The 50956-nt window shown below is 60.3% G+C and overlaps 3 protein-coding genes across 3 annotated transcripts; all 3 read left to right on the top strand.

The window, feature by feature from the left end:
• Window positions 1-11209: 11209 nt before the first annotated feature.
• Window positions 11210-19661, top strand: ABCF2 (ATP binding cassette subfamily F member 2). Its single transcript, XM_056134780.1, has 15 exons — window positions 11210-11310; window positions 11693-11892; window positions 13469-13681; window positions 13911-14093; window positions 14171-14342; window positions 14994-15089; window positions 15512-15614; window positions 16669-16764; window positions 16865-16984; window positions 17062-17151; window positions 17397-17507; window positions 18260-18322; window positions 18429-18557; window positions 18684-18887; window positions 19115-19661. Exons 2-15 carry the CDS (start codon window positions 11736-11738, stop codon window positions 19250-19252), a joined length of 1875 nt encoding a protein of 624 aa, XP_055990755.1. The 5' UTR covers window positions 11210-11310; window positions 11693-11735; the 3' UTR covers window positions 19253-19661.
• Window positions 19662-25347: 5686 nt separating this feature from the next.
• IQCA1L (IQ motif containing with AAA domain 1 like) lies at window positions 25348-38384 on the top strand. Its single transcript, XM_056134813.1, has 19 exons — window positions 25348-25358; window positions 26093-26420; window positions 27726-27845; window positions 28070-28249; window positions 30461-30532; window positions 31399-31613; window positions 32411-32495; window positions 32840-32950; window positions 33071-33146; window positions 33753-33859; window positions 34587-34670; window positions 34737-34789; window positions 35596-35678; window positions 35801-35908; window positions 36373-36572; window positions 36880-36966; window positions 37515-37692; window positions 37847-38082; window positions 38274-38384. The coding sequence occupies exons 1-19, from the start codon at window positions 25348-25350 to the stop codon at window positions 38382-38384; spliced, it is 2445 nt and encodes an 814-aa protein (XP_055990788.1).
• A 1695-nt stretch (window positions 38385-40079) lies between these two features.
• Window positions 40080-50607, top strand: ASB10 (ankyrin repeat and SOCS box containing 10). Its single transcript, XM_056134781.1, has 5 exons — window positions 40080-40386; window positions 40488-40755; window positions 44669-45185; window positions 49643-49756; window positions 50390-50607. The coding sequence occupies exons 1-5, from the start codon at window positions 40080-40082 to the stop codon at window positions 50573-50575; spliced, it is 1392 nt and encodes a 463-aa protein (XP_055990756.1). The 3' UTR covers window positions 50576-50607.
• The last annotated feature ends 349 nt before the right edge of the window (window positions 50608-50956 follow it).

Here is a 50956-nt window from a genome sequence, read left to right as displayed (position 1 = left end):
CTTCCTTCGCACTTGTCCAGCCCAGGTTTGATTCCTGTTCAGCACATGCCGGCACCCAAGCTCGGCTAGGAGCCATCCCTGAGCACCTGGAGTCTGAACTGAGCACTGTTGGATTAACACAAAACCCAAGCAAACGAGAGCAGAGACAAAAAGGCTGGTGAGAGAAGAAAACGATGGTTATGAAGGAACCCTATCAGCCCTAGCAGCAGTTTGGAAGTGTATCGGACAGGGATAGTTTTGCTGTCAGAATGCTGGGGGGAGAGGGGAGAAGTAGGATACAGGTATCATGCATATTGCAAGGTAGCATCACACACACACACACACACACACACACACACACACACACCCCGAATTCTCCCATAGAACTTTTTTTTGGGGGGGATCACACCCGGCGATGCACAGGAGTTACTCCTGGCTCTGCACTCAGGAGTTACTCCTGGCGGTGCTCAGGGGACTATATGGGATGCTGGGAATTGAACCTGGGTCGGCTGCATGCAAGGCAAATGCCCTACCTGCTGTGCTATTGCTCCAGCCCTCCCTGACTTCAAACTGTATTACAAAACAGTAGTAATTAAAACAGCATGATAAAGTAAGTAAAGTAAAGGCCCTCCCGTTGATCATCGATTTGCTCGAGCTGGCCCAGTAACGTCTCCATTGGAGACTTTGTTGTTACTGTGTTTGGCATATCGAATACATCACGGGTGTCTTGCCAGGCTCTGCCGTGCGGGCGAGATCCTCTCGGTAGCTTGCCGGGCTCTCCGAGAGGGGCGGAGGACTCGAACTCGGGTCGGCCATGTTGGCTGCGTGCAAGGCAAACGCCCTACCGCTGTGCTATCGCGCTGGAACAGCATGATATTGGGATAAAAACAGACCTCCAGACTAGTGAAATAGCATTGAATATCCTGCCACACACCTGCAAGTATATGATGATTTAATCTTTGATAAGGAAGCAAGAAATGTGAAGTGTCAAGAAGAGCCTCTTTAACAAGTGGTGCTGGTTAAAACTGGAAAGCTACAGTATGCAAAAAAAATGGATGCAGAACTCTAACGCCATGCACAAAAGTCAGATCAAAATAGATTAAAGACCTCAATATCAGATCTGAACCAGTAATGTACATGGAAGGAAACATAGGCAAAACCCTCCACGATATTGAAGTTAAAGGTATCTTCAGAGATGAAATGCCACTGACCAAGCACGTGGAAGCAAAGATGAACAAATGGGTCTATCTTAACTAAGAAGCTTCTGCATCTCAAATGAAACAGTGACCAAGATACAAAGATAGCCTATGGAATGGGAAAAGATATTCACCTAATACCCTTCTGGTAAGGTAAAGGTAAGGTAAAGGCCCTCCCGTTGATCGTCGATTTGCCCGAGCGGGCCCAGTAACGTCTCCACTGGAGACTTTGTTGTTACTGTGTCTGGCATATCCAATACATCACGGGTGGCTTGCGGTGTGGGCGAGATACTCTCAGTAGCTTGCCGGGCTCTCCGAGAGGGGCGGAGGAATCGAACTCGGGTCGGCCATGTTGGCCGCGTGTAAGGTGAGGCGCCCTACCCGCTGTGCTAAGGGGTCAATATCAAAGATGTACAAAGCACTGGTTGAACTTTATAAGAAAAAAAAATCCAGCCCCAACAAAAAATGGGGAGAAGAAATGAACAGAAACTTTCTCAGGAGATTCAAATGGCCAAAAGGCACACGAAAAAATGCTCTTTATCACACATAATCAGGGAGATGCAGATTAAAACAACAGTGAGATATCATCTCACACCATCGAGACTGGCACACATCCAAAAGATGAGAGCAACCAGTGCTGGCATGCGTGTGTGGAGAAAGGAACTCTCCTTCATTGTTGGTGGATTGCTGACTGGTCCAGCTGTGTGTTTTTTGTTTTTTTTTCTTTTTAGGTCACACCCAGCAATACACAGGGGTTACTCCTGGCTCTGCACTCAGGAATTACTCCTGGTGGTGCTCAGGGGACCATATGGGATGCTGGGGCTCAAACCTGAGTCAGCCGCTATGCTATCGCTCCAGCCCCCTGGAGTTTCAGTTTAAAAATCTCAGATTTGGGGCTGGAGCGATAGCACAACGGGTAGGGCATTTGCCTTGCACGCAGCCAACATGGCCAACACAGGTTCGATTCTCAGCATCCCATATGGTCCCCCGAGCACCGCCAGGACTGATTCCTGAGTGCATGAGCCAGGAGTAACCCCTAAGCATCGCTGGGTGTGACCTAAAAAGCAAAAAAAAAAAAAAATCTCAGATTTATTCAAACTTTTCTTCCATAGAGGTCACTGTCACTGTCCTCCCATTGTTCCATAGGTCAAAATCAGTGAACACAGTAACTCATTAACAAATACATTTGCCACTGAGGTATTTAAAGAGTGGAATCTACCTGAATATTCCGGAATGGGGCTTGGAAAAACTGTGGTATACCCATAGTATAGAATCTATATAATACTTTAGAAGAATTTGCAATAACATAAATCTCAATCACAATATGGTGGATAAATATACATGCTTTCAGTAAACTAAATTCAGTAATAGAATAGTATAATATATTTTTATTCTTTTTTAAATTAAGGAATGGAAGTAGGAATGATGGGTCTCATTCTCCTAAAGAGCCTTGAATATAATCTCAGGGCTAGGATGAAGGAGACGTTACTGGGGCCTGCTCGAGGCAATCGACGAATAACAGGATGGTCGTGATTCGTGATTCATTTTAAAATTGATATCTATATAATATCTTTCATCACATATGGTTATACATCACTTCTTGTATAAAATATAGAAATAGTGTTTCCATTCTGGTTTTATCAAGTTTTTATCATAGCATTTAAAGTGCACTTACACCAAACCCACAGACACGCAGCAGAGACGCCTCAGACCTCAGACCAGGCCATCTTAACTGGGGCAACTCAGAGTGGGCAGGTGAATCTGCTGTATAATTGTAAATATATTTATAATTATAAATTTTAGAATTCCTGGAGCGACCTCTTATGCTCTACACCATTGATGTACCAAGAGTAGCACACAACATTTGATGGGTTTAAAGTAGAAGGCGGACTGGAGTAACAGCACAGTGGGTAGGGCATTTGTCTTGCATGCGGCCGACCCAGGTTCGATTCCCAGCATCACATATGGTCCCCCAGCACCGCCAGGAGTGATTCCTAAGTGCAAAGCCAGGAGTAACCCCTGAGCATCGCCAGGTGGGACCCAAAAAGAAAAAGAAAACCTAGAAAAAAATAAAGTAGAAGGCAACCAATCTCATGGGGAATATATATGTATCTACTGATCTATGTATTTAAACACATAAAGCTCAACCTTTTTTTTACTAATTTTTTTTATTAGTGAATCACAATGAGGTACAGTTACAGACTTACAACTTTTGTGCTTGCATTTCAGTCATACAATGATCGCGTACCCATCCCTCCACCAGTGCCTATTTTCTACCACCAATGGACCCAGTATCCCTCCCACCACCCCCGCCCCATCCCCCACCACCCTGCCCCGTCTCTGTGGCAGGGCATTCCCTTTTGCTCTGTCTCTCCTTTTGGGTGTTGTGGTTTGCGATAGAGGTATTGAGCGGCCATCATGTTCGGTCTATAGTCTACTTTCGGCATGCATCTTTCAACCTGAACGAGTCCTCTCAACATCCTTTACTTGGTGCTCCCTTCTCTGAGCTGCCTTTTCCCCCAGCATGTGAAGCCGGTTTCCAAGCCATGGAGCAGATCTCCTGGTCCTTATCTCTACTACTCTTGGGTGTTAGTCTCCCATTCTGTTACTTTATATTCCACAGATGAGTGCATTCTTTCTATGCCTGTCCCTCTCTTTCTGACTCATTTCACTTAACATGACACTTTCCATGTTGATCCACTTATATGCAAATTTCATGACTTCATCTTTTCTAACAGCTGCATTGTATTCTATAGTGCAGATGTACCAAAGTTTCTTTAACCAGTCATCAGTTCTTGGGCACTCAGGGGTTCCCCCCCCCCCGATTTTGGCTCTTGTAAACAGTGCAGCAATGAACATTTAAGTGCAGATGTCATTTTGACTATACTTTTTTGCTCCTCTGGGATATATTACCAGGAGTGGTATTGCTGGGTCAAATGGGAGCTCAATTTCTAATTTTTTGAGAGTCATCCATACTGTTTTCCAAAAGGGCTAAACCAGTCGGCATTCCCACCAGCAGTGAAGGAGGGTCCCTTTCTCCCCCACGTCTGCACCAACACCGGTTGCTTATGTTCTTTTGGATGTGGGACAAATGTTAGTCATCTTGTATACAAGGGCTTAATGGCTCCAGGATGAAATCCAATAATCTTCACACACTTTCCTCTAAAGAAACTTTATGGGACCATTTTTAGCAGATTATTTATAACAAGCAATACAAAATTAATTGTTTCAGTTCTGCTTTGGGGGGCACAGTGCAGGATTTGGGGGGAATCATTCAAAATATGGTGGCAGGAAGATGCAATGGTGGTGGGACTGTGTTCAAATATTAAATGTAATGATTTATTGTGAACAACTTTACAAAAATAAAATGAAATTTAAAAATTAAATCAAACCTACAAAGGAAAATGGTTATTGTATAATCAGAATCACAGTTAACTGGAAAAGAAGAATTAATATCTTTGTCTGTCTTATCAACTATTAAGATGAGTACTAATTTCCTAACCCATGTCCTTTTGGTTTGATGAAAACAAAATTTACCAGTAAACTGCCCTCATATATAAAGGTAAAGGCCCTCCCTTTGATCATCGATTTGCTCGAGCGGGCCCAGTAAGGTCTCCATTGGAGACTTTGTTGTTACTGTGTTTGGCATATCGAATACTCTCGGTAGCTTGCTGGGCTCTCCGAGAGGGGCAGAGGAATCGAACTCGGGTCGGCCATGTTGGCCGCTTGTAAGGAGAACGCCCTACCGCTGTGCTATCGCTCCAGCTGGAGCGATAGCCCTCATATATATATATATGTATATATATATATATATAGAGAGAGAGAGAGAGAGAGAGAGAGAGAGTTTGACTCGCATGCAACCAATCTGGTTTCCATTCACCACACCACATAGCTCTCCAAACTCCACCAGAAATGATCCCTGAGCACAGAGACATGAGCACCACCGGGTGTGGCCCCAATTCCCTCATCCTCCTTAACCTGAGGAGAAAAAGCAAAGGTAAAGGTAAAGGTAAAGGCCCTCCCGTTGATCGTCGATTTGCTCGAGCGGGCCCAGTAACGTCTCCATTGGAGACTTTGTTGTTACTGTGTCTGGCATATCGAATACTCTCGGTAGCTTGCCGGGCTCTCCGAGAGGGGCGGAGGAATCGAACTCGGGTCGGCCATGTTGGCCGCTTGTAAGGCGAATGCCCTACCCGCTGTGCTATCGCTCCAGCCCAAAAGCAAATTTGGAGGAATTGTAACAAACAAACAGGAGAACTTTACTAAGTTACTTTTAATTTTAGAGAACTATTATCAGAGATACAATGTTGCTACAGATGTAACAATGTCAATTTCAAGGTGCTGTTTACTGAAGAAAAAAAACATTGTATCAGAAAGAATTCCCTTTCCTTTCTCTCCAGTGCTATGGTAAAAACACTGTAACAGGGGCGGGCTGGGGTTCAATGGTTGAGAGCATCACTTTGCCTTGCAGGTCATGAGTTCAACTCCCCGTGCCACCCACATAGCCATGGATGGTTGTGTGAGCTCCACTGTCTGGGACCCCCCACTCCACAGCAGAACATGCTGTTCCCAGGGCACTCTGGCCAGTTATACACCAGCACCACTAAAATTGTGGGGCTCCGAGGAGCACAACAAAACAGAAGTCCGTACGCATTGGCAGAAGTGTGTTCATGGAGTGAGTCCGCAGAGCAGCACATCACATGAGAGAGAGCCTCAGTGAGCCCTGGGGCTGGCATGACAACAACAACAACAAAAAAAAAACAAAAAAAGGTTGTGTTGACTCTTGGCAAGCACCAGAGTGAAGTGTTTAAGCATCACACGGGGTATATTATCCCCAGCAAGCACCACAACCAAGAACAGGATCCCAGGTTACCACGAGAGCAGCAAAGGGAAGGGGGAAATCATCCTTCTGGAAAAAAACATGTGTGTAGTTAGATCCTTTCATCTCAACTTTATATTTCAAAATAGTAAAGAGGTGTGACAAAAACGCTTTGTTATTTAAAAACAACATTGGTACTGTTGCAAGGACCTGACTGAACAGGTTGTTGTAGACTGCATGCAAGAATCGCACCCAACCAGGGCTGGAGCAATAGCACAGAGGGTAGGGCGTTTGCCTTGCATGCGGCAACCTCTGGGTTCAATTCCCAGCATCCCATATGGTCCCCCGAGCACTGCCAGGGGTAATTCCTGAGTGCAGAGCCAGGAGTAACCCCTGAGCATCACTGGGTGTGACTCAAAAAAATAAAAAAAGAATTGCACCCAACCATCTTCTGTGTTATTGCCGTCTCACAGCTGGAGTAGATGCATGTCTGTGGGCTTCTCTTCAGCAGAATTTGTTCAACCGAAGCAGTTACAGCAACTTCCTTGTCCCTGACAGCAGCCACGCCTATCACTCTGCTGTACAGTGGCAGGATCGTCCATGCTCTATAGCCCCTTAGATGCTCCTGCTGGCTGACTGGGACACAGATATCTGGCCTTGTGGGCCATTAGAAAGTTTAGCGTGTAGGACACTTGCCTTGCACATAACTGACCAGGGTTCAATTCCCTGGCATATTCCCCTCCCCCACACCCCCCCCCAACTGCCACCTGGACCAGGAGTGATCCCCCAGCACTGCACACAGACCAATCGGGTGACAGATATAAATGAAGTTTGTGGGATGATCAACTGGGTTGCATATGTAAATGAGGCACTCAGCAGAGGGCTCCATTGTGTGGTACCCCACCTCTTCCCTAGAGGTGCTGCTAACACCTTTACGGTGGGACTGGGGCCTGGCATCCCTTCTGTTCTTGGGGTGTGGGGAGTGTTTGAGTCACACTGGGCACTGCTCAGTCAGGGCTTATTCTGAGTTCTGCGCTCAGGGATCACTCCTGACAGTGCCAGATAACCAACCTGGCAGAACTGCCTTATTCCCTTCACTATCTCTTTGGTCCCAGTTTACAATTTTCAGAGGCTACACCCAGTGGTACCGGAGCCAACAGAGCATCTGTGGCATATCCTCAGCCCTAAGAGATTCCATTCTTGTGCTGAAACAATAGCACAGTGGGTTAGGGTGTTTGCCTTGCACGCGGCCGACCTGGGTTCGATTCCCAGCATCCCATATGGTCCCCCCAGCACCACCAGGAATAATTCCTGAGTGCAGAGCCAGGAGCAACCCCTGAGCATCACTGGGTGTGATGCCAAAAAAAAAAAAAAAAAGAATCCATTCTTATTTTTTGAATTAGATTGCAATATTTATGTCTTTTCTTTTATTAAGGGGAAGAGAGTTTGGGGCCAACCTGGTCAATCCTCTCCTGTCGATCTACAGGTCCCTTGCTGCCTCTCTGCCAGTTTCTTCTCCCCACACCTCTGATCTGTTCCTGAAAGAGACCCAAATCCTGAGTGGGAATGGTAGAACATTAAGTGGCCAACATGTTTTCCAGGCAGCTCTTGCTGTACCGAGGGAGACCACCATCAGTGGCTAACACATGGGGAGCCCTGGCTGTGACTTGCTGCTATGGGCTTAGTCAGAGAAGTGCCAGGGTCATCTTCCTCTGGCTCTCACTTTACAGAGCTGGGGTTTGGGAACTGTTTAGCCTTGAATCCTGGCAGTCTCCTACCGGGATTGTTTTTACTAACCTTTGGGATTTTGCTTCTCATCTGTAAAATGTTGGGCCGGAGCGATAGCACAGTGGTAGGGCATTTGCCTTGCATGCTGCCAGCCCAGGTTCAATTCCTCCGCCCCTCTCGGAGAGCCTGGCACGCTACTGAGAATATGATGCCCGCACGGCAGATCCTGGCAAGCTCCCCGTGGCATATTCGATATGCCAAAAACAGCAACAACAAGTCTCACAATGGAGACATTACTGGTGTCCGCTCGAGCAAATTGATGAATAACGGGAGGACAGGGAGACAGTGCTGAAAAATGTTAAGAATACACACACTTCGGGGCTGGAGCAATAGCACAGAGGGTAGGGCGTTTGCCTTGCACGCGGCTGACCTGAATTCGATTCCCAGCGTACCATATGGTCCCCTGAGCGCCGCCGCCAGGAGTAATTCCTGAGTGCAGAGCCAGGAGCCAGGAATAACCCCTGCGCATTGCCGGGTGTGACACAAAAAGAAAAAAAAAAAAGAATACACACACTTCAGAGTTTTGGGGGTGGGGTGAGGAGATAAATACAATGACATAAATAAAAGAGCCTAAGGAAACTGGGTCTCTGTAATCTGCCGGGAGCTTACATTTATTTCACTGAGGCTGGGAAAGTTGTTTCCAGGAAGCCAGGTGCTTAGATGGGCAATGTTATATAATCCACAACCACAAAGAACTACTTTGTTCTTTCTTGCTGTTGTTTTTTGGCCACACCTGGAACTGCTCAAGGATTACTCCTGGCTCCGTGCTCAGGGATCACCCCTGTAAGTGCCAGAGATCAAACCTGGGTTGGCTGCTTGCAATGCAAATGCTTTACCCCCTATATGCTAGCTATCTTTTTGGCCAAGAACTACTTTTGCTACAACAACAAACAAGGGCTTTGCCTGACAAACGTCCCAGGTACACCCGTCTATGGGCTGAAAACTCTGGGGCCTGCTTAGTGTAGGGTGGCAGCCCCCATCCCACAACTGCCAGAAGCCCCGGAAGCCACACTCACATCCTCCAGCCTCCTCACAGAAACAGTCCCGCTTCACAACTAACCTCGGGAGAGATGTCAAGCCAGTGGAACTCATATGTACACAAATCTTCGGGCTGAAAACTTTGGGGCTTTCTTAGTGGGCTTCTAAACTAGTTTCCCACCTAATTTGCTGTGCTCCCTCTGCACTGTCAGTATTGTGGAATCCGGAGGGGCTGCACAGCCGGGTATGTGGCTGCGCACTCCGGGAGCTCCAAGTAGGACCACAGGATCTACAGGGAGGGGACAGGATGAGAATCATTAGCAAATTAGGTGGGAAAGTAGTATAGAAGCCCGCTAAGCTCAATAAGTGAAAAAAAATAACACAGACGGCTCAATTAGCAACAGACAGCTCAGTAAACCCTCAATGACTTTCATAACAGCATTGTGAGATATAACAATTTTCATGTTTTCTTTCACTAAACATTTTTTTTATAATTCCACTTACCATTTTGTTGTTAAATATATATAAATTTTTTTTTTTTGCCTGCTAAGGGGGCAGGCTTGAGGGGGAGGGCAGGAAACTGGGGACAATAGTGGGAGGAAGGTCAGAGGTCACACTAGCGGTGGGATTAGTACTGGAATATTGAAGGCCCACAACTGTCTTATGAACGACTCTGTAAACCACCGTGTTTAAATAAAGTTAGGGAGGAAAGGGTTTTGCATTTAGCTAACCATTCTTTGCCTACTTTCTTTACCTAAATTCTTTTGGTACTCAGTATTTGTTAAATGCCTTGCTTTTGCTCAATAATTGTTAAATGCATTAAACGAAGTAAACTTTCTAATACATCCTTAGGCAAAACTTCTACTAACATCAGGGAAAGCAAGAAAGAAGTTAATTGGCTAATTAGCCAGAAGCAGTCTACAACCATATGAACTAAGTGCTAATATCAGTTCTATTTCCCAGAGACAGCCAGGTATTATGCCAAGTCGGGATTCACCACACGCTATGAATAGCAGAGCTGGGGCAGGAATGCTTGCTTGAGAGCAGAGACCCGGCTGCAATGCTTGCTTGCAAGCATTAAACTCTACTATGTCAAGTAAGACTGTTCCTAGATTTCCAGCCTCATGTAGTTGCAAGTTTTATAAGGCATGGAATGGTGGGGGTGGGGGGCTAGAAAGATAAGCCCTGAGCACCACCAGGTGTGACTCTAAAACAAAAACAAACAGAAAATAAAAACAAAACTAAATGGGGGGGGGGGGGGTGGCAAGATTACAGTATAGTGTGTAAGGTCCTAGCCTTGTACTCAGCTGACTAGGTTCAGCCCCCAGAATCCCATATGGTCCCCCAAGCCTGCCAGGAATTATCCATGAATGCTGATAGGAGTAAGCTCTAAGGACAGCTGAGTGTACCCCCCCACCCCGCCCTCCCAAAATAAAACCCAACATAATTTTAGGAACAGGTATGTTCTAAGGCATCTAAGTGATAAGGGGACTGGACTTGTTTGGAATACAAGTTAGTTCAGAGTCTCCTGGGATCAAGGGTGAGAAGGAAAACTCATTTTTTGAAAGGATCGTGCAGGGGACTGTGGGGCTGCGCTCAGGAATACCCGCTTCCCACGCTGCTCCCCGCCCCCTGCTGCGTCACCGATGACAGGGCCCCCCGTGAACAGAGCCACTGCAGGGGTCGCCAGGGCCAGCGCTGCGTGCCCGGCTGCAGCCGGGGCTGAGCACGCGGGGAAGGAGGTCTGTTTCCAAACCGTGGGACTCGTGGGAGAGTTCGTGGGAAAGGGCAGGTGCTTCCGTAACCACCCGCCTTAGCTCAGAAAAGGGGGCTTACGTTTTCCTTCGGGGGTCTTCCCATCACACTCACGCGGCTTCCGGGGGACCCTAACGAGGCCGGAGAGCGGGGAACTTAAACGACCACGTTCAAAAGAGAGACGGGGTCGCAACGGGGGCTAAGCGGCGCCTGCCCCACCAAGCACCTTTCTTTCTCCGGCTGGGGGTCCTGTTCTCCGCACCCTCCCCCCGGGACGCGCCCCTCCCGCGGCCTCCCTCCCGCCTCCCTCCCCAGTTTCCACCCATCCTCGTGATGCACCGCGGCCGGCGTGGTCCTCGCCCGACGGGGCCGAGCCGGGCTGCGGGGGCCCGGGCTCTCGGGACCTCCGCGTGACCACCCCGCAGGGCTCCCTCCCGGGCCGGGCGAAGCCTGCGGGGGCGCTGCCCGCTGCGCCGACGAGCGACCCGGGACCGGCGGCTCCCAGCGCCCGACGCGGGCCCGCGGGCCGAGCGCTCCCGCACTCGCCTCCCGGCCCCCACCCCGCGGCGCGCGGCCCGATGACGTCACGCGGCCGCGGGCGGCCCCTGGGATACGCGGTAGTTCTCGAGGCGGGGCCTGGGCTGCGCCGCCCGCCCGGGAGGACTACGTTTCCCAGAAGGCCGCGCGGCGGCGCCCTCGGAGACGCGCGGGGCTGTGATTGGCTGGCGAGCCGGCCGCACGCGGCGGAGCCCCGAGAGCGGCTCTGTTGCGACAGAGGCCGAGCGGCGAGGCCCAGTGAGTTGGGGGAAGGGGCGCCGGGCGCGGGTGGGGGTGGCGGCCGGTGGGGTGAGGGAGCACGGGACGGCCGGCCGGAGACGCGGTCGGAGTGGAGGGGACGGCGAGCACGGAGGAAGGACCCGGGGGGGCCGCTGACGGGCCCGGGGTGGGGGCGGCGAGCGCGGCGACCGAGCGGGGGACCCCCGGAGCCCCCCTGGGCCGGGGCGGGACGGAAGCGCCCGGGATGGAGCCGGCCGGGCGGGACGATCGGCGGGAGCCGCGGAGGAGGCGCCGCCGCGGGAGAGCGGGGTCGGGCCGGCGGCGGGGGGCGCCGGGGTCGGGGGCGCGACCCCCCCACGTCCCGCCGGCTCAGGGCTTGGGGGTGCTCGCCCCCCGCCAGGCTCCCCGGAAGACCAGCAGCCTAGCCCCCGCGGTTCGTCACCATGCCCTCCGACCTGGCCAAGAAGAAGGCGGCCAAGAAGAAGGAAGCGGCCAAGGCGCGCCAGCGGCCCCGCAAGGGACACGAGGAGAACGGGGATGCCGTCACCGAGCCGCAGGTGGCGGAGGAGAAGAGCGAGGCCAACGGCAGCGAGGCCACAGGTGACGATGGGGTGGAGCAGGATCGGGGCCCGGAGACACCCCCCACCCCACCCCAGCACCCGGAGCACAGGAGGCTCGAGCCTGGCCGCGAGGCAGGAACCCAGAGCGCCGGTCCCCGCCGCTGGCCAGAGAGCTGGGCCGCCCGGGGAGGCCGGTCCTGGCCTCCATCCCAGATTCCACTTCTAGGTGCGGTGGCCAGTGCGCGGCGCTCTGCGCCATGCACAATAGTCTTGTCCTTCCTGGGGTGATGACTGAGCCCACAGGAACCCAGCGGGGTTCCCCCAGGTGCTGGTAGAGCAGCTTTGGGTGCTGGGGCGCTGTGCACAGCCGCCCTCCGAGAAAGGCCAGTGCTCATGAGCACTGTTCAGCCGGGGGTCCACGCGTGCAGAAAGGTCGAAGACCAGTCCAAATGGAGAAACATGGTGGGGGGGGGGGCAGTAAACAGTGTTTCTAGGCTCTTGGCAGTCGTTTCCCGGCCTTGTCTGCCTCCTAGAAGATGCACAGTTCCCATGTGCCATCCAGATCGTGACTGCCCCATAAATCTTCATGCTTTGCTTTTCCTGTTGAAGTTTGTTGTTGTTAATTTTGCTTTTTGGGGCACACCGGGCAGTGCACAGGGGTTACTCCGACGGTGCTCAGGGGACCATATGGGATGATGGAATCGAACCTGGGTGGTCCGTGTGCAAGGCAAACAGGCAAAGTTTTAAGAAGCACAGATTCAGTGATACAGTTGCATCTCTCTCAGAGTTAAACACTTTGTTCCTTTCTCCTTGCTGATCTATGAATGTAAGAGCCCCCCCTTAGCTCTGTGGATACATTTTTGTAGAATGGGGATACATTTTTGTTTGACCAACCTGTAGATACTAAGTAAAGGTTTGGGCTTTTTTGTTTGTTTGTTTCTGAGTCTCGGGTCTCACCTGGCCATGCGCAGTGGCCAGGAACTTGGGCCCAGGCGTCGTTCAGGTCCTGGGTCCCTGGGTGGCAGAGTGTTGGCACTGTCACTTGCTCTCCTTGCCCCGGACCTGTTCCTCACCTCGGCCCTGCGGTGACTCTACAGAGCCTCGATGCCCTCGTTCATCTGATTTGATCTGCGAAGTGAAATCAGATTCAGTGTGGGGATCACTGCTGGGATTTCCTCAGTGGGGGCCCCACCCTTGCCGACCCTGCGTTTTCTCTCTGGACTTCTCGGAAGCAACGCAGGGGAGCGTATGAGCCTTTGCCAAGCTAGTGGCCCCTGGCTTTGGGGTTGGGGACCAGCCTGAGGCCGTCGCACTTGACCTTGAGCCCAGGGCCTCTGAAAAGCCCCTTCCGGCATCCAGACCTTCAGTGTTTGGTGGGGCCAGAGCCACCGGTGCCCAACGGCTGCTGCTGTGCTGCTGGGTGGCACCGCAGGACCCACACCGTGTCCACGGGCCTCGCTTTTAGCCGTCGGCCCGGAGGATGGCTCCCGCCGAGTGAGCACTGCTGGGGCTCCTTCCTGCCTTCTGGCCATGCAGAGCCCCACTCCCTGCGTGCTCTGAAACGCTTGGGTCTGTCCTGGGTCTCTTCCCAAGTCGCTTCTCTGGGCCCTCCCTAGAAGTGGACCTGCTGACCAAGGAGCTGGAGGACTTTGAGATGAGGAAAGCCGCGGCCCGGGCGGTCACCGGCGTCCTCGCCTCGCACCCCAACAGCACCGACGCCCACGTCATCAACCTCTCCCTCACCTTCCACGGCCAGGAGCTGCTCAGTGACACCAAGCTAGAGCTCAACTCTGGCCGGCGGTACGGCCTCATCGGCCTGAACGGCATCGGTGAGGCCGGGGAGGGGTCCGGAGCAGGGCCAGTGCGGGGGACGCAGGGGGACGCAGGGTCTGAGGACCGCGTAGGTCCAGGCCTCGGGTGTAAGTGGGGGTTGGGGGGAATGCCCCCCAAACATATCAAGGAGGGGGTGAGGAAAGGGGGCTTGGGGAGCGCTGGGCTGACCGTGGCCTCCCCACCCCCCGCCTTTGGCCGTTCCTGCCTGGCCGCCGGGCACTGCAGGGAAGTCCATGCTGCTCTCGGCCATCGGGAAGCGGGAAGTGCCCATCCCCGAGCACATCGACATCTACCACCTGACGCGGGAGATGCCCCCCAGCGACAAGACGCCGCTGCAGTGCGTGATGGAGGTGGACACGGAGCGCGCCATGCTGGAGCGGGAGGCCGAGCGCCTGGCCCACGAGGACGGTAGGCCCTCGGCGGGTGGGGCGGGGGGGGCGCTCCCTCCCTGGGAACCCCGCTCACGCCCCCCGCACGGCCCGCAGCCGAGTGTGAGAAGCTCATGGAGCTCTACGAGCGCCTGGAGGAGCTGGACGCTGACAAGGCAGAGACCCGGGCCTCCCGCATCCTGCATGGGCTGGGCTTCAGCCCCGCCATGCAGCAGAAGAAGCTCAAGGACTTCAGCGGGGGCTGGCGGATGAGGGTGGCCCTGGCCCGGTGAGTCCCCTCCACCCCACCGCGAGACCGCCACAGGGGCTGCTGGGATCGGGGGCTGGCCGCCAGGGAGGGTTCCGGAACCAGCCCTGAGTGGGGGGCAGTGCGGGTGTGCCCCCCTCCTGACTCCCTCCCCCGCTCCCCCCGCCCACACCACCACCCTTCCGGGTTCCTCAGTGCTTTTGGTCCTTGCTGTTCCCAGCTGCCGTGGCCTGACCCCAGGGCGCATCTGCTAACCGGCCCCCTGCCCAGCCTCCCGCAGCTCCGATGTCCTGGCCCTGCTCCAGCGCTGCTGTCCGGTCACTGGGCTCTGGGGCTCGGCTTGGTGCCGTGCCGCTCGCAGCCGCGGGCGGGACCCAGGCCTGTTCCCTTCTCCTGTTCTGAGATTCATCCGAGGAGAGATTCCCGGGCCTTCTGGCTGGAATGTGGCCGCCCCACGGCAGGGCTAAGCCGTGTGCTGTCCCCGAGCAGAATCTCTGCGGCCCCCTCTGGCTGGTGGGCGACCGCCCGCTTCTCTCGGCCGTTTCCTGCCACTCGTCTCCGCTCTTGAGTCCAGGTTTCCCTCCTTGCCCCGCTCTCCTCAGAGCCCGACCCTGGCTCTGTCAGGGGGCACCCCCGGGTGGCCGCGGTCCTGACGGGCGTCTCCCCCCGCAGAGCGCTCTTCATCAGGCCCTTCATGCTGCTGCTGGACGAGCCCACCAACCACCTGGACCTGGACGCCTGCGTGTGGCTGGAGGAAGAACTGAAGACGTAAGGGACCAGCGGGGGCAGGGTGGGGCGGGCGAGCTGGGGAGGGGGAGAGGCAGGGAGGCAGGGTGGCCCCGAAGGAGGTGAGGGCGCGCCCTGGGGCCGAGATGTCTGAGGGTGCAGCTGGGCATTGATGTTCAGCTTGGAAGGAGCAGTGACGGTAGCACCTGGTGGCCCTGGGGCCGAGTCACCTGAGTCACTGGCGTGGGCTCTGCTGACGTTGGAGTGGGGGGCCTCTCGGCCCGCTGAGGCGTGACCTCTGCCGTGTGCGTGTGGGGCTTGAAGGCACGCGGACGCCACACCCTGGCCGGCGCGTCCTGAGCAGCACCCGGGCGGCTCTCCGGGAGGGGCTCGGGTCCCTGCGTTCCCCACCTGGGCAGCCCTGCCCTCTGGGCGCCCCCCTGACTGGCTCTTTGACTTTGCAGTTTTAAGCGCATCCTGGTCCTCGTCTCTCATTCCCAGGACTTCCTGAACGGCGTCTGCACCAACATCATTCACGTGCACAACCGGAAGCTCAAGTATTACACGGTGAGCGGCCCCGCAGACGCGCCTCACCGGCAAAAGCAAAGCAAAACAAACCACCGGCCTTTCGGCCACAGAGAGGGCACCGCTGCAGGGCACTGGCCTTCCATGCGGCTGGCCCAGGGTTGAGTCCTGGCACCTGAGCGCCGCTGGGTGTGGCCTTGAAAACAAAACCGTAGCACGTGGTTGAGTCAGATGTTAGCTCCGTCAGGAGAGGCAGAGCTGGGCTGGAGCCAGAGTCGATGGCTCGTGACCAACCCGGGCTGGGTCCCTGAGGAGAAGCCCTGAGCACCACCGGGGGTGGGGCCAAGACCAGAAATGAGAACGAGGCGTCGCCTAGCCGCTCTGTGACTCTCAGCCGCGGTCCGGGCCCTTCCCTGCCAGCGGGCGCCTCCCGGGCTCCCCGCTGAGCGGCGATTTGTGCCCCCGTGATTGCCACACTGCCTCCTTTTTTGTGCACCCTGGTTCTCGGACCCCAGCATCCCGCATTTCTGCCTCAGCTCTGTCACTTGAAAGTGTCTCCGAAAGGCTGAAAGTCGTCTTTTCTCGGAGCTCGGCTGGCCGGGCCGGGGGGGACCATATGGGATGCTGGGGATCGAACCCGGGTCGGCCGCGTGCAAGGCAAACGCCCTACCCGCTGTGCTATCGCTCCGGCCCCGGAAGAGTTCCTTCTTGAGGTGGCCGGAAATGGGGGCCTCCGGGCCAGCGCCTGTGGGGACTGTGTCCCTGAGAGCGCTCTCAGCCATCGCTCTTTCCAGTTTGGGGGCCACACCCAGCGGTGCTCAGGGCTTCCTCCTGGCTCTGTGCTCGGGGATCAGCCCTGGTGGGCTTAGGGAACGCTACGGGTGTAAGCAAGCCCCTCTGTCCCCCGAATCCCGCGCTTTGGGAGAGCGCGACTGTAGGGCGGAACCTTTCCTGCTTTACTCTCTCCCGGCCGCGGTGTGCGAAGCGGGGCCGGCTCAGAGGCCCTCTGTGTCCCCAGAGCCCTGGGCGAGAAGGCCTAGGGCGTGGGGGCAGGGGGGCAGCCCCCGCTGACCGGCCGGCCGGCCCGTTTCCACAGGGTAATTACGACCAGTACGTGAAGACGCGGCTGGAGCTGGAGGAGAACCAGATGAAGAGGTTCCACTGGGAGCAGGACCAGATCGCGCACATGAAGGTGGCCCGGGCTCGGCGGTCGGGAGGGGAGGGGCGCCCGGGGCCGGGAGGGCGAGCGCGGGGCCAGCCCCCACTCCACACCCCTGCCCGGCCTCTCGCAGAACTACATCGCCAGGTTTGGCCATGGCAGCGCCAAGCTGGCCCGGCAGGCCCAGAGCAAGGAGAAGACGCTGCAGAAGATGATGGCTTCGGGGCTGACGGAGCGGGTCGTGAGCGACAAGGTGGGTGCGGGGCGCGGCCAGTGCCCGGGCCGGGGGCTCCCCGAGCACCGTGTCGCGAGCACTGCCCCTTCTTCCAGACCCTGTCCTTCTACTTCCCCCCGTGTGGCAAGATCCCGCCGCCCGTCATCATGGTGCAGAACGTCAGCTTCAAGTACACGAAGGACGGGGTGAGCGCCCGAGGGCGGGGTGCGGGCCACGGAGGCCGGGTGCGGGGGCCGGGAGCGTCCGGCTCACGCTCACGACTGGGCTTGCTGCCCTCGGAGTTACAGTGCTTCCTGTGTGTGACCGGCCCTCAGCCAGGGCGTTGTGCCGTGTGGGCCCCCCGCTCCACACTCCCACGTCCAGGGCCTGGGTATTGGGTGCTGGGCTCGTTGCCCTCACCTGGTTCCCGTCTCTCCCCTCCCCCCTCCAGCCTTGCATCTACAACAACCTGGAGTTCGGGATCGACCTGGACACGCGGGTCGCTCTGGTCGGGCCCAATGGAGCCGGGAAGTCCACGCTCCTGAAGCTGCTCACTGGAGAGGTGGCGCGGCACGGGGTGGGGTGGGGTGGGGTGGGGGTGGGGGGCTGCTTGCCCGGGGGCGCTGAGGCTGGTGTTGTCTCAGTGTGGCTGTGCGAGAGTGATGGCTCTGAGCTGCCGTGGGCCACGGGCACGTTGCACGAGGGGCCTGGTGCGTCCCGTGGCAGCGTGGGTCACTGAATGGGGGCGTCTCTGTGTCCGCGTGGAGCCCGTGTCCTGGTCCCTTCCTGCGCCTTTGGATTCTTCTGTACCTGAGTCGCGTTGTCCTGCTCCGCCCGTCTTTGCTCTCCTGGACCCCAGGCCCGCACGTGCCCTCGTGGCACTCCAGCCGGTGGCTCGGTGCTGGCCAGGGGCCATGCGTCCCCTTCAGTGGGGGTGCTTGCACACGTGCCTGCTGGGCTCCCTGGACCTGGACCCCAGCCCTGCCAGCCATGAGGCGGCCTCAAGTCCCGCCCTAAATGCTGTCACACTGGCCAGGGCGGGAGCCAGGGCAGTGAGGGAGAAACTCTAAGAAGTTGTGACGGTCTTTTTTTTTTCTTTTTGGGTCACACCCAGCGGTGCTCAGGGGTGTCCCCTGGCTCTGCACTCAGGAATTACCTGAGGGGCCCCGTGGGATGCCGGGGACGGGAACCCAGGTGGCCGCGTGCAAGGCAGACACCCTCCCCGCTGTGCTCTCGCCCCGGCCCAGTGGGGAGCGCCTTGCCGTCCTGCCCTGCCTCTGACCCTATTTCCTCCTCTTTGTCCGTCATGCCCAGCTGCTGCCCACCGACGGCATGATCCGGAAGCACTCCCACGTCAAGATCGGCCGATACCATCAGGTACAGCCGGGCGGCTGCTCTCCTGCTCGCGCGGGCCGGGCCAGGCGGTGGTGGCGGCAGCAGCTGTGCCCGCGGCCCCCTCTGAGCCACTCCGCGCCGCCCACAGCACTTGCAGGAGCAGCTGGACTTAGACCTCTCGCCCTTGGAGTACATGATGAAGTGCTACCCGGAGATCAAGGAGAAGGAGGAGATGCGTAAGATCATCGGGCGCTACGGCCTCACGGGGAAGCAGCAGGTGAGGGCGGGGCGGCTGGCGGGCGGGGCTGGGGGATGGACGCCTGCACTCCTGGGTGGCGGGCCGGGGAGGGGCGCCGAGGGGGCCCCATGCTATAGCGGCCTCCGTCCTCCTCCGTCCGTGCAGGTGAGCCCCATCCGGAACCTGTCCGACGGGCAGAAGTGCCGGGTGTGCCTGGCCTGGCTGGCGTGGCAGAACCCCCACATGCTCTTCCTCGACGAGCCCACCAACCACCTGGACATCGAGACCATCGACGCGCTGGCCGACGCCATCAACGACTTCGAGGGCGGCATGATGCTGGTCAGCCACGACTTCAGGCTCATCCAGCAGGTGAGGCCCGGGCGGGGCATTGGGCACCGCTGGCAGTAGAGCAGCTGTCCCGGGAGTCGCGCTTCCGGGAGGAGGAGGGGAGATGCGGGGACCGGGGACGAAGCCTCAGGGAGTCGGAGTCGCCCAGCCCGGCTGGTGACCGGCCCCCCGGGCACCCCCTCCCCCCAAGGCCAGCCCCCCGCCACTCCCTGGGCCCGGGCGCAGCTGCTGGACCTCCGTCTCCGCAGGTCGCGCAGGAAATCTGGGTCTGCGAGAAGCAGACGATCACCAAGTGGCCTGGGGACATTCTGGCCTACAAGGAGCATCTCAAGGCCAAGCTGGTGGGTGAGGAGCCCCAGCTGCCCCGGAGAGCCCACAACGTGTGAGCCCCCGCCAGCCCCCGGGGCCACGTCTGCACTGCTGCAACGCCCCCTCCTGCCTTAGCTGCCCGACCGCCTCCTGCCCCCTCTCCTCGCCCGTGTCTGCTGTGGCTGGCGCCTGGCCCCCGCCCAACGGTGATGCAGGCCGGCACCCGAGGGGTCGGCCCGGGCCCTGGCCCGGGTGCGACCCGCCAAGGAGCCGCCAAACATCCTTGTCTTCCGGGTTTGGTGGTGCTGGCGGGACACCCCCCCAGCACCCCGCCCCCCATTCTTGCTTCCGGTTTGGAGCTCCCGGCCAGGGCCTCCGTTCTGGTCGGTTTTTAAATAATTATTTAACGGTAACGTTTAGACCTGCGTGTTATCTACAAAGCGCCCAATAAAGAAAGAAGCATCCATGCTCCGTGCCTTCCTTCGGGCCCTGGCCCTGCCTGCCTCCGGTGGGGCCCTAAGCTCTCCCTCACTGCCAGCGGCTCCTCCATCCCGTGGGCTCCCAGGGACCTTGGCCTGGGCCCTGCAGCCCCCAGGTGCCCCGATGGCTGCGGCAGCCTGGAGCCCGTGCCTCCCACTCCGAGTGGGTGCAGGGGGCACCCGCTGTTCAGCTCTGCCTCCCAGGGAATCCAGCCGAGCTCTGTTGCCCGCTGTGGGGATGGGTTGGGGTGCCAGAGCTCTCCTCTGACATGCCCCTAAATCCAGGGACACCCACTCCCCTCCTTGCCTCCCAGACCCTCCAGCGCGTACAGGAACCTTCGCCGCACCCATCGCAGCTCTAGGACCTCTCTGGGAGTGGAGGGGCTGCCCCCCGGAAGTTGGGGACGGCAGTGCTGCCTCAGGCACAGACCCTGGAGGGGCACGGGACAGCACAGAACCGTGGCGCTCTGTGACAGGACGCTCAGGGCTGGGCTGCAGTGCTGGGGTTCCCCTTCCCACCCCGACCCTGGGGCCTCGCTTTGCTGCCTTGCACTTGGACTAGGAGTCAGGTCTGGAGTCAGGACAGGAATCAGGAGTCAGGACACCTGGGCACCTTGGAGCACAGATGGGGGGGATGGGATGCGCCCCCTGTCCAGCAGAGAGTGGGGGCTTGGGTGGCCACATGGTGCCTGGGGCTTCAGAACCTGCAGGAGGGAGGTGCTGGACTGGGCTGGATGCCTGAACTGGGCTGGATGCCTGGACTGGGTTGGACACCTGCTCTGGGCTGGACACCTGCTCTGGGCTAGATGCCTGGACTGGGCTGGACACCTGGACTGGGCTGGACACCTGGGCACCTGGACTGGGCTGGACACCTGGTCTGAGCTGGACACCTGGACTGGGCTGGACACCTGGGCACCTGGACTGGGCTGGACACCTGGTCTGAGCTGGACACCTGGTTTGTCCAGAAAAAACAACATCTTGGCGATTTAATGCTTCAAAAACGTACCAAAGGGGATGGAGCAATAGTGTAGCCGCTAAGGCAAGTGCCTGGCCTGGGTTTGATCCCCAGCACCCCACATGGTCCCCAAGCGCCACCAAGAGTGACCCCTAGCACCACCAGTTGTGGCCCCTCTGAAAACCCAAAACAAGGCACCTAGTCCACACAGCTCCTGGAGCCGTGCAGAGGAGAGATGGTGCCCAAGGCGGCCACAACCTGGGTATGCAGTCCCGGGCTTGACCCCCAGCCTGCACGGTCCCCTCAGCACCACTGGCTGTGGCCCGGAAGCCAAAGCAGGACAAAAGCCCACACTGTCCTCCGGGGAGCCCCTCCCCAGGCGAGGCCTGTCTCCGCCCTTCCCACCGGCCTGAGGCCCAGGGAACCTCTGGGCTCCTGAAGCACAGCCCCTTCTTCCCTCTGAGCCCACTCCCGGGACCCCACAGGTCTGCTGGGGACAGGGGCTTCCTGGGAAAGACTCCCCTTCCCAGTGCTCATTACCGGGTTCAAAGGTGCAGTTCACTCCGCGTGGCCCAGCAACGCTCCCCACCATGGGGGGAGACCCGAGACGGCTGCTCCGGGCAGCTGCGAGCTTCTTCGCCTCTGGCCATCTGGGAAAGCTTGGTGGGGCCACGCCCTGTGGCTTTGCGGCTCCGGCTCCGTACCCGAGGGGCCCTACGTGGTGTTGGGATCAAACTGGGGCTGGTTCCCTGTGAAGGAGCGCCTTAGCCGCTGTGCGCTCTGACCCAGTGCTTCAGTGTCCAGCTTTATAACGGAGCGGTAAGGAGAACAAGCAGGCCAGAGTGATACTCAGTGGAGAGGGCACTGTCTTTTTTTATTTTAACGAATCACTGTGAGATCGTTACAGACTTACAAACTTGTGATTCATTTCAGTCATACAATGCTCGAGTACCCATCCCTCCACCAGTGCCCATTCTCCACCACCAATGATCCCAGTGTCCCTCCAGCCACCCCGACCCCTCCCCACCCCCTGCCTCTGTGGCAGGCACCTTCCCTTTTACTCTCTCCTTTTGGGTGTTATGGTTTGCAATGCAGCTACTAAGCGGCCATCATGTTTGGTCCGTCGTCTACTTTCAGCACGCATCTCGAGAGGGCACTTTCTTTGCATGCGGACAAACCAGGATCAGTCTCCAGCATCCCAGAGGGTCCCCCGAGCACTGCCAGGGGTAAATCCCAACTGCTGAGCCAGAAGCAAGCCCTGAGCACTGCCAGGTGCGGCCCAAACCCTTGCTTACCTCCCCCAAAAGAGCAAACAAGGAGCTTGACAGTACAGGGGAGAGGCTTGCCTTGCGGCTGGTCAGCCTAGGTGGATCCCCGGCACCTCGTAAGAGTCCCCCAAGTCCCTCCAGGAGAGTGATCCCCGAGCACAGAGTCAGGAGTAAGGTCTGAGCACTGCTGGAAATGACCCCTCCCCCCCAAAAAAACAAACAAGTCCCTCTTTTCATGTCTCTTGCATGTTTGCTGAGTGCCCAGCTCTGGGGGGTGGCAGAACCAACCCCTGCTAACCCAGGACCCCCCCTTAAGTCACCCCGACACGGGCGTTTCTCCCAAGGCCACAAGCATCACGAACTCGTATGTGAACGAAGCGTTTGAGTGGCTGCCGGGTGAGGCCTCCAGCTGGCCCTGAGCTCGGGCCACAGGAAGCTGAGGTTGCCAGAGGTGTGGGCGGCCGGGCACCTGCTGCTGCCCAGTGGGCTGGCCGGGCACGCTGTGTCCGAGGGCACCAAGGCCATCACCAAGTCCCCCAGCACCAAGTGACCCGACCTCGGGAATAAAGGGCAGCTTACTCCCACGTGATGTGATTGGCTGGGGGCAGGGGGGCGGGGCACGGCAGCCTCACTACGTCTGACGCTCCCACAGTGCCACTGCACACTGGAAACGGTTCTGGGGCGTGTCCACGGGCCTCTGGTCGCCCCTTTGGTCCAGATCAGGAGCTGCTGACCACTTTGCACCCTCTCAAGGCTGGAGGCTCCGCGTGAGTGACAGTAAGGTCACAGCTTGACAATGCCATTTCCTGCAGAGCGTCGTGTTTGTTGGGGTAGGGGGGCACCCAGAGGAGACCCAGAGTTATTCTTCAAGGCCCAAGCTCAGAAGGCTCCAAGCCTGTCAATACCTGCAGCTTGCCTGGCAGGAGCGGCCTCTCCCTCCCTGGCCTTCCCTGTCCCGTGACTCAGAACAAGCCTCTACGTAGGAGTGGGTTTTGGAGGATCCTAGCTTTTTTTTTTCCTTTTTGGGTCATACCCGGCGATACTCAGGGGTTACTCCTGGCTCATGCACTCAGGAATTAACCCTGGCAGTGCTCGGGGGAGCATATTGGGATGCTGAGAATGGAACCCAGGTCTACGTGCAAGGCAAATGCCCTCCCCGCTGTGCTACGGCTCCGGCCCCCTTGAACGTTTCTTTCCACCTCAAAGACTTACACAAACGTCCAGAACCCCTTGGGGTGTCATCACTGTCATGCGCTCCAGTCTGGTCTCGGGGGCTGTCTGTGCACCCAGCTTGCTCTGTCTTGCGTGGACCCGTCAGCTCTCTTCCAGGTCCTGCGAGGAACAGGTTGAGAGATTGGGAGAGTAAGTCCCAAACCCTGGGCTGGAGCGATATAGGACAGCGGGCAGGGCACTTGCCTCGCGTGCAGCCGACCCGGGTTCGATTCCCGGGCATCCTATATTGTTGGAGTACAAGGAGCTTAGGTTTATCTGGTTACACCCATCAATCTGGTCACACCCATCACAGTGCTCCTGAAGCACTTCCACTTCCATTGTGTTTATCTGTAAACAGTCTTCCCTATGCTCTCCTTCCCACCCAGGTAATCAGCTTTCCTCTTAATCAGACTTTGTTAATTTGTAAGATCAGTTTCCCAGAAATCTATGATTTTCTATGTATGAGTGAAATATTGCCTTTCTCCTCTCCTTATGCCTTATGAACAGTTTAGTTTACCTTAAAGTAATATCCTTTTTGTATAGATACAGGAAGACCGTTAACATCATGCTTTGTAACTTAGGATTTGATTGGCTTTGAATATTATTCACTCCCGGGCATCTGCTTTCTTGACTTAAGCCTCAGTTGCCCTTAGTTCCTAACACCCCAAAAGCAGAGTCCTGATGAGGGACTGAATGGACCCAGGGCAAGCGGCGAGCTACCCTGGCAGCGAAATGGGCCAGGCCAAAGTGCCACGATTCTTAACTATAAGTTAAGAGTTTGATCATAGACAAATGCTGTCATGATCCAAAGGTAACAACAAGACTAGGATCCTGCTAGGGGTGGGAAAGACTATCTGGCCTGAGCACCGTAGTCTGAGATCGAGATGGCCCTAGGAGAGCAATTCTATAAGTTTAAGATATTTCTTACTGTATTCATACAAAATGATGTATATTATAGTCTTATATGTTTGTCGGACAAGGAGAGGAGAGGCACACCCATGGGATTCTGCTCTAGGGTGGGTCCTCCTGTTGAGGAAGGATCTGTCCTAGGAGCGACCTTCCCTGAGGCTAAGATTTCTACTCCTATTGATTGTGACCACACCTATGTGTAATTGTTTCCCCAATTCCTCTTGGAGAGAGATATAAGGAGACGGTAGAATGGGCGGGGCAGAGACAGAAGGAGAAGAGAAGGAGAGACAGAGAGAGACAGGAGCAGAGACAGATGAGGAGAGAATCAGAATAAACTACGACTAATACCAACCAGCCTGGCCCTCGTTCCTTCCTCCGCCTGACCATCAACCATCGACCTCTCCGGGGTGGGAGAAGGGTGAGACTACTGAACGCGGGCGGCGGGAGAGATAGAGCCACCGCCGCTGTGTGTGCTGTGCCCCCTTTTTGTGAGTTTACACACCATATAGTCGCCAAGTACCACCAGGAGTGATCCCTGAGAGCCAGGAGCAAGCCCTGAGCACCATCACCAGGTGTTGTGGCCCCAAACCATGACGTTTCCTCTGTGATGATTCATCCTGTCGTGACCACCTGTGTGCTGCGGACCCATAAGCCTCCCCTCTCCAGGCTTGCGGGGGCATGCGTGGGGGGTGACTCCAGCGCCGGCAGCCTGGGCTGACACAGTGACAAACGCAATCCCTGGTCCGGCTTGCCCGCGGCTGGGGTCTGCCCAGTGAGGCTCCTTCCTGCTGCTGTGCCTGTGCCCGGCTGTCCCCAGTCCCTCCGGAGTGTGACCTGGCTGACCACAGAGGTGGCTTCCAGGGCCGCCTGCAGTGAGGGGGCACGCGAGTCTGTGTCTGACACCCCACCTGCCCCCTCTCCCCCCCTCCGCTGCCTGTGCCCATGGGTAACCGGGAGGGGGAGGGGGGACGCCGTCTGAGTTCCTGGGGACAGGCACAACCACAGAAGCTGAGCCCAGCTCCCAGTCCTGGTCGCTCCCGTGTGTCACGTGGCCCCCAGCATGGGAGCTCACCGGTCCGGAGCCTCAGCTTTGTGGTCACAGAGGGCATCCCCTCGGAGGACCCCCACTTCAGGGGCTGGCCGTGCGGCACTGGGGGAGGACGTCCACCGAGACGGCTGTCCCCAGCCCTGTGCCCCCGGCCGCCCCTTAGCCACCATAGAACATTGGTACAATGGAACAGAACTCCCCCAAGCAAGCAGTTCTCTGCCTGGTTCTGAGGGCTGGGGTTCAGAACCTTCAGTCCGGAAGGTTCCAGACCACCTCCAAGAGCAGTGTGAGGGGAGGCACCATGTCCGAGGGGTGAGTGAGGGCGGTGCGAAGCCCCCAGGGCCGGCAAAGAGCAAAGCACCCTCCTGGTCCCGGGCGGAAGGGCTGGTGGGGGGGAGGTTCTCAGGGTCTCCCACCACCCCAGACGCCCCTGGCTGGTTTCCCTCCACCCCTCAACACCTGCATCCACTCTGCCCGCACCATTTCCCACTCACTGCAGCATCACACACACACGCACGCACACACTCACACACACGCACACACACCCACACACGAACACACACATGCACACACACGCACACATATGCACACACACGCACACACACAAACACACATGCACACGCAAACACACACACGCGCGCGCACACATGCACATGCAAAACGCACACACGCACACCCGAGCACACACCCCCACACATGCACACGCACGTACACACATGCACACACGCACACACACATGCACACACACACACATGCACACACACACGCACACACACGCAAATGCACACACACCTCACACACGCACGCACACACATGCATGCACACACGTGCACACAGGTGCACACATGCACACGCGCACACGCACACACACACACACATACATGTGCGCGTGCGCAGCTCGTCCCGGACTGGGACATGCCACCCCCCACTCCCCCCACCTCCCGCTGCCTCCGGGCCGCCTCCCTCGCCTCCACTCCGCTCTCCCCTGGGGCACGCGGCCGCTGTCGCTGTCGGGGCTCAGGCCGGGCGCGGCGGCTCCTCCCCAGGACCTACCAGCGCATCTGGGACTCGGCCCACGCCAGCCTGCAGGGGGCGCTGGAGCAGGAGCAGCCCCTGCTGCAGCCCGTGCCCGAGGGCCAGCGCCAGGCCCTGCTGCACCGGCTCTCGTCGCTCTACCTGGTGTACCTGGGGCTGCTGCGCCGCTTCGACACGCTCTACGACCAGATGCTGCACCCGCAGAAGCGGCGGCTGCTGCGGCGGCTGCTGGACGGCGTGGCCGGCCGCGTGCTGGAGCTCAAGGACGAGATGGTGCGCGTGGACCTGAGCGAGACGCACTGCCTGGACCGGGAGCTGCAGGAGCAGGGGCTCACCCCGGTGCGCGCGAGACCCGACGGCAGCCCAAGGGGAGCTTGGCCCCACCGGGGGCTGCGGGTTGGCCCGCCCTGGCTTCTTCCGCCGGCCTTGGGACGGCGGGAGAGGAAGGGGAGAGACGGACGAAAGGGTGCGCTGGGGGCCAGAGCGACAGCACAGCCGGGAGGGCGCTTGCCTTGCACCCAGCCGACGCGGGTTCGATTCCCAGCATCCCATCGGGTCCCCCGAGCACCATCGAAGTTAATTCCTGAGCACAGGCCAGGAGGAACCCCTGAGCATCGCCGGGTGAGACCCAGAAGAAAAAAAAAGATGCTCTGGACATCTACGGGTTCGGGCACCCCGCCTCAATAGGTCCCCGGGGCTCAGCCAGGGGTTGGTCCTGAGCCCAGCGTTGGGAATAGCCCCTGAGTACCGTGGGGGTGGCCAGGAGCAAAACAATTTTGCTGGTACAGTGGGGAGGGGGGTGCTTGTACACACAGCCAACTGGGCTTGGTTTCAAGCCCCCCGGAGGGTCCCTGACTGCCAGGAGAGCACAGAGGCAGGAGTAACCCCTGAGCACCATCGATGTGCCCTTCTTTTCTTTTTTTGTATTTTTGGGTCACGCTCGGCGATGCTCAGGGGTTCCTCCTGGGCTCTGCACTCAGGAATTACCCCCGATGGTACTCAGGGGACCATATGGGATACTGGGAATTGAACCCGGGTCGGCCGCCTGCAAGGCAAACTCCTCCCCTGCTGTGCTATCGCTCCAGCCCCTCAATGTGCCCCTCCGACACCCTCCAAAGGGTAGGCTTGGCTTCCTAACGAAGGATCTGAGGCATGAGGTGGAAAGTGCATGGCAAGTCCAGCTGCTCTGGCCATGGAAATAGCAGGAGGGTCCCTGGCAGCTCGGGTGGAGCCAGGGCTACCGTGCAAGTCCCAGACCCCGCCCGCGTGCCAGGCCTGTGTGACCTGTGCGCCCACAAAGTGAAGAGCACGGGGCCCTGCCGCTATACAGTGGCCGTCCTCGGTGGGCTGAGGGAAGCGTCCCCCCTCTCCAGGACTTTCCCGCCCCAGACTCAGCCAGGGTCCGTGTTCGCTGAATTGCGGTCATCATCAACCGGAAAATCCGACTTTGTTTTGGGTTTGTTTGCTTCTGTTTTGGGGCCACGCGCCGCAATGCTCGGGAATCACTCCTGGCGGTGCTCGGGGGACCCTACGGGATGCAGGGATGGAACCCGGGTTGGTTGGCCTTCCCCGCGCTGCTACTGCTCTGGGTCCAGACAACCCGACTCTGGTTCCTGACGCTGGTCTACCCGCCCCGGCCCAAAGGCAGACCTGGAGGTTCCCATCCCCAAATACTTCCTCCGGGAGCAGCCGAAGGCGGCGAAGGAGCGGGCCAGCTTGCTGGCAGAGATCCTGGCCATGTCGAGGCCCTCGGGGCTCGTGGAGGTACGTGTGGGGGTTAGGGACCCCGCGGCACTGAGGGTGCCTTCACACGGTACCTCTGGGCGTCCGGCCTGTCCCTCCTCTTGCATGTTTAGGCCCCTTCTAATGTCAGAGTGGAGCCACGCAGCCCGGGCCCCCAGCGTGCCCTGTGGGGGTGACAGCAGCTGCCCCCAGCTTGTCACCGCTCCCTCGTCTCCCCCACTCCTTCCCCGCCGTGCTCCATCCAGAGCGACATCATCATAAGTCGGACAGAGGCCATAATCATAATCCAAATGACCGAGCGAGCCAGGCAAGGCCAACTTCGAGCGACCTTCATGCGGGAGCTCCAGGAAGAGGCGGAGCGGGAGCGCAAGGTGCAGAAGGGGCCCAAACTCACTCTGGAGGCTGCAGCCATCAAGATACAGAAGGTAGCCACCCCCCACCCCACACACACGCAGGTGGAGAGGCAGGCAGGGGTCACCTCCTCCAGGAAGCCTGCCAGCAGGCAGAGAATTGACTATAAACAAGGTGTGGGGTGCTTAGCGTGCCCAATAGCTAGATCCTAAACTAGGAACCTGGATCAGTCGAAAAAGCACCTCTCTGGGGCTGGAGCGATAGCACAGCAGGTAGGGCGTTTGCCTTGCATGCGGCCGGCCCGGGTTCGATTCCCAGCACCCCATAGGGTCCCCTGAGCACCACCAGGAGTGATTCCTGAGTGCAGCGTCAGGAGTAACCCCTGAGCAACGCCGGGTGTGACCCAAAAAGAAAAAAAAAAAGCACCTATCGGGGCCAGAGCGCTAGAACGCTGCCTTGAATGCCACCGGTCAGATTGGGTTTGACCCCCAGCACCCATATGGCCCCCAGCCTGAGTGCCCTACCCACTGTTGCTCTCTCTCCAGCCCCCCTCATAGGGGCCCCCAAGTCCCGCCAGAAGTCATCCCTGAGCACTGAGCCAGCAGTAAGCCCTGAGCACCGCCAGGTGTGGTGGCAAAACCGTAACCATACAGACAAGATCACAGTTGCGGCCACAGAGCAAAGAGAGGGGAAAGGCGGTTACCTGATGCCCAGGTGACCCTGCCTCATCCCTGCACGGAGGGTCCCGAGCACCTGGGCGTCACTTCTGAGCACAGAGCCAGGACTAGCCTCTAAGAGTTTCAGCTTTGCCCCAAACCTCCACCCCGAACACACTAAATAAAATCTCGGTACAAAGAGTGGCGGGTAGACTCTTGGCAGAGGCCCGGGGGGAAGAGACAGGCCAGTGACCGCTGATAACTGAGGGGCACTGAGTGACCTCGGCCCAGGGCCTGGCCTGTCCCTGGCCTCCCTGACCGGATGCCCTGGGGATGCCTGGGGTCTCTGGCCTGCTCCCTACCTGCCCCCCCCCCCCCGTGCTGCTTATGCAGGTCCCTGCAGCCCGGAGCTCTGCTGATGAGGCTGGGGAGGCCGGGGGTCCCGGGGGTCCCTCTTCTTGCTCCTGTGTCACTGTCACCCGAGGCCCCCGGCCCAGCCCTGCCTTGACACGGGAAGTCTCTTGCCGTGTTCTGTTCCAGAAACAGCCCTGGCGCTGCACAGACAGCTGGATCCTTCTCGAACGGGGGCTCCTGGCCCAGGCCCAGCGTCTCTCGAGTGCCCACCCTAGCCCGGTAGCAGGGACTTAGAAGCCCCCAAGGCCCCCCAAAGGGGGGAGAAGCCAAGACTGAGAAGCTCGGTTCTCTCCGAGTGGGGCTGAGCGCAGCGAGGGGGACACAGCCCAGCAGCCCACTCTGGGTCCCTGCATTGGGGTGAGGGCCCGAAGCCTGGGAGAAGGGTCGGCTGGGAATGCCAGCTACACCCTCCCGCCTCTGCCAGAGCCCACAAACCTTCAGTCCCTACTGCCAGTCTGCAGAAGCAGAGAAATGCTGTCTGCAGCACCAGGAGTCAGCTCGGTGCGGGGGAGGGGGGGAGCTGGGGTCCGGCTCACGTGCAGGAGTCTTGGGGGGGCTCCACATCCTGGAGCACAAGGTCAGGGTAGCCCCCAAGCGTCTCCATCTGTGACCCAGGCCCATGAGCTCCAAGTTCTGAGGCTTTCCCTATGGTGGGGGGGAGGGGCGGCAGAACCCCCCTCCCCCATGCCTGCACCGCGGCTGGTGGTCCACCCTGGGCTGGGGGTGCGGCACCCACAGAGACGTCCAGCTGGTTTCGCTCAACGAGGACAGGGTCTGGGCCTCAGTTTCCTCTCATAACTATCGGAGACTCAGGGAAGCCCTCCAGGGCTGCATCCGCATGTCTGGGCGGAATCAAGTGTTTCTTCTGGGGTCTGTGGGGCCTGAGAGCTCACGGGGGTGTCTTGGGGAAGACTGCGAGAGGGTGGGCGTGGGAATTTGGGGGTGGCAGTCTCCAAGGACCCGTTCCCCCTGCCACAGTCCCGTGCAGACTGAGCCCCCCAGTGTGGGGAGTGGGCAGGCGGGTGCAGTCCCCAGAACCCTTCAGTCCTCTGCCACTGCCCCCGCCTTGGGGTGAAGGTCTTGGAGTTGGGAGCTGTGCTTGTTCAGAGGTCCCTGAAGCTGCTTCGCCCCCCTGGCTGGACCTCCGGGAGGGAGAGAGGGGCTCTTCTTGGGGTTCAGCCATGCCCGCGCCCAGCGGCCTGCCCTTGCCCCCAGGTCTGGAAGGGGTACCTGAAGAGGAAGGAGATCCTTCTGGACAAGCAGGCGGAGATGGAGCTCATCGGCATGGTGAGCGGGGACCCCCCAGCTGGTCCCCACAGCCCCCCCTTCCCTCTGAGTCTGTACTAGGATGGCGGGGACGCCACGGGTACCATAAGCAGCGCCTGGACACGCAGCCTGGGGGGTGGCATGTCCAAGGACCCGTTCCCCCCACCGTCCTGTGCAGACTGAGCCCCCCGGCGTGGGGAAAGAGTGGGCCGGCGGGTGCAGCCCCCAGGACCCTCCTGTTCTCTGCCACCGCCCCTGCCTTGGGGTGAAGGTCTTGCCCCCCGGGAATGTGTGAGGCCTGGCTGACGCGGGGTGGGGGTCGGGGATCGGGTGGCGAGGTGGGGGTGGGGGGTGTGGAGGGATGACAGGAGACAGAGCTGCAGTGGGGTCCCCAGGGGGCGGCAGGGGACTTCCAGTGGGGGTGGGGCTTGGGGGTGCCGGAGGAGGAGAGAGGCCCCCCGGGAGGTGGGAGCCGGCCGGGGCGGGGGGCCGAGGCCCGCGGAGGGTGAGGGATGAGCGTGGCCGCCCGGGCCCATCACCAGTGTGAGCTCAGCGTTTTCAGTAATTGTCTCTGCGCAGGGTGATATTTAAAATACATTTGGGAGCCAATGAGGCGGGAAAGTGGCTCGGCAGCGGCTGCCAAGGCGGGCGGTGGGGGTGGGGCCGGGCCGGAGGCTGGCGGGGCCGCGGGGCCGCCCGGATGCGCGGAGCAAACTCATTACGGGCGTAATTTACACCACACGGGCGCTTGGGCTCCCAACCCGCTCCTCCCGCGCGGGGAAGAAGGCCGGGCAGCAGCCACGGGACCGCGGGCCTCGGCGGGGTGGGCGGCCACGGGACTGCGGCGGGCGGGCGGGCCGGGCCCTCAGCCCTCGCCTCTGCCCCAGACCCACCCAACCGCCCAGAAAGTCCTGACCCAAAACCTGGGCATCATGAGCAAGGCCCGGAAGCGGAAGAGCCTCCGGAGGAGCCGGCAGGCCGAGAAGGAGGAGGAGCTCCACCGGGCCCAGGCCAAGGCCTACGAGAGCCTCCGGAAGATCGAGGGGCCCGAGATCAAGGAGAAGCTGAGCCTGCAGATCCGACAGTGGTTTATCGAGTGCCAGTTAGTGTCCCAGCGTCACCCACCCCCGGTCCTGCCGACACCCTTGGCCCGGCCTACAGGGCCATCCCTATGTCCTCCGTGGAAAATGCCAGAACAAGACGGGAAAAGAACGGAGACCGCCCAGGGAATCTCTGTTCTTCTGATTCATGACCACCAGTTCCTTCTCCCTCTCCCCCTCCGTCCCTGGTGCTTTGTCTTTCTTCATCCTTCTCTTCAGCTCCCCACCGCCCCTCTCCCCACCTGCTGTCCCCCCCCCCCCCACCACCTGTCCATCCATCTGCTCACCCATCTGCTCGCTCTTCTGTGCACCTGGTCATCTGTACCCACCCACCTCTACAAACACACATCCGTAAGTCTACCCATCTGTCAGGCCACTCCTCAGCCCTCCATCCACCCACCCATCCTTTTCCTCTTCCATCTGTCCATCTGCCCACCCTTCATCCATTCATCATCCATCTATTCATCGTTCCACCCAACATGCACCCATCCACCTGCCCACCTACACCCCAGCACGTCTGTCCACCGTCCGTGTGTCCAGTTGTCCATCCACCCACCCCCAACCATCCATCCACCATCCATGTGTCCAACTGTCCATCCTTCCACCCCTCACCTGCCCTTGCATCCATCATCCATCAGTCCATCGTCTCACCTGTCCACCCATTCGTTTGTCCGTCATCCACCTACCCGCCTGTTCATCCATCCGGCCGCTCGGCCAGTCAGCCATTCATTTGTCCATCCATGCATCCGTCCGCCCACCAGCCCACTCCTCTCTGCCTGACCTTCTCTTGCTCCCTTAGTGCCCTCACTGGCCAGTTCCCTCATTATCCAGACGAGTCCTTGGGCGGATCCAGCCTGATCTTTGCGAACAAGACTCCCGAGCAGGTACAGCTGACGCGGGGCCCAGAGCGTGTGTGGTCAGGAAGTAGGAGGTGGGTGAGAACTGACCGGGGGTGGCAGTGGTGGGCCACAGGTCACCCAGGATAGAGGCATGTCGTTAGCGTGTGAAGGAGGGTCCCTGTTTCGGACCAGGCGTCCCCAGCAGAGAATGTGTCTGGCGAGACTGTTGTGGCCTCCAACCGCTGGGGGCAGGAGAGCCTCTGTCCACCCTGCCCCTCCCCTCCTTTCTTCCTGGACCCCCAAGGGGTTTCTGGGCCCCAGACCCTGTGTCCACCGGCGACTCTCACTCGGCTCCTGCCTTTCCACCATGGTTTCTTGTCTGCGCACAGGTGAAGAAGGAGCTCGATCTGGCTCAGGACACCAAAAAAAGGGAGCAAAGGAAAAACACGAAAGAGGAAAGAGAGAGAGAGCAGCCGAAGAGAGAGAGGAAGAACAAAGGGGTAAGGCTCCCTGGAGCAGCCAGGGACAGGAGCGAGTCAGGAGAGCGGGTTTGGGGAGCGCCGGGCACAGAGCCGGCTCCGGATGAGGCCAGGGTCACAGCGAGGGTGTCCCCATCCCAGGGCACAGAGGACATGCTGACGGTCCAGCAATCCAAGTCCATCCCCACCATCAACAGCGGCCACCAGGAGTACATCGGTGAGGGGCACGGGGAGGGCTCCTGGCCAGGGTGGCGTTGCGAGGGGGGCCTTGGTCCCGGGGAAGGTGGGTGATGTGGGTACGTGTGGGGGCCAGGGGAGGACCCGCCCGAGGAGGGAACCGGGCATGGGGGGTGATTTCCGGGGTGGGGTCTGAGGGTGCAGCTCTGTCCGGGCAGAGGCAGGGCCAGACAGCGGGGCACGATGTACGTGTGGGTCATGCAGCCACCATGGCTGGTCGGGAGGGAGGGGTGGGGACAGAGAGTAGGGACTGAGAGGCCGTTTTCCCATGCGCGTGTACATGCGTGTGTGTATGCGTGTGTGCATGTGTGTATGTGTTCACATGTGTGTGCTTACGTGCATGTATGTGTGTTTATGTCCATGTGTGTTTACATGCATGTGTGTTTACATGTATGTGTGTACATGCGTGTGCGTGTGCTTACGTGCATGTGTGTGTTTATGTGCATGTGTGTGTTTATGTGTGTGTATGTGTTTATGTGCATGTGTGTACACACACGTGTGTGTGTGTGTGTGTGTGTGTGAGCCCACGAGAACACACGAGCTGCGCCCCCACCCGATGGCTCACCCGTGCACGTGCCGAGGTCAGAAGTGTGGAAGAACCGCTTGGAGGGCGCGTACCCCAGCCAGACCTTTGACAGCGAGGCGCTGCAGATGATGAAGAGGAAGGACTTGGAGTCGGATATCCGAGTGCAGGTGTGCTGTATGTGCGGGCCACTCAGGCCGTGTAGGGTCCTCCCTCTGGCCTCCCGCGCACGGACATCCGGTCTCATCCTGATGTGACAGCCACCTCCCTTGGCTTCCCCAGGGGCCTCTGTCCCCTGCTGCGGCCCCTGCTCTGGGGAGGGGGCCGAGGGGGCCCCAGCTGGGGTGGCGGCCACAGCCCCTGTCCAGCGGCTCAGGGCCCTGCAGTGTCCACCCGGGGCCTCCCGCCCCAGTGCTGCCCACAGGAACTGAGGCCCCGAGGGCATGCCCAAACCCATGGTCACCCTGTGCTTAAAGAGTGGGGTTGAGGGCCCAGAGATATAGTATTGGGGTCAGAGCACTTGCCTGGCAGAAGGGACACCTGAGCACAGGGTCGGGGGCAGCCCTTGGGTCCTGGGTGTGACCCCAAGCCCCTCTGCTCGAGAAAGTGGAGGGCCATAGAGTTTGTCCGGCGGGGGGGTGCTTGCCTTGCATGTGGCTAGCCGGGGCTAGGTCCCCAGCACTGCCTGGGGTCTTCCTAAGCCCCCTTAGGGGTCAGCCCTGAGCACAGAGCCAGGAGTCAGCCCTGAGCACCCCCCACATGCAGTGTAACTGGGGCTCTCACCGGGGGCCACCCCACTGGGGTGCAGGGCGGGGCTCAGCAGAGCCCCCCAAAGTGTGGAAGGAAGTCGCCTGCTCTTCTCAGGGGACCCCAGCTCTGTGCCCCCTGTGGCCGCAGGTGGACGAGCTCATGCGTCAGGAGCTGAAGAGCCTCCAGCTGGCCGTAGACCGGGAGCGAAGACCCTTGAAGCTAGCGAAGAAGGTGAGACGCAGGGCGGGGCCGGGGGCCGGGGCCGGGGCCGCCTCATGGGCACCTTTTTCCTACCAGAAGACGCCAAAGGCGACAAAGAAGAGGAAGGAGAAAGACCTGACCGCCGACAGGTACCTCGGGTGCACGGTGCCCAGGGACAGTCCCTCATGTATCTGGATTCCTGCCCACCCATATGCAATGGGAGGGCAGAGACGACCCCTTAGAAGCCCGAGTGCTCACGGCCCGGCACCACATAGGCATCTCCGGGGGCAAGATAGGCTCCATCCTAAAGTAAAAAAAAAAAAAAAAAAACACCAAAAAACGTGTTTTGAGAAAAGCAGGTGGGGTATGTCCCGGATCCGTCCTTCTGTCTCTGTCTCTCCTTCCAGCCTTTCCCTCCCTCCGGGCCATCGCCCTTGGACTGGCCACTGGGTCCCCGGGGAGTCAGCAGGGCCCCCTCTTCTCACTGCCCTGGCACGGGGAGGCCACGAGCCTGGTGGCGCCGGCATCTCAAGCCCCATGCCGGCACGTCCCCTCTGTGGCTTGCCTTGGTTGTCGCCCCGTCTTCTAGGACTCAAGTCCCCTTGCAAAGGGTGATCTCAGGGTCACGTGGGCTTCCCTGTGGCGCCTTGTGCTTTGCTGCGGCATCCTTTCATGCTGGTGGCACTTTGGCCCCGTGGAGCAAGTGCCTGTTTCTCCAAGAAGCTCTGTCGCTCCCTTTCCTCTCCCATTGGTCACTCCTGGGCAGTTGCAGGTACCACAGCAGCAGGGCCCAAACTGGCACTCATGCTCACGCTCTCAGACTCACCCTTGCAAGGCGGCAGCCTCCCCCGGGGCCAGCCCAGCCCAGCCCAGCCTGGGGCAGGAGAGCCCCTCACCCCGCTCATCCCCCTCATCCCTCCCCCACCCCCACCCCCTCTCTGCTCTCCTGCGCCAGGAGTCTGGAGTCGCTGTTTGAAGAGCTCGTCATCCTGGGATTCCTCACCCAGAGCCAGACCGTGGCCCTGAAGGATTACATTGGTGAGGCCCGGAGACCCCCGCTGCACCCCCAGGGCCCCCTCGACTGTGAACACTCTCTCCGGGTGCTCTCCTGCTGGGCCACGCCGGCAGGGCCACTCACCGGGGCCCACGTGTGCCCGCAGGTGACTGTATCTACGTGGGCTCTTCTCTGAGTCTGGCCAACAAGCTGCCCACGCCGTCCCTGTTTGACATCCGCCAGAACATGGCTCTGTATGCAGTGCTCCGGCTCGGTGAGACGTCTCAGCAGCAGTGGACAGAGAGGGCGGCTGAGGCCGGCTCCTCTGATCCCCGGCTCCAGGGAACTGCATGGGACCCCCGCTGCCCTGCCGGAGGTCCCAGGCCACTGACATCATCCCCGAAGCCGTGGGCTCCCTTCCAAACCCTCCCCAGTCCCCAGGGGCCCTTTATCCCTTGGACTCCCATCCCCACCCCTGGATATGGAGTCCAGGAACTTTCTAGAACAGCCAGCCCTGCCCCCCCTTGAGTCCCACCCTCCATAAGTGGGAACCGGTGTGAGGCGGGTGACCCCACAGGGCATTGCAAGAGGGGATGCTCCTGACCCCCAAGTAGCTGCTGGTCACTGATGGCCGAGTCCTCTGAGCTGCCCTGGGGATGGCCCCGACATCTGCCCCCCCTCTACCCCGAGGTCCCCAAGCCCTGCTGGCTGCCACCCGCCTCTGCTCCATTTTCCCAGGCTCCCCGGATATCCACGCCTTGGCCCCCCACATCCGCTCCATCCTGCTGGTGGGCCCGGCTGGCATGGGCAAGAAGATGCTTGTCAGGGCCGTGTGCACGGAAACAGGGGCCAATCTGTTCGACCTGTCGCCCCAGAACTTCGAGAACAAGTACACGGACAGGGCCGGGGCACAGATGCTTGTGCACATGGTCTTCAAGGTCTGCCCACCGCCCGGGAGTGCGTCCTCGCCCGCAGTGGGGGGGGGGACCTGAGATCGGGGAGTGAGGGGAGAGGAAGGGGTGGAGGTGAGCCCTGAGCACAGCCAGCACCCCACAGGGGTCCCCTGAGCACCTCCAGGAGTGATCCCTGAGTTTGAGCCGGGAGTCAGCCCCGAGCACCGCTGGGTGCGGGTCCCCCCAGACAGAGAGAGACGCAACCCTGGTCAGAGGCCGGGCGCTCCCCAGTCGGGCGGAGGTGGCCGCTGGGAGGAGGGCCGACGAGGAGGTGCGGCTCTGACCTGCGCAGGTGGCCCGGCTCCTCCAGCCCTCGGTGATCTGGATCGGCAACGCGGAGAAGAACTTCCATAAGCGTGTCTCTAAGGAGGAGAAGCAGGTGGGAGGGCTTGGGGAGGCGGGGGAGGGGCCTGGGAGGCGAGGACAGTGGCTGAGAGGAGATGAGGGGCTGGAGTGAGAGCACAGCGGGGAGGGCATTGGCCTTGCACGCGGCCAACCCGGGTTCGATTCCCAGCATCCCATAGAGTCCCAAAAGCACCACCAGGAGTAATTCCTGAGTGCAGAGCCAGGAGTCAGCCCTGAGCATCTCCGGGTGTGACCCAAAAAGCCAAACAAAAAAAAAAAAAAAAAGAGAGAGAGGTCGATGAAATGCAGCTGTGCGTGGGAACACGGAGCAGGCTGGCTGGGACGTGCAGCGGGGCAGGGCCGGAGGGAGAAGTTGGCCGGGGCCACGCCGGGGCCGCACCCAGGGCTCCTGCCACACAGAGCCTGGGCTCCGGCTCTGTGCCTCTGCCAGCTCAGGCTTGGCCGCCGCTGGGTGGCTGGACGTGATCCCCCCAACCCCCGCCCCCCGGGTCCCTGCCTGGCCCCACGTCTCCAGGCAGAAGCCCCGGGCCAGTCTGTCGCAGTGGCCCCTCCCCAGCGCAGATGGACCTGAAGCAGATCAAGAGGGACCTGACCAAGGCCGTGAGCCTGCTGAGCCCCAGGGACCGCGTGATGCTCATCGGGACCACGGAGCAGCCGCAGGCGGCGGATCTGAAGGGGCTGTGCCGCGTGTACCAGCGCATTCTGTACCTCCCGCGCCCCGACTACGCGTCCCGCTACGGTGAGCCCCGCGGAAGGCCACCCCCGTCTCGGAGGGCTGCCGGACACAGCCCCGGGCTAGGCCAGGACCTGGCGTGGTGGACACGGATGTCCCTTGGCCACTGAGGCTGCCCCTTCCCTGCGGCTCCCGGGGGCCTGTGCTGCTCTGCCCACAGTGCTCTGGAAGCAGATGGTGGAGGCCAAGGTCCTCCCGAACTTGAGCCTGGACTTCAGCTCCCTGGCCAAGGTGTCCGACGGCTACACCAGCGGCGCCATCGTCCAGAGCATCCAGGCAGTGCTGACGGACAGACGTCTCCTGCACATGAGCCTGCAGCCGCTGGTGGCCTCCGAGTTCATGGGGCAGCTGGCCAAGAGGGACCCCGTGTACATTGAGGAGGAGGAGGCCATGAAGGTGAGGCTTGGGGGGGTTAGCGGCACCCCCGGGGGGACCCCTCCCCGCAGGCAAACCCCAGGGTTGCGGGATCCTCAGGGGCACAGAGTCTCATGCCTGAGCAGGGGATGCCCAGGAGAGGGTGAGGCTGTGAGAGTGGACGTGGCAGGGGAGACGGGGGGGGGGGGGCTCACGACCTGCGCCCCTCCCAGGACTGGTACTTCAAGACCCCCCTGGGCAAACTGAGGCTGAAGATGCTGGAGGACCTGCAGGCTGCCAATGAGGAGGCCAGTCAGGGGAAAAAGAGGAGGAAGAAGAAGTGAAGGCCGAGAGGGACAGTCGCGGGCGGTGGGCGCTGCACCCCACCGGGCATAAACCTGTGACTCATGACCTGCTTTCTTGGCCTGGGTCTGCGGGGCTCGGCGAAGCCCATCCCCATGGGGCTGCTGCCAGGGCCGGTGGGGGTGGGCTGGGGGGCCACGCTGCTGCCCCCGGCCCCCGGGGGAGCCCCAGTGCGCTGGTCACTTCTCAGTGACGGAGACCCCGGCCTCTCTCCAGCCAGACCCGACAGCCAAGGCAGGACCAGGTGTTATGGGGGCCATGCTGGTCAGCACTCGGGTGGACACGAGGGTCGGCACTGAGGATGGAGATGGGGGTCAGCACTCGGGTGGACATGGGAGTCAGCACTGAGGATGGAGATGGGGGTCAGCACCGAGGGTGGACTTGGGGGTCAGCCCTGAGGGTGGCCATGGGGGTCATCCCTGAAGGTGGACATGGGGGTCTGCACCGACGGTGGACATGGGGGTCAGCACCGATGGTGGACATGGGGGTCAGCCCTGAGGGTGGTCATGGGGGTCAGTACTGAGGGTGGCCATGGGGGTCAGCCCTGAGGGTGGACATGGGGGTCAGCCCTGAGGATGGACATGGGGGTCAGCCCTGAGGGTGGACATGGGGATCAGCATCAAGGGTGAGCCTGGGATCCGCACCCAGTGTGGATTTGGGGTTCTGCGTCTGTAGTGGGCTTTGAGCTCAGCATGTAGGGTGTGTTACAGGGGCAGCGACTGACGTGGGGTGGGCACCAAGGATGTAGGGGTGTCTTTCCTCGGTGTGTCCCCTGCTCTTCTGTGTGTCCTAGAGGGGCCTCCCTCGGCTTGGAGGGGCAGGTGTCGGGGAAATACATACTCCCTGAACCCCTCCCTCTGGGTCAGTTCTGCACAGATGGACATTCGGGCCCTTGGCCCTGGAGCCCCCTGGGGGGGGGAGGGCAGGGGGCCTTGTTTGGGGCAAGACACACCCAAAAGTCCTGGGGCACAGTCCTCAGGACCTTGTGGTGCTGGGGAACCCAGAGCAGGGGGGGGGCTCCCTCTAAGCCCTGTGTGGAGGATGAGGGAAGATGAGGCCAGCGGGCGGGGCCGGCCGCTCTTGCAGCCAGGACACTATTTATGGTGCTGCCAAGGCAGAGTCCTGCTCCTCCCACACGCTGCCCTGGCCGCGGGCCCAGCTCCCTGCCGGGGGCCCGGGGCCTCACTCCCTCCGGCCGCTCTGCTCTCTCTCCCGGACACGCCATGCGGGGCCACCACCGTGGGGCCCGTCCCCTCCGGCCGCCCCCGGCGGGGGGCCTCCCCTCCCCCCGGGGGCCGCCCCCGCTGCCGTGCGGGGACATGGCACTGCAGAACGCCCTGTACACGGGCGACCTGGCCAGGCTGCGGGAGCTTTTCCCCCCCCACAGCACCGCCCACCTGCTGCTGCAGAGCCGGGCCGCGGAGCCCCGCTGGGACAGCGCCCAGAGGGGTGAGGGCCGGGCAGTGGGGGCTTGGGGGGGGGCTGCTTGGGGAAGGAGAAGAGTGGGCCGCTCTCCCAACGCTGGGGCCGCCCAGCCCTGACCCAGGGAAGAAGTCACGTGGCGCCCAGAATAACTTCCGCTGGACGCCGGGCGGACAGACACTGGACACTGCCCTGCCCCGGCGTCCGTGCGGGCCCCTCCCCCACCCCCTTCCTTGGGCTGCCCCTCTGCCCTCATGAGCCGCACCCCAGGAGACTGCGGGGTGCAGGGGGAGGCCCGGGGAGACGGGCACCCACTCTGTGCCCGGCTGGTGGAGCGGTCCCCCAGAGAGCCCGAGGCGGGGCCCAATCCCGGCCAGGGCCCCATCGTCACATGCACGGCCTCGGGGCCGGCTCTGGCCTTCTGGCAGGCCGTGCTGGCGGGGGATGCGGGCTCCGTCTCCCGCATCCTCTCCTCGGGCGCGGGCCTGGCCCCGGACTCCGTCTTTGACACCAGCGACCCGGACCGATGGAGGGACTTTCGCTTCAACATCCGCGCTCTGAGTACGGGCGGGTGGGTGCGTGGTGCGTGGAGGGGCCTGGGCCGAGCTGGGGCGTCTTCCTGCTCCCTGGAAGTCTCAGCCTCCCGTCCCTCCCCCACCTAGGACTCTGGTCCCTGACCTACGAGGAGGAGCTGACCACGCCGCTGCACGTGGCCGCCGGCCGGGGCCACACGGAGGTGCTACAGCTGCTGCTGAGGAGGCGGGCACAGCCGGACTGTGCGCCGGGGGGCCACACGGCCCTGCATGAGGCCTGTGCCGCCGGCCACGCCCCCTGTGTCCACGCACTGCTGATGGCGGGGGCGGACCCCAACCTCCCTGACCAGGACGGGAGACGGCCCTTGCACCTGTGCCGGGGGGCTGGCACCGTGGAGTAAGTAGCACCCCACCCCATCCCACTCCGGGGGAGCAGCAGGGAGGGGTCTGAGGCTGGGTCTCAAGCCGGCAGGTCTGATGTCCTGCAGGGCAGGAACTCTGACATGAAGATGTTCAGAGACTGGGCGCCACTAACCAAGCCCACAAAACGGGTGGCGAGAGCCTCACGGGACAGTCTGTTCAGAGTGGGACTACTCCTTTGCTGTGACTCAAGTTATTATGTCCCATAGGTAAGGAACTTTGGGGAATGACACTTGTCTTTTTCTCGCAGCAGGGTGCCACACCCAGGGATGCTCAGGGCGGCTTACTCCTGGCTCTGGCACTCAGGAATTACTCCTGGCGGTGCTCGGGGTTCCTATGGGATGTCAGGGATTGAACTCAGGTCAGCCGCGTGCAAGGCAAGCGCCCTGCCTTGCTGCACTGTCTCTCTGGTCCATGGGGATGACAGTTTTCTAGTGAGCTTGGAATCTGGGTTCATGGAGCCCCCACGCGCCTGAAGGAACTGACCGCACCGTGATGTCTCTCTCTGCAGAGTCCCCTCACCGTGCCTGGTGCGTGGTCCTGGCCTCCCCTGTCCCACTCTCTCTCCTCAGCTGCCTCAGCCTCACAGGCTGACATCCATTGAATCAGATCACGGCTCAGGACGGTCCCAAAGAACATGATGTGAGGCTCAGAGGGCTGGTGTGAGGCAGAGGTCACAGTCTCTAGCTTCCCATCAAAACACAGAAACCGGGAGAGTTCCTTGTTCAGACTGCAGCAAAACATTCCAAACCAAAACCATGCACCGGGGGCTGGAGCAATAGCACAGCGGGTAGGGCGTTTGCCTTGCATGCGGCCAACCCGGGTTCGATTCCCAGCATCCCATAGGGTCCCCCAAGCACCGCCAGGGGTAATTTCTGAGTGCAGAGCCAGGAGTAACCCCTGTGCATTGCCAGGTGTGACATTCCCCCCCCCCCCCCCCCAGAAAAAAAGCAAAAAACAAAACCATGCATCCTGTTTCCTTTTCTCAGTGGGCAGCCAGCCACATTCAACCTCCCGAAGTAGAGGCGGGAGCGGGGGTCTGGGGGTGACACCCAGCAGTGCTTGGGGTTCACTGCCACCACCAGGGGACCATGTGGTGCTGGTACCAGACCACATCGGCTGCCGGCAGCGCAAGTGCCCTAACCCCTAAACTATCTCTCTTGTGCCCTGAACATTTTTTTTCATCTTACAAAGAAAACTTCATTGAACAGCTACCCCTCCCCCGCCCCCGTCCCAGGCCCTGCGCCCACCTTTTATTCTCTCGGTGACGCTGAAGACTCCGTGTACGTTCTTTTGTGAGGGTTTCTTTCTCTGGCACAATGTCCGTGGCGTCAGGGCATTGTGGCAGGTGTCAGCTCGCGCCTCCTCCCCCAGGAGGCCCGTCTCTTATTGTGCGTAGGGGTCACTCTGTGCCCGTCCACGCTTCTGTGGCTAGCTAGCTGTCCTCCAGCCACGGCGAGCGGGTGCCAGGGAGCTGGGAGCCCAACCAAGGCATTTAACATGCGCTCTCGCAAATGGGATTTCAACACGCCATCAATAAAAATTAAAAACAAAAAGAGAAAGTGCTATTCTCTGTTCTGGGTTGGCGCCAGGTCTTCAACATGGGCGTGTGCTGGACAGGTTTGACACGCCATGCCAAGCACACTGCTCATCAGAATCCCACGTCAGTTCTGGTGCATTCCAGTCTGGCTCCTGACCCCACGGCCAGAACTTCAGTCTCTAGAAAGGAGAGCAGGGTAGAACACGGACCCCACGACCACCCCAACCTCCCGCTTCTCTGCCAACGAGCACCAGGCTTTGGGTCAGCCGTTCTCCCTCCCCGCCCCACACGCGGGGACTCCAGAGGCCTCGCCCCCTGCTCAGGTGCCCCCTGCGGGCAGAGCCAACTGCCCACTCTAGCTTTCTCCTCCGTGCTCCCTTTGCCCCCGCCAGCTCCAATCCCCCGCTGCACCCCACCCCTGCTTCCAAGTCTGGCTGCGTGCGATGCTCCCCACTGAGGGGAGGAACCCCGGAAGCTGTAGGAAGAATCTCTCCCCTCCCCACACGGGGACCCAGGGTTGAGCCGGCCAGGCCTGGCCTGTGCTGTGGTGTGGGGCTTTGTTTGCAAAGGGGACTTGCCGTGCATCCTGGTGGTGGTGGTACTAACCATTCTAGACGCTTCTCAGGTATCCTATTGGCGGTGATGCTGACCATTCCAGAAGCTTCTCAGGCATCCTATTGGTGGTGTGCTAACCATTCCAGAAGCTTCTCAGGCATCCAATTGGTGGTGGTGCTAATCATTCCAGAAGCTTCTCAGGCATCCTATTGGCAGTGGTGCTAACCATTCCAGAAGTTTCTCAGGCATCCTATTGGTGGTGGTGCTAACCATTCCAGAAGCTTCTCAGGCATCCTATTGGCGGTGGTGCTAACCATTCCAGAAGCTTCTCAGGCATCCTATTGGTGGTGGTGCTAACCATTCCAGAAGTTTCTCAGGCATCCTATTGGCGGTGGTGCTAACCATTCTAGAAGCTTCTCAGGCATCCTATTGGTGGTGGTGCTAACCATTCCAGAAGCTTCTCAGGCATCCTATTGGCGGTGGTGCTAACCATTCCAGAAGCTTCTCAGGCATCCTATTGGTGGTGGTGCTAACCATTCCAGAAGCTTCTCAGGCATCCTATTGGCGGTGGTGCTAACCATTCCAGAAGCTTCTCAGGCATCCTATTGGTGGTGGTGCTAACCATTCCAGAAGTTTCTCAGGCATCCTATTGGCGGTGGTGCTAACCATTCTAGAAGCTTCTCAGGCATCCTATTGGCAGTGGTACTAACCATTCTAGAAGCTTTGGGGGTGGGGGTGTCTGCTTGCTTTTTCAGTTGCTTATCCGGAGCCTCCGTGGTGATACTCAGGGGCTGGGCTATTCCTGGCTCTGCGTCCATGAGTGACCGCTGGCAGTGCTCAGGGGACCATGTGTGGTGTCAGGGATCTGAACTAGGGTTACGGCTGCCACAGCTCATGTATCACACATGTTCTATCTCCTGTTTTTCTGGCCCTGAAAGCTGCTATTTCATTTCAGAGCAGAAAAGGAAGTTTCCACTATTTTGTTACGTTACCAGACATAAGGTCTGCCTAGCTGCTTTGTTTTGTTTTCCGGACCCACGTCACGTGGCATTCTAAGCTGAGTGCCCAGGGTTCAATCCCGGTGTAGTCAGGAGCCTATCCAGTGCCAAGGATCACACGTGGCCTTCGCATGCAGAGCGAGTGCTCCAGCCCTGCGAGCTAGCTCCTGGTCCAGGTCACAGCTTTTAGAAGCCTTTTTCTTTCCTGAAACCATAATGAGATGGACTTTCTGGCAGCATTTTCATAATGGTAGCTAGATATTTAATTCTGGGACACAAACGGAAAGGAGAGGAAAGGAGGGAGGAAGGAAGAGAGCGACAAGGGAGGGAGGAAAGAGGAGAGCGAGGGAGGGAGGAAGACATCGGAACGGGAGCACAGGAAGTCCGTGTCGGCAGTGTTCTTTTGGTGGATCTTGGTTTCTTTTAGAACCCAGCTCGGGGTGGTCAAGAATCACTCCTGCGGGACCCTGGGGGCTGTATTTGGTGCAGGGTGCTAGCCGGGGTGTGCGGTGTGCAAGGCCAGTGCCCTCTCCGCGGTGCTATTACTCCGGCCCCTGTAGGTGCTGTTTGAACTGGGTGATGCTGGTGGCCCGGCTCCCACCCGGGACACAGGGCACCGTCCTGCATTGGGAATGGTAAAGAGAACACTGTGGACCATTCTGGAGTGACCAGGCGCAGGCAGGCAGGAAGTGGAGGGGCAGACAGAGGCGGGGGTCTGCTTTGCGCAGTGGGCGGGAAGCGGGGGGGGGGGAATCCGCACCCCCACTCGCCTCTTCACCGCCGTCTCGCCCCGACAGGTGTGCGGAGATGCTCTTGAGGTTCGGCGCGAGTGTGGACGGCCGGTCGGAGGAGGAGGAGACCCCTTTGCACGTGGCTGCCCTCCTGGGCCACGTGGAGCTGGCGGAGCTGCTCCTGCGCCGGGGTGCCCGACCCGACGCCCGCGATGCCGAGGGCCGGACGCCGCTGCTGGCCGTGTGCGACGCCCGCTGGTCGGGCCCCGCCGAGGCCGAGGCCACCGTCAGCCGCTGCCTCCGGCTCTGCCAGCTGCTGCTCTCGGCGGGAGCCGACGCCGACGCCGCTGACCAGGACAAGCGGCGGCCCCTGCACCTGGCCTGTCGCCGGGGCCTCACGCCCGTGGTGGAGCTGCTCCTGTCACACGGCGTCAGCACCAACGCCATGGACTACGGCGGCCACACGGCCCTGCACTGTGCTCTGCAGGGGCCCCCTGCCGCCCTGGCCCAGAGCCCCGAGCGCACCGTGCGGGCCCTGCTCAACCACGGCGCCGTGCGGGTCTGGCCGGGGGCCCTCCCCAAGGTACAGCGGGGGCAGCGGGCGGGCACAGGGCCACTGCCGCCCCCGGTCACTCTTCAGGGGGAGGGGAGTTTGGGCCATACTGGGCAGGGCTCAGAGCTCACTTCTGGCAGGGCTCAGGGATGACTCCTGGCTCTGTGCTCAGGGATGACTCCTGGCCCTGTGCTCAGGGATGACTCTTGGCAGGCCTCAGGGATGACTCCTGGCCCTGTGCTCAGGGATCACTCCTGGCAGGGCTCAGGGATCACTCCTGTCAGTGCTCAGGGCTGATTCCTGGCCCTGTGCTCAGGGCTCACTCCTAGCCAGGCTCAGGGACCCTACATAGTGCCAGGAATAGGACCCGGGTCTGCTGCCGTCAGCCCTGCAGCTCAAGGCCCTTCTCTTTCCTGTAAGCAGAGTCCCCCGAGTCCCACAGCAGGAAGTGTGTGCGCATCCATGTGCGTGTTTTTCTCTGCACACACGGGAACAGGTTTCCATGCACATCTGAGCATGCAGGCACGCGTGCGTGTTCCTGCGTGATGGCGTGGGAGTGTGGGCAGGGGGTTGTATCATGTGTCTGAGAGATGGGAGCAGCCGGCTTCAACAAGGAAGCAAACAGCTGGCAGACGCTTTTAGCGGGACAGAGGTCCTTGCCTTGAACCCGGCCAACTGGGATTCAACTCCCAACTCCCGGGATCACACCCGGCAAGGAGGGACCACTGAGTGCAGAGCCAGGAGCCCACCCTGAGCATTGCTGGCCGTGGCTCCCAAGCAAACAAAACCCAGAAGCTTTTAGAAAACTTCACCCAGCCGCAGGGAGCCTGTCTCATAGAGACTCGGCTCAGGAGTGGGTCTCCCGGGGTCTCTTGGCCCACCGGCTTCCGGGCCTCCTGGCTACCTGCTGCCAGTCCTGGTTCTGGAGAGCTGAGCAGGACGTTCACCGCGGCCACTGTCCCAGCCCCAGGGACAGGCCTGTCCTGGTCAGTTCCCAGCCTCCGCCTTGTTGATGTCTATTCCCCGACAGACAGCCGTTTAACGTGACGCCTGTGCTGAGGCGTGTCTGGCCCATCCCAGGCCCGCCCTACCCACAGGGGGGGATGCAGTGTCGAGGCCTTCGAGGGGGGACCCCGGCTTCTGGAGTCGGGTGAGGAGGGGGAGTCTGTGCCCTCCCGACCTCCCGGCATCCTGCCGCAGTCCCGCCTCTCCTCACACGCGCCCACGAGCATCTGTCTAGATTCCTAAGCAAGACCAAATAATTAAACAGCCCGAGAGTTCAGCAGATTGGTCTCCCCTTTGGGAAAATACAAGAAAATCAACAATTAACACTAATTAATCTCCTATTAACACCAGATAATTAGGAGACGAGCAATTCCCTGTAATCTGACGGCGCCTCTGACAGCTAATGATTCCCAGTCCGTGAGGAGGTGTAGGAGGAGACAGAGACAGCACCAAATGGATTTCCCAGGCCCCTTGCGGATGCCCCCCAGCCCCACCCAGCCTCGGGAGCAGGTGGGCCAGCGCGGCCAGCCGGAGCTGGTCATCCCTGCGCCAGGCTGCCCGTGATAGGGAGGGGGCGCGCGGGAGGAGGGAGGGGCGCCGCCCCCTCTGCTGGCTCTGGGGCCTTGCTGGTCCTCACGGGAGGAAGCCGGTCCTCTAAGGACATGAGGACCACCCCGCCTGCAGGAGCCGCTGGCCCCTGGTCACTCAGGGGAGCCAGATCCTGGCTCTGGCTTTGGTGCTGGTCCGCCTCAGACCCCCGTTCCTGAGACAGCACCTGACTGAGGAGCTCTCGGGGCATGCTGGGTGATGGCATAAACCGGCACAGCCTTCCACACCCCAACACCCTCCTCGACATGCGCCCCCGCATCCAGGTCCCCTGTCCTTCCTCCCGATGACCCCGGTGGGCAGTGGCTCGGAGTGCAATATCCAGGGCTGAAGAGACAGTGCAGTGGGGAGGGCTCGGGGCTGGAGCCATAGCACAGCGGGGAGGGCGTTTGCTTTGCACGCGGCCACCCTGGGTTCGATTCCCAGCATCCCATAGGGTCCCCCAAGAATCGCCAGGAGTCATCCCTGAGTGCAGAGCCAGGAGTAGCCCCTGAGCATCTCTGGATGTGACCCAGAAAGAAAGGAGAAAAACAAACAAAAAAAAGAGTGGGAAGGGCACTTGTGTTGCGTGCGGCAGGACTGGGTTTATTCCCTGGACCTATATGGTCCCCCAAGCCCCCTGGGAGTGATCCCTGAGCACAGAGCCAGGAGGAAGCCCTGAGCACCACTCAGTATGACCCAAAAGCAAAACAAAAAGAATGAGGGTGAGAGAGCAATTGGGCAGCTGTTGGGCAGCTGCAGGAGTGGCCTGGGCAGGGCTGGGGGGACAGAGCCGCGGGAACGCCAGGGAATTGGGCGGTCCCCAAACATCACAGCACAGAAGCGGCTCTGGTGAGCACCGCCCAGGACAGAAGTAGGACAAGGTGCAGGGGGTCTTGGGGACAGGGACAGCTTTCTCCAGGGTGTCCTGAGTGGGCGGGTCCCCCTCCTTCTATCACCCAGAAGTGCCCAGCAGGGGGACACTCCCCACCTGCAAGGACAGTGGGGCAGTAGAAGGCCTGGGAAATGCTGTGCGTGGCCCTGACCCACGAGGAGAGGCTGATTGTCTCAGTTGGTGGGGGGAGGGGCACCGACAGTGCTCAGGGGTCACTCCCGACTGCTCTGGGGTTGGCCTCACCCAAGGGAAGCACCTGGACCCCCAAGGCAAGCACCTGGACTGGTTCTCGGGCTCCTGCCCTCAGCCCACGGGCAATGTTGGCCATATCCAGATATCCTTGTTTCCTGGTGGAACAGTTGAATGTGTGTGAGTCACATGTGATGTAGGTCACATGTGTGGGGTCACATGTGGGGTGGATCACATGTGTATATGCTGTATCTGGGTCACACGCAGTTGTCACAGGTGTGGGTTACATATATATGGGTCACATGTGTGTGGGTCACGCGATGTGGGTCACCTGTCTGTTGTCTGTTGGGGTCATGTGTGGATCACGTGTGTTTGGGTTGGATGTGGGTTGCAGGTGGGGGGGTGGCATGTGGTGTATGGGGGCCCACACTCGAGCTGCCTGGGAGTTGGAGCTGAGCTGCCCCCCGATTTGACGGCAGCCTGCGAACACCCTGGAGCTCGACAGACGCCAGGACGGAGGGGGCGTCTCTGGGCGCAAGATTCTGATCCCAGGTCAGAGGGGGCATCTCTGGGCGCGGGGTTCTGATCCCAGGGCACATCTTCCCGGGGTAGCTGCCCCGTCCCCCACCCCAGAGCTGGCCCTGGCTCTCAGGTTGTCTGTGGGTGCTGTTTGCTCTCTGGTGGGGACCCCCAGACTCCAGGGGCCTGACCATGCTCCTTACGTGCTCAGCCCACGGGAGGTCAGTCACGGGAGGTCGATGTGGAGGGATCAGGCCCCTGTCCGCAGCTTGCTGGCTGTCCCCTTCTCCCCACCCCACCCCCCTAGCTGGGTTCTCTTTACTGTCACATCCAGGCCAGCCTCTCTCAGCCTGCTGGGCCCCCCTGGACTCTGGCTCTCCTCCCTGCCCTTTGGGCAGCTGTCTGCACCCCACATTGGCCTTGGGCAGTGGTGATTAATCTGAGTTTCAACAAAGAGTCACCCCCCTGGACCCCCACAGTGCCCCCTCCGCCCAGGAAGGACAATGCAGTTGAGTTTTGCTGACACCCTGTACCCCTAGAGGAGGGACTGCCCCTGGGCTCGAGTTTGAATCGCCACATAGACTTGTTCCCTTGTGGTGCCTCAGTTTCCCTTGTCTATGAAATGGGGGAGAAGAACAGCCCAGCCCTGGCCTGGGGTGAGGAGAGTATGAATGCAGGACTGGGGAAAGAGCTCGCCAGTGGGAGCCCCAGATGTGCCCAAGAACCATGGTGGGAGGCAGGAGTGACCCCCTGCACCTTGGGGGGTGCCCCCCCCAAAAGGAAGAAAGCGTGAGTGCACGGAGAGCTGAGGAGAGCAGCAAGGGAGTGGCGGCCAGCAGTGGCAGCTGTTGCGCTGGGCGTCTGTCACGACCCTAACGGCCTGTGCTGAACTGGCCAGGAAGGTCCTTCCCCACTGACCCTTCCAGAGCCTGGAGCCTGGCGTGGCTGGGCTTGGCTCCTTCGCAGGCTCTGAGAAGCCGCCTGCTGTCCCCGCGCCCTTGGTGTATAGGTGTGTGCCTGACTGGGATCACACGCGGCATTTTATTATCAATGCAAGATCACAGTGCCTGGCCCCGCCCTTGCCCCCAAGGCAGGAGGGCTCGGACCCGCCCTGGGAACCTCACTTGATGGCACCTGCCTAGAGACTGCTCCCAGAGGCTCATCCCTGGGGAATGGGGACCAGGACTCCAACGTGCCTTTGGTGCGGGGCGGGGGCTCCTGACAACTGTCCCGTGACCGGATGCTCATCCTTCATGGGCTGCCGGATGTGGGTCTCCACGTGTCTCCTCCCCAGGTGCTGGAGCGCTGGTGCTCGTCCCCGCGGACCATCGAGGCCCTGATGAACACCTACAGTACCGTGCGGCTGCCCGAGGAGGCCAAGGGGCTGGTGCCCCCCGAAACACTGCAGGTCAGAGCTCCCTGCCAATCACTTGCTCACGGTACCCCAAGAGATTTCCCCCAAAGAGGTCCTCCCTCTCGGTCCCACGGAAATCACCCAGAGGGGGACTGGAGAGTCAGTGCCGAGGAAGGAGGGCACTAGCCTTGCATGCAGCCAACCCAGATTCAACCCCTTGAACCCCATCTGGGCCCCTGAGCCTGCCGGGAGTGAGCCTTTCGTGCAGAGCCAGGAGGAAACCCTGTGTGGCTGCAAACAAAAGCAAAACACAAAACAAACGTCCCAGAGTCCCACTCACGCCCCAGGAGAAACGCCAGAGCAAGAGCCGGGAACTGCTGAGCCGCCACCAACCTCCACCCCCGCAGGGTGCAGGTCGGGCCAGAGAGCGGCGGGCTCCTCCTTGGGTGCAGGTCGGCTGATGAGCCCCGCGCTCCTCCCGCAGGGCCCGGCTCAGGTTCGGGAGCCGAGCCGCGCGCTCCTCCTTGGGTGCAGGTCGGGCCTCCTCCGAGCCGCGCGCTCCTCCTTGGGTGCAGGTCGGGCCTCCTCCGAGCCGCGCGCTCCTCCCTGGATGCTGCGCGCTCCTCCCTCCCGCAGAGCCGGGCCCGGGTGCAGGTTCGGCCGCTGAGCCGCGCTCTCCTCCCGCAGCGGCACCGGCGGTTCTACAGCTCCCTCTTCGCGCTGGTGCGGCAGCCGCGCTCCCTGAAGCACCTGAGCCGCTGCGCCCTGCGCGCCCACCTGGCCGGCCGCCTGCCCTCGGCCCTGCCCCGCCTTCCGCTGCCGCCTCCCCTGCTCCGCTACCTGCAGCTGGACTTCGAGGATGTGCTGTACTAGGCGCGCACCGCGGGGACCCAGACTCCTGCCCCTCGCCGAGCGCCAACCCTCCGCCCGGATGTCTAAGGACTTGGGCCAGCCTGGAAGCACCCGGGCGGCGGCACGGTGCCACCCTGCGGCTCCCACGCCCGGCCCTGCGCTGCCCTTGGCCAGGGCGTCCCCCTGCGAGGGGCCTCTGCACTGTCAAGATGTGGATTCCCACCAGGTGCTGTCTCGTGAGGTGGAGCTGGGACTCTGGAAAAGGGGGCACCGGTCGGGGTCTCCCAAGACCCCCTCCAGCCCCTGCTGCATTAAAGCCTCCAGGCCTGAATTCCTTGGGGCTAGTTGCTCTGTGCTGCTCCCTTCGGGCACCGGGATGGGCTGACAGGCTCCCCCAGGTCT

Source organism: Sorex fumeus, unplaced genomic scaffold (assembly GCF_029834395.1).
Source record: "Sorex fumeus unplaced genomic scaffold, SorFum_2.1 ptg000107l, whole genome shotgun sequence".
In the NCBI taxonomy this organism is placed as follows: domain Eukaryota; kingdom Metazoa; phylum Chordata; class Mammalia; order Eulipotyphla; family Soricidae; genus Sorex; species Sorex fumeus.
The sequence above is the reverse complement of the archived record's forward strand: the minus strand, read 5'-3'. Positions and strand labels throughout refer to the sequence as shown.

What these genes read in the sequence shown, in the direction of transcription:
- ABCF2 (XM_056134780.1), top strand. Translation starts at nt 11,736, where the DNA reads ATGCCCTCCGACCTGGCCAAGAAGAAGGCGGCCAAGAAGAAGGAAGCG. An exon ending in CATCGGCCTGAACGGCATCG is followed by an intron (nt 13,682 to 13,910) that starts GTGAGGCCGGGG and finishes CGGGCACTGCAG; the next exon opens with GGAAGTCCATGCTGCTCTCG. An exon ending in GCGCCTGGCCCACGAGGACG is followed by an intron (nt 14,094 to 14,170) that starts GTAGGCCCTCGG and finishes CACGGCCCGCAG; the next exon opens with CCGAGTGTGAGAAGCTCATG.
- IQCA1L (XM_056134813.1), top strand. An exon ending in CAGTGGTTTATCGAGTGCCA is followed by an intron (nt 31,614 to 32,410) that starts GTTAGTGTCCCA and finishes TTGCTCCCTTAG; the next exon opens with TGCCCTCACTGGCCAGTTCC. An exon ending in GAGAGAGGAAGAACAAAGGG is followed by an intron (nt 32,951 to 33,070) that starts GTAAGGCTCCCT and finishes TCCCCATCCCAG; the next exon opens with GGCACAGAGGACATGCTGAC.
- ASB10 (XM_056134781.1), top strand. Translation starts at nt 40,080, where the DNA reads ATGAGCCGCACCCCAGGAGACTGCGGGGTGCAGGGGGAGGCCCGGGGA. An exon ending in CTTCAACATCCGCGCTCTGA is followed by an intron (nt 40,387 to 40,487) that starts GTACGGGCGGGT and finishes TCCCCCACCTAG; the next exon opens with GACTCTGGTCCCTGACCTAC. An exon ending in GGCCGGGGGCCCTCCCCAAG is followed by an intron (nt 45,186 to 49,642) that starts GTACAGCGGGGG and finishes TCTCCTCCCCAG; the next exon opens with GTGCTGGAGCGCTGGTGCTC.